Source organism: Eurytemora carolleeae, unplaced genomic scaffold (assembly GCF_000591075.1).
Source record: "Eurytemora carolleeae unplaced genomic scaffold, Eaff_2.0 scaffold283, whole genome shotgun sequence".
Classification (NCBI taxonomy): domain Eukaryota; kingdom Metazoa; phylum Arthropoda; class Copepoda; order Calanoida; family Temoridae; genus Eurytemora; species Eurytemora carolleeae.
In genome coordinates, this window is record NW_019396323.1 from 199,823 (window position 1) to 271,911 (window position 72,089).

At 31.8% G+C, this 72,089-nt stretch overlaps 4 protein-coding genes and 2 long non-coding RNA genes across 11 annotated transcripts in view; 1 reads left to right on the plus strand and 5 right to left on the minus strand.

Annotated features, from left to right (window-relative positions):
• Positions 1-1,358: 1,358 nt before the first annotated feature.
• LOC111700945 (uncharacterized) lies at positions 1,359-1,961 on the minus strand. The gene is made up of 2 exons (XR_002765106.1): positions 1,865-1,961; positions 1,359-1,542 (listed from the first exon to the last, which is right to left on the minus strand). It is a non-coding gene; the product is annotated as an uncharacterized LOC111700945 (long non-coding RNA).
• Positions 1,962-2,351: 390 nt separating this feature from the next.
• On the minus strand, positions 2,352-4,355 carry LOC111700946 (uncharacterized). Its single transcript, XR_002765107.1, has 4 exons — positions 4,270-4,355; positions 2,919-2,995; positions 2,702-2,754; positions 2,352-2,439 (listed from the first exon to the last, which is right to left on the minus strand). It is a non-coding gene; the product is annotated as an uncharacterized LOC111700946 (long non-coding RNA).
• Positions 4,356-12,305: 7,950 nt separating this feature from the next.
• On the plus strand, positions 12,306-24,201 carry LOC111700942 (carbohydrate sulfotransferase 1). 4 transcript variants are annotated; one of them, XM_023472027.1, is made up of 13 exons: positions 12,307-12,443; positions 14,742-14,800; positions 14,876-15,119; positions 16,089-16,206; positions 17,242-17,324; positions 18,964-19,027; positions 19,705-19,770; positions 20,408-20,518; positions 21,220-21,272; positions 21,983-22,061; positions 23,083-23,129; positions 23,593-23,673; positions 24,110-24,201. In XM_023472027.1, the coding sequence occupies exons 1-13, from the start codon at positions 12,385-12,387 to the stop codon at positions 24,189-24,191; spliced, it is 1,146 nt and encodes a 381-aa protein (XP_023327795.1). In that variant the 5' UTR covers positions 12,307-12,384; the 3' UTR covers positions 24,192-24,201. The 4 variants fall into 4 exon arrangements, with proteins under 4 accessions (XP_023327797.1, XP_023327798.1, XP_023327795.1 ...); XM_023472028.1 differs by having other exon boundaries at positions 17,242-17,320; positions 18,969-19,027; XM_023472029.1 differs by lacking the exon at positions 19,705-19,770 and having other exon boundaries at positions 12,306-12,443.
• A 95-nt stretch (positions 24,202-24,296) lies between these two features.
• LOC111700941 (galactoside 2-alpha-L-fucosyltransferase 2) lies at positions 24,297-34,224 on the minus strand. Of its 3 annotated transcripts, none has more exons than XM_023472023.1 (15): positions 34,162-34,224; positions 33,967-34,038; positions 33,237-33,339; positions 32,839-32,913; positions 32,584-32,606; positions 32,393-32,452; positions 31,996-32,076; positions 29,155-29,205; positions 28,453-28,526; positions 27,933-28,056; positions 27,226-27,304; positions 26,170-26,303; positions 25,472-25,627; positions 24,886-24,928; positions 24,297-24,467 (listed from the first exon to the last, which is right to left on the minus strand). In XM_023472023.1, the coding sequence occupies exons 1-15, from the start codon at positions 34,209-34,211 to the stop codon at positions 24,345-24,347; spliced, it is 1,248 nt and encodes a 415-aa protein (XP_023327791.1). In that variant the 5' UTR covers positions 34,212-34,224; the 3' UTR covers positions 24,297-24,344. The 3 variants fall into 3 exon arrangements, with proteins under 3 accessions (XP_023327791.1, XP_023327792.1, XP_023327793.1); XM_023472025.1 differs by lacking the exon at positions 24,297-24,467 and adding an exon at positions 24,483-24,673; XM_023472024.1 differs by lacking the exon at positions 31,996-32,076.
• Positions 34,225-48,643: 14,419 nt separating this feature from the next.
• On the minus strand, positions 48,644-49,863 carry LOC111700944 (uncharacterized). The gene is made up of 3 exons (XM_023472031.1): positions 49,635-49,863; positions 48,901-49,437; positions 48,644-48,779 (listed from the first exon to the last, which is right to left on the minus strand). Exons 1-3 carry the CDS (start codon positions 49,720-49,722, stop codon positions 48,736-48,738), a joined length of 669 nt encoding a protein of 222 aa, XP_023327799.1. The 5' UTR covers positions 49,723-49,863; the 3' UTR covers positions 48,644-48,735.
• Positions 49,864-59,633: 9,770 nt separating this feature from the next.
• Positions 59,634-72,089, minus strand: part of LOC111700933 (inner centromere protein A) — an 18,976-nt gene continuing 6,520 nt past the window's right edge. The window contains exons 6-19 of the mRNA XM_023472016.1: positions 71,703-71,793; positions 71,312-71,572; positions 69,630-70,113; positions 68,915-69,077; positions 68,083-68,167; positions 66,799-66,853; positions 66,401-66,499; positions 64,593-64,843; positions 63,979-64,275; positions 62,866-62,949; positions 62,357-62,440; positions 61,402-61,536; positions 60,871-61,010; positions 59,634-60,298 (exon numbers count right to left, since the gene is read on the minus strand). Of these exons, the coding sequence (XP_023327784.1) occupies positions 60,226-60,298; positions 60,871-61,010; positions 61,402-61,536; positions 62,357-62,440; positions 62,866-62,949; positions 63,979-64,275; positions 64,593-64,843; positions 66,401-66,499; positions 66,799-66,853; positions 68,083-68,167; positions 68,915-69,077; positions 69,630-70,113; positions 71,312-71,572; positions 71,703-71,793 (2,302 nt within the window). The 3' untranslated portion in view covers positions 59,634-60,225. The remainder of the gene's footprint in view (positions 60,299-60,870; positions 61,011-61,401; positions 61,537-62,356; positions 62,441-62,865; positions 62,950-63,978; positions 64,276-64,592; positions 64,844-66,400; positions 66,500-66,798; positions 66,854-68,082; positions 68,168-68,914; positions 69,078-69,629; positions 70,114-71,311; positions 71,573-71,702; positions 71,794-72,089) is intronic.

Here is a 72,089-nt window from a genome sequence, read left to right on the forward strand (position 1 = left end):
CCTAGCGAATCTGGGAGGCTCGATGTCTGTATACCAGAGGCTCATGGCGTCCGGGGGATCCCTCCCTACTTAGAAGGCTACATTTTGACAAAAAGTCTTTTTCAATATGTTAACTATGATAGGAGGTTTGCTGATTAAAAAATCGTTAAAATGTACTAAAAACACGTTAAACACTGCTTACGAAAAATTCTTTATCCGCTGAATTATAAAAATTAATTAATGAAAAAGAAACTTCCTTTAGGATTAATCTATTGTATGAAAATATTTACTTTTGAAATTGTGAATTAATAAGATATTTTTAATGATACTGCAGCTTGTATATGTCTAGTTTTGAACCATGTATAATTTTCTTTAAATGCGCAATTTTGAAAAATCCACGGCAATGCTGCTCAAGAATGTCAAACAATAAAAATATGTCTTAAACTATAAAATAATGTTGAGCTTTTTCAGAAGTTATGAAAACAGAGTTACCCACAACTGACGAGGGTCAACCCAGACCGAAATATATTTTCAATAAATGTGGAACTAACATCTACTTTTTACTTTACAGAGGTTTGGTCCATCACCATCACCGAATTTTAAATCTATAAAATAATGTCGACTGTCGAGTTATAAATACAGACTTACCCACAAAGTATGAGACTGCAAAGACGACAGGAAACTCAAGATACAGAGCGTCCCATATCAAATAAGATTATCTCCAATCTTTAACGCCAAAATAAACCCTTAATGCTCGAAAAACTTATCATTTTTTGCAAGAAAATTCTTATATAAGCCTTATGTTATTTTTCAAAATCATTCATTCTTATCAAATTTTCTGATTAGTCTCAAAAATTGCAATTTAGACCCGTTGACGGTCTATTATGATGTGGGACACCCTGTATGTGACGATCCTAAGGTTAAATTCTGTATCCGGAGATGGAATTTAAAGAAGTTGAGACGCGGTTTAAATCTGCCAAAACCCGGTTTAAATTAAGCGCCGGCTTAAATCTTGAAACTTTTGATAAATTTTAAGTGGAACCAACCATATTTAAGCCGCGGCTTAAATTTAAACCGCCGCTCAAATTCTTTGCATTCAGCCACTGCTTTTTTTTCGTTTTCAATGATTTGGCAAATAATGAAACAAGTTTACANAACATAGTTTTTACATGTAAACATTGTGAAATACTTTCAATCAAGTACCTATGCGATTTTCATAATATAGTTTAATTTTGAAGATCAGTTCATCAAAAAATCAATGATTTAAAATTTTTATTTAATTTAAAGAATATGATAAAAACATCATTTTTGTCAAGCTAAATGTACAAAAAAATTAATTAGAAAATACAATGTGAATGAAAGAAGACAGTTGTTACCGATAATAGATGGCGAACATTTTAACTTTATATTTAATTGTCATTTTTAGATGTTAAGAGTTCACATGAACCTCCAGTTAAATCTTTGCATCACTAAATCCTCTAAACCCATTCCAAGCACAGCAGCTATGATGAGCAGTGTCCCACCCACATCAGACAGGTAGGTGGGCGTGTCAAAAACTGTCACCTGAACAGATTAATTTTGTATACTTTTATCATAAAATTTTCTAACTATGGACGTGATCAATTCTGTTTAACAGTGTTGAAAAATTGTAAAAAAATTGAGTTTCAAAAAATCTCAATTTGTCTAATGCAGCAGTAACAGCTAGTTAACAAACCATTTGCATAAAAATTTGACAATTTTAAAAAGATCCTTGCAACAAAAAACAGATTGAAATATGCAGGTATGTATTTTTTAATGCAAACTCTCTTTTTAAAATCTTTAAAATTAATTGTTGTAAATTTTACTTCATTTGAAATGGCAGATAATTATATTAACTAAATTTTACCTGAAGAATGTACGCGGCAACGACTTCAAAACTGCGCACAACCATCACCTTGGAGGGAGTTACCCAACAGATTGCCTGAAATGACGCTTTATTTACATTTTGAATAATTCTAAAGGGCGATTTTCTGCTAATATCGAAGTTTATCTTTTGATGACCATTTTGAACGACTTATTTTCCGATACAGTGGTCATCATATATCAATGCAGTGTCGGTTACTTATACGATGAAAAGATGGATATTCCAAAAAAATATTGTTGAGAAATACAATACAAAATTCAATGTGAAACTTTTCTATACTTTGCTAATGCTTGTTATAATCTAAAAAGATTAGGTCAGTTAAAATATTTCATTTTAAAAGACGACATTCATTCCACAAATTTCTAGATCTATCTGTTCTAATGTAGATCGATGTTAACGAGATATATTTATATCTATAGTAAAGTCATTCTTTAATTAACAAGTAACTTAAAAAGAGCGAAGGAAAATTATAACTAAATAATAAAAATAAATTACCACAAATAAAGGTCTTGCATTGGGATCAATAGCATACATTCCAACCAGAGATACAAATAAACCTAAAAAGAAAAAAAATCACTTTACTATTATTTCACTTTTTATTGTTCATTGTAGTTTTTTACTAATTATTTACTATACATCAATTATAATTCATCTTTTTTAATTAATTTAACATTTTTAATGTTAACAACTTCTAGCGATATATAAAAACTTGAAAAACTATCATTAGGCCGTCCTCAGAACTAAAATAAAATTATATTCAGAATTTAATTTGAACAAAATACATATATTCTATTAATTTATAAAAATAAAAAAGTTTACCTCCGACCCCGAACCAGAAAACAAAGACAGAATAATGAACATGTTTTGCTTGTCTGAAAATAAATTAATTGATTTCATTAAAATTTAAAAATAGTATCATCAATTTTCGGGATTTTCCCCTAAAAGAGTATTCAAAGTCAAACAGTTTAATTAAAAAACAAATATTCTGGAGAAAATTTCTGCCTTTTTAATGGTTTGACTGAAAAAAAAACCTTACCTAGTTATGATAACAATGATTGCAGAGAGAACAGGAACCATTAATGCAGAGGTTATTCCAATCCATTCGTATTCACCCTTAATATTCATTCATTCATATTAACCCTTAATATTCATTCATATTCACCCTTAATATTCATTCATTCATATTCACCCTTAATATTTATTCATTCATATTCACCCTTAATATTAATTCAGTCAAGTTCACCCTTAATATTCATTCATTCATATTCACCCTTAATATTTTTTTTTTCATATTAGCCCTTAATATTCAGTTATTCATTCTTATTCATCCATAATATTCATTCATTCATATTCACCCTTAAAATTCATTCATTTTCACCCTTAATATTTAGTTATTCAATCATTTTCACCCATAATAATCATTCATTCATATTCACCCATAATATTTATTCATTCATCCTCACCCTTAATATTTAGTTATTCATTTATTCTCACCCTTTATATTCATTCATTCAAATATACCCTTAAAATTTCATTTTTTCTTTCATATTAGCCCTAAATATTCTGTTATTTATTCATATTCACTCATAATAATCATAAATTCATATTCCCCTCAAATATTTATTCATATTCACCCTTAATATTCATTTAATCTTTCATGTTCACCCTTCATGATTTAGTTATTTATTCATATTCACCCATAATCTTCATTCATTCATATTCACCCATAATCTTCATTCATTAATATTCACCCTTACAATTAATTCATTCATATTCAACCTGAATCTTCGGTTATTAATATTCACCCTTAATTTTCATTTATTCATCCTTATGCACCGATCATTTTCATTCATTTATATTCACCCTTAATATTCATTCATTAAAGATCACCCATACAATTCATTCATTCATATTCAACCTTAATCTTCGGTCATTAATATTCACCCTTAATTCTCATTTATTCATTCATATACACCCATAATTTATTCATTCATATTCACCCTTTATATTCATTAATATTCACCATTATTATTCATTACTTCCTAATCAACCTTAATCTTTGTTCAATCATATTCACCCTTAATATTCATTTATATTCACCCATAATATTCATTCATTCATATTCATCCTTAACAATAATTTATTTATTCATATTCACCCTTAACATTTGGTCAATCATTTTTACCTTTAATATTCATTCGTTCTATCACCCCTAATATTAATTTACTTCTTCATATTCATAATTATTATTCATTCATATTCACCCTTAATATACATTCATTTATTTTTGACGCAAAGTTAGGCTAAGAAAATTAAGAATTTGTAAGGAGTAATAAATTACTTTATTAAAAATTAGCTTATTTTGTGTAAAAATAATAAATATCAACCTGATAAGGATCACGAGGCTCACTCTTATTCCCGTGATGATGATGGGAGGTATTGCTGGGATTGTCTGAGGGTGGGGGGAATAGGGAGGGATTCTTACCAATTAAGGTCCTGAAAATCCCGCAATGATCCTTGAGAATGACTGTTGAGAGGACCATAGTAGCGGCAGGCGAGGAAAAAAAGATGGCCGTCGCATCTCCTAGGGGTAGGGTACTCACAGCCTAGGAACAATGATTGTGTTATCAAGAATATACATTTTCTTTTGGAAGACAATGTGTTTAATTATATTTCCTTGTAGATGTTTGTGTCACCTGAAAAATTGCAAGGAGAAGAAATCCTCCAAGAAATCCCTGCGCCATTATCCGCCATCTTGAAAATTAAAAATTTCAAAAATGTTTAATAACATTATTTACAGAAAATTGTTTTTTAAAAAGATGATTAACCATTTATAAAAAATTGTGCAATCACAGAAAAGCTATCTGTAAAACTATTTTCATTATGTCTTTTAAGAAAGAGGAAAAAGTTTCATAAAATTAGAAAAAACTGACTGTTATAAAGAATAAAGATTTACAATGATATTCTAATAGTTTGTCCCTGACCTGGTGGCAAAGTCCGCTGTGCCAAGAGGATGAGCTTTATATATTATCATGGTGGGGCACATCCAGACCAACTGCAGCAAACATCTTAGACAAATTTAAGCTCATTTTTCATCAATTTTTCATCAGTAAAAATAAATTAGTATATTCAAACATCAATATAAAAAATATACCTTACAAAAAGTAGCTGCCAAGTACTCACATTAGGAACAAATTTCACCATAACATTACTAAGAAGTAAAAATTATTAAAAAATTATTACAAATCCAATAACTTTATTAATAATTTTATTTATTTTTCCTCCAAAAGTAGAAAAAAAACATTTTATTTCTCCCAATCTCAATCTGCATCGAGACATTTCGTTCGAAATAACGAAGAGTTTATGAATTTATTTGCCACCTCAATCCTGATACATTTTATATATTTGCAACCTCAATCCTGATACATTTTATATTTTTGCAACCTCAATCCTCATACATTTATATATTTGCAACCTCAATCCTCATACATTTTATATATTTGCAACCTCAATCCTCATACATTTTATATATTTGCAACTTCAATCCTGATACATTTTATATATTTGCAACCTCAATCCTGATACATTTATATATTTGCAACCTCAATCCTCATACATTTATATATTTGCAACCTCAGTCCTCATACATTTTATATATTTGCCACCTCAATCCTGATACATTTTATATCTTTGCAACCTCAATTCTGATACATTTTATATATTTGCAACCTCAATCCTGATACATTTTATATATTTGCAACCTCAATCCTGATACATTTTATATATTTGCAACCTCAATCCTGATACATTTTATATACTTGCAACCTCAATCCTGATACATTTTATATCTTTCTAACAGAATTCTTGGTATGAATATTCATCAGTTGTTTCCAACATCGGATTACAAGAAAATAAAAATGCAATTCTAATTTGCGACGAATATTTAGTTGCTTTTACATTCATGTTATTTAGAATTGGAAATAACATGAACATTAAAGTGTGTACCAGGTACATAGCTGTTACAGCTAAAATATTCTAAAAATACAAAAGTTCTTAATAAGAAAAGGTTAAAAAAACTTATTCTTCTTTATCTTAGTCTCACCTAGCTGTAAAGCAGAGTCCTGCCAGGACAGCAAAAGCATAACCTTAAAATAGATTTCATTTATTAAAGGGACTGTAAGCGTAATTTTAAGCAACCTTCCATGCAAAGATGGCTATGCCCGATTTACCTAGAAGAACAAGGGGTTTAGGAGATAATTTACCTAGAACAAGGGGTTTAGGAGATAATTTACCTAAAAGAATAAGGGGTTCAGGGGATAATTTACCTAGGATAATAAGGGGTTCAGGGGATAATTTACCTAGGATAATAAGGGGTTCAGGGGATAATTTACCTAGGATAATAAGGGGTTCAGGGGATAATTTACATAGAAAAACATGGGGTTTAGGAGATAATTTACCTAAAAGAACAAGGGGTTCCGGGGATCCATTGCAGATTATCTTTGGTGGATGCGAGATCTCTGAGGTATAATTTACCTCGGATAATAAGGGGTTCAGGGGATAATTTACCTAGGGAACAAGGGGTTCAGGGGATAATTTACCTAGGGAACAAGGGGTATAGGGATAATTTGCCTAAGAGAACAAGGGGTTCAGGGGACAATTTACCCAGGAGAACAAGGGGTTCAGAAGATAATTTACCTATTAGAACAGGGGGTTCAGGGGATAATTTATCTATGAGAACAAGGGGCTCAGAAGATTATTTACCTATTAGAACAAGGGGTTCAGAGTATAATTTACCTTCGGTAGTAGGCGATTATATCAATATAATAAAGACGACTTTTTTATTGAAGTTTAAATTGTTAACAAGCTTTTTTCTAATTTCAAGCTTACAAGTAATTATAGAGAATCTATTATAATTGACAGCTTCTCTTTGTTTTCATGTTTTCGTTTATTCATCCTGTTTAAAAGCGTGATATAAATCAAAATTGAATTCAAAAGTAGTCTTGATTATAGTCGCGTACTGCCGTAATAGGAACAGGGGTTCAGGAGATAATTTACCTAAAAGAACAAAGGGTTCAGGGGATCCATTGCAGATTATCTTTGGTGGATGAGAGATCTCTGATAGATCGGAGAATCCACCATCAGATCCAGCCTCAAGATCCTCTCCGACATGACCAGGCCGGGGCTCCTGGTTATGGTTATGATTAAACCGCCCCTTGATACCTGTATATCTGTTTGAGAGTATCCATCATGATGATCAGGATGATGATGATGATGATGGTGGTGTTCACTCTCACCATACACACGGTGAGGTTCATTATAGTCCAATAATCTGAACATAAAATAATAATCATACGACCATGGTAAAAGTTAGTGGCTGCTTAAAGGGGGGGGGGATAAGGACGTCTCCCCAGAAAAAAAAAATGTAAAGAGCAAAACCATCCAGCTCTTTAATTTTGATTTCCTAGATAAGATTTAAAAACAAAATTTACAGTGGCATCATTTATTTTCTCAAACTTAAGACTTTTTATAAAATTATATTTAAACCTCTTACTTTGGTCCACTTATTGCTCCTCCATGGTTTAATTATAAAATAAAAATTGCCTAACTTATTAATATTAATGGATTTATCAATTTTTTTTTGCTAGGACTTTGATTAAATTTGTATAGACGCATTATAATTCAAGAAAACAATGTTGATTTGATACCTATGATGTTCTTCTTCTTCGGGTTTTACTAGCAGTAAGGGCTGACGTTCATCATTGGACTAAAAAAATTGTCATTGCTAAAATTTGTCTTTTAAATTAGATTTAAATTAGAAAAATAATTTGCGATTTCTTTGAAGGTTAATCTCATTAGTTTGTAACAGAAAATAAATAAATTTTGTCAAGAAAAATAAGAATGCTCTTACCATGATAAATTAAAACACTAGCTGTACAATTGTACTTCCTTATTGTACAGTCCTGTAAGTTGAGTACAGGGTACAGTGTACAAATCCACAAGAATGAAAGGTTGAGTGTATGCACTGTTCACTACCAACAGGAACACTGAAAAGTTTAAATGGATTGTATTCTGAACCTTGAAAACTGACCCTGCCAGGGCTGGGGACCTGGTCGGTCAATCCAGGAAGGGAGGGGGGGAGGTAAGGGACGTGATCAGTTCATGTAAATATACTATTTCACGTTGGACAGGTAGGGGGTGGGGGAGGGAGGGAGCGAAAGAGGCCCTATAAGAATAATTGGGATATATTTATTTCATATGGTAAAGCTACAAATAGACGATGGGGGGGGGCAGGCCCGTAACCAGGATTTTCCCAAGGGGGGTGCAAAGATGGGTGTGTATTACAGTATCGGCCTATGATCACCGAGTGAAACGTAATGAATGAGGCGCGGGGGGTTGCAGGAGGTCACAGCCCCCCTGCATACATTTTTTTCATATTTCTGGTTTAAAAACGAGTAATTTTAGCTTGAATTTTATGTTATGTAGGTTATTTTCTAATTTGTCAACAACACAACATTAATAGTTATCGGAAAATTATATTTTCCCTGAATTTGGTGGTTTTTTATGGTACAAGGAAAATGTTCTTTATTTAGTTTTTAGCGCAAATTTTACAATATTGAAAGACAGAAAATGTTACTAATTTTGATATTACTATTCACGTTCACTGATTTTAAAGACAATATGTCACTGGACTTCCTGGGACTTTAGACTTTAGTCCTGGGACTGGACTTTAGATTCCTGGGACTTTTTTTCCTAAAATAATGAAGCCAAGAAAAAAAGTCCGTAGTCTTTAAAAAATGAGTCAAGTCTGAGATTTTTTAATAAAAAGGATTTTTCTTCTATGCACCTGCACATATTGATTACAGCTAATGGTGTTCTTAATATCAAGACCCGTTTTCCACAGTCGTAAACATCCTTTATTCCAATACATTAACTACTGTAAGAGGACTTTTTTGTATAAAATCATACTGGAACCAAAAAGAAAGTCCTAGAAAATAAAGTTGCAAAATGGTAGGATTTTTTTCCAGAGACTTTTTATTTCAAGAACTGATTTCCACGGGACTTTTTTAGTGACACAATTTAGGACTTTGTTTCTGAAAACTTATTTAAGAGAACTTTTTTGGCGATTACTAGCCTGTATAGGGAAATCGGATCTGTATTGGAAAAATCATACAGTAAAAAAATAAAAATATATATATCCATTCATGTGAAAACTAAACTACAAATACATACATTAGCGATTTTGACCGTTCCTTGTTACAAGGGCCATTAGCAAAAATAGTCCATTACTTGACCTACATATTTGAAAAACCCTTGAAAAATTGATTTGAAAAATTTGTTAAAAACCTCCCTTTATTCTCCCTTACTGCTTCAGTTCAGGGTCTATTTTTAATGAGCTAGCCTTGAATGTTTTATCACACTCATCTGTAAGGGGAAAATCTGTATTAGACCAAAACTTAGATTTAGAACGTGTTCCTGATAGAACGATTCCACTCCGCTCTTACCAATAAGTTAACACTTGATCGTTCCAATATTTCTAAGAACATGTTCAATGCGTTCATTCTTTTTTTCGGAACATTGAAATTAATCTTGATAGTTTCGTTTTTTCTCGTAAAGAACTATCGTCGCGTTGTTGTAAATACCCTATAGGTAAACTGCTCTCAGGCCCGAATATTATCCAGGTATACAAGTTCACTATACTATACAAATAAAAAACGTTGAATTTTTTTTTTTGCAAATACTTTAATGACCACAATAATTTTACAGTATTCATTGAACCGTGGAATAGGAAGACGACATTTAACAAAATTTAACTGTTATTGATGTTTTTATAATGCAAATAGTTCTACTATAGTAGCTTAAAGTCACTTAATACGTTTGTGAACACTGACCAATAGATGTGTCTTAAGATTATTGAACTTAGTTTTGTTAATCCTTTGGATCGTTTTTAAATAATTTAATAAAGCTTTCAAGATTTCAAAATTTTTCATATGCTAAAACAATTACTATTGTTAAATTTAAATTTGCAATATCATTAATATCTTTATTTTTGGTCTTCATTTACGATCATCACAACGTTTTTTGCATGTATCTTTTGTCAGGTGCAAAATTTGGCCTAGTGTAAGAAAATGCAATGGTTCAATTGCCAAATATTTGCCAAATTTTGACCCTGATCGAACAAACACAAACCAACTGAAGGCTATACTAAATGTACACTTAAACACATATCTTGAATCTGTTGTTCTTCTATATTTCATGATTCTTACCGTATAACACTATAGTTCCAGTAGAAGTAAATGTTTCCATTACCGTTAGCGCCGATATCGAAGGATATATATCTCTAATTGGATAATGAGATAGATAGAAAGATAGATGTTACCGCCATGCTATTTCTATTGGTTCAGAATAGACTACAAACACATGGCTGAACCATGATTGGATCAGGCGCTAATGGACTCGGTAGGAGTGATAAGACACAAACGATGCTATCTCATTTGGACTACTGCCGTTTGAACTATTGTTCATTTGAACTATTGTTCATTTCAACTACTGCACGTGGTACCACGTGAGTAGTTTAAATGAACAATAGTTCAAACGAGTAAATATATTGCTCATTTGAACTATTTTTTAGTTCATTTGAACTTTTTTCATTTGAACTATTAAAATATTATTAATGAAATAAACAAAAAATAGTTCAAATGAACATAAAAATAGTTCAAATGGACAAAAAAATAGTTCAAATGAACATAAAAATAGTTCAAATGAAAAAAAAAATAGTTCAAATGAATAAAAAAATAGTTCAAATGAATAAAAAAATAGTTCAAATGAATACATTTGAACTATTTTTTAGTCCATTTAAACTATTTTTTTTCATTTGAACTATTTTTTTTCATTTGAACTATTTCATTTGAACTATTCTCATGTTCATTTGAACTATTTTTATGTTCATTTGAACTATTTCATTTGAACTATTTTTATGTTCATTTGAACTATTTTTATGTTCATTCTGTGTAATGTTTATCTAATTAATTGTCATGAATATAACTTTATGAAGATTATAAAAAAATTTTAAAACTGAATTGGGGTAGAAAAATAGTTCAAATGAGCAAGAAATGCGTTGATTTAAACTACAGGATATGACGTCATGTCAGTAGTTCAAATGAACAATAGTTCAAACGAACAATAGTTCAAACGTACAATAGTTCAAACGGCAGTAGTTCAAATGAGAATCCACCGACACAAACTAGATAAAAGGAAATCATGCAAAACCAACAATAACGAATATGCAGATTAGGGTTTGGACTCGGTATACAGGAGTGATAAAACTAGATAAAAGGAAATCATGCAAAACCAACAATCACGAATATGCAGATTAGGGGTTGGACTCAACCGTAGAAAGGTCGATATTGAATATTTGCAATTATAAAGAATCGAGAAAATTGTGTATATTGCAATTAGTCAGGGGCGGCTTACAATATTTTCCAGGGGGGGGCATAACAGAGTTATAAAGTAGAAAGGTAGAAAGTACCTGCTCTCCCTAATTACCTCATTTTTCCTTAAGGATAAATTAGTATAGTCATTAAAGAAAGCTAATTTTGTATCTTTTAGTACTTGCCTGATTAACCTTTTATGGAATTATAAAATAGTCTGGTTCGAGGCACGGATAGAATATTACTATCAAACAAACATAAATTATTATTAATATAATATAGATTTTTAAATAAGTCAAATCAAATAATTCTCTAATTTCCCAAACATATATATGCTATTAAATAATAAAAATATTAATGCAGGAATATATTCAATGCAATTAAACATGTTGATTCAGCAGAATATCAAATTTTAAAAAGAATTAATTATTGTTTAAACATAGGCAATAATTTAACTGAACGTAGCCTTGTCTAGCCATTACTGTATTTTATTGATAAAGTGGTTTTAAGGATGATAACTTGATAAGTTACACGGATGGGAAAAGTTACTGAAAAACTGAGGTTTTTAAAAATATACGAGTCCCTTCATGAACATCAAATTTTTTCTGCTTAAAAATTGCATGAAACTTGCAGAAAAAAAATATTTTTTAAGAGTTGGAATGATTTTTAACGCAGTCTTCTGTTTTGCCCCCTGCTTGTTTGTTAACTTATACAATTTTATGCATTTTGATGTTTTTTACGTGCTTTGATGTTTTTACTCATTTAATTTTCAAATCCCTCAGAAATTATTTTAAAGTTTCAAAAAAATTAGTTCCTGTTGGATTTAAAAGATAAGAGCAAAACAAAATAATAGAAAGACTTTGATAACAAACTGGAAATAGATTAATTGATATTTCGTTTTATTTGTATGCGTGAGCTTGTGCCCACACCCCTTATCTAAAAGATAAATTATTAAAGTTAAAAAAAAGATAAGAATGGAGATATCCCTGATTACCCTTAACTGAGCTTTCGGTGCGTACTGTAGAAATCTGCAGTACTCTGACCGTAAGATAGTGGGGATTGTACAAGATTGTTATGTTCTGCAGAGCAATCTTCAACTTCTTGTTTCTTCTACATCTATGGGTCAAAGAAAGGTAATAACTACAAATGTAGGGTAAAATATGCCGGTTGATTTTTGTCATTAATTGCATTAGCCGTTCAGAAATTGCGAATTGCCAACGATTTATCAAATTTCAAAAAAAACCTTTAAAAGTTCCTTCAAATAAATTAGGGATGGGAACTGAAAACGACATTTAAAAACATCAAAATAAGAACGAAAGTTGTAGTTTATTTTAAAAAACCCCATTCGTTTCATTTTCGTTTAAACCGTAATGTTTTTTAAAAAACTGCGAATCTGTTTTGTTAACAATTTTAAAACTAACGTTTTTTGCCGTTTTATAACGGACAGTCTTCCCTTCTGCGAATCTGTTTTGTTAACAATTTTAAAATTAACGTTTTTTTGCCGTTTTATAACGGACAGTCTTCCCTTCTTAATTTTCGCAAACCTCCGTTTCGTTATCATAGAGGAAGGGACCGGAAGGGAAGACTGACTTTTTTTCGGGTCTTGGGTGTTGTGTTGGGTCTCTACACTATATAATTTGTGTAGATTTTGGAATTTTAATGATTTGAATCAAAAACTTTGAAACATTTTCAGCTAAACCATTGAAATCATCAATTAAATTTTTTTTCAAATTTCATATCACTTAACATTGTTTTAACGATATTTGACAGGATTTTTTAGAATTTTTGTTTTTTAATGGTAAAACATCCAAAAAAGATGAAAAAACGTATTTTTACACCATTTAGTTCGCTCCATCAAACCTTACCGAATATTCTTTAAAATTATGATATTTTCCTTTTTTCGAATCCCTTAAATCAAAATCTACACAAATGTTAAGACCCCAGAAAGGAAACTGAGGGAGTTTCGTTCAACAATACTCTTTTGAATTTCGGGCTCTGTTCTGTGATTAGCTCGCTGTAACAAAGACGACATCTAAACATATTGCGGGATTACAGGATACATCAGGGAAATTCAAGGATAAATATATGAACAGGAAAAGTAATTATAAATTGAAATCATTCTAAAGATTCTAAATCAATGCAAGAGCTACAATTGATACATTGTATGTAAATGAAAAGATTAACAGAATATATTCATTTTGTCCATTCTCACCATGAAACACAAGACAAATGCATTTTAGGAGGAGTATTGTGAATGGATAGTTCAAACCTTGGATAGTTCAAACCTTTGATAGTTCAAACCTTAGATAGTTCAAACTTTGGATAGTTCAAACCTTGGATAGTTCAAACCTTGGATAGTTCAAACCTTGAATAGTTCAAACCTTGGATAGTTCAAACCTTAGATAGTTCAAACCTTGGATAGTTCAAACCTTGGATAGTTCAAACCTTGGATAGTTCAAACTTTGGATAGTTCAAACCTTGGATAGATCAAACATTGACTAAGTGATACAGAGCTGGGAACTTTAGAATTAAATACTCTTAATACCGATCGCTTAATCTGAATATCCAATGTGGACAGTTTTATTTTCCTGCTTAATCCAAGTGTTGGGCACGTTCCAACTTTTTCAAGCCGTTTCGTTAACGGTTAGTTCCAACAGTTTTTACAATAAATTCTCAGGAAGGTGTTGGTTTTATAGGGTACCAACGAGACTTCATTTCGTTAACGGTTTTTTCAGTTTTTAAGTTCCTGTTAGTTAACCATCTCAATTTTATTAACGGCGTTAACGGAAAATTTACAACAACAGTAAACAGCTCCTGCCGTTAATAGTACCGTTATTATAGAATTAATAGCATTAACGGCGCAAAGCGCCGTGAAAATTCGATAACAATTAATGAAATTGTTAACGCCACAGCCGTTAATGGTTTATTACAGTATTATCGGCATTAATTTGCGAAACTTCCGTTTTGTTAATGGAGTTAATGGAACTTTGCTCATAGCCCTGATTAATCCACTTGTCTTTCCATCTTTTTATCCCTACCAGATTCCAACCAATGAGAGGTTTTTCATTAAGTGGCGCGTGAAAAATTATATTTTCCCGGGTTCTCATTGGCTGTTTCGCATTTTTCATTTGTGGTTGAATTTTACACATTTTCAGGAAACAAACTAAAGATTAAATTAATCTTGAAATTCTAAAGTTTTCAGCTCTGCAAAATTAATAATTTAGAATAATGAATATAAAAGATTAGAGGTTGAGACAAGTTATCAGTATCTTTTTTTTCAAATTAATTAATTTACGAGTTTTATAAAATTTTCAAGATGTTTTGTCAATTATTAATGTAAATTTTATCAAAAAATGTCAAAAATAAATTCCAGCAAAAATTAAACAATGCCAAACTTTGTAGCGGCGTTTATATAGATTGTTTTATTTCAGAAATCTATACTCCCTGTTAGTTGTTAGTTCTTTGTTCATGCTAATTCACTTATTTAAAGGTACGTTTTCTATAAACCATAAATATAAAAATAAAAAATAAAATTTTAATTATTACAATTAGCACTTTTGTTCAGAAAACTACGTAATTACCAATGATAAACCCCAGTTTGGAAATTTGGTCGATAACATCTCGAAACCCTATAATGACGAAGTTGATAATGTGACTGAGGAAAATATTCCTGAAAACATTATGATCACTCCTCCAGATTTGAAGGACATTTTTTTAAAACAATTTGGAAACACAAGTTCTCAAAATTTCTCCAGTCTTCCAGAAACCTTGGGGACGAAGAAACATATACTTTTATTAGCTTATGCAAGGTAAACCCAACACTTGACATCATACGCTGAGAACCAGAAAACTCTGCTAAAAGAAGGCTTAAAGCAAGTGTTTGTATTGTAGTTAAACAGAGCTGAAAACTTCAGAATCTTGGATATTGAGATTGATGCTTGATTTCCTCTTTTTGTTAATCCTAAGATTATTAAAATCTTTATCCACAGAGGGGAGGAAGGCCAACCACAACAATTTCTCGTCCGAGCCACATTCTCCTCATTTTCTCGTCCGAGCCACCTCTAAATCCTCGTCCTTTCAACATAATTTTTTTAAAGTGTCTAATCCTTCCATATAAAACTATTTTTTAAGAATCAAGCCACGTTAGAGCATAAATGAAATATAAAATTTTTGTAAATCAAAGTAAAAATTTTCAATTGTATTAAAGATTTCAAGTTTAATGTCCTTAAAAATGTACACCTTTTTTACGCGCATTTTCAGATATTCCTGGTGTAGAATGCCACAAATAATTCCAAGTTTATAGAACTTTAATCTTTTTTGTTAACTATAGTGAAAACCATAGAGTTTTTCCTGGTGGTTCCATGGGAAAAATTATAGGCAGAGGTATGCCGAATATTTTTCTATTTATTTTATATCACGAAGGTTAGCCATTACGGAGGCAGAAGAGATTTAGGTTTTACCTAAATAAAAGTTTGACATCATTCTCATGGGTTTGAAGTTCCAACATGATATGATCATTGCAATACTTTAATCCATCCATATGTTCTGCCCTAACGTGGCCAGATTAAAAAAAAAATAGTTTTATCTTCAAGAATTGGAAACTTTTCAACACAAAATAATCGAAGGACGAGGATTCCGAGGTGGCTCGGACGAGAAAATGAGGAGAAAGTGGCTCGAACGAGAAATTGATGTGGCTGGCATTCCTCCCCTCTTAATTATTAATGTCGTCTTCCTATGTCATTGCTCTACAAATATAAAAATGTAAATATTAAAATCAGATCTGGGTCTTCGTTCACCGGCGACCTACTGAGTGCACATCCAAATGCTGCGTATTATTTTGAACCGTTCTATTTACTCAGACCAGGTGGACATAGTATAGAGCGCGCATTACAGGAGGTACATTTTTCTTATCTTATTTTTTATTATTGCTATGCTTTTTTTTTGCTGTTGTTGTTGTCATTGTTGCTACACTTTTTCTTATTGCAGTTACATATTTAGCTTTAGAAATAAAACATTTTTTATTATCTAAGTCACAGATATGGTTTCCATCGAAATTTTCTTTGAACGAAATTCGCGAAAATGACCTAACGAAATTTATTTTGGGTGAAATTTTCGACCTCATTTTCAAAAAAAATTTCATTTTCGCGAAATTTTCGTTCAATTTTCGTTCGATAAAAATAAAATTTTTCCATTTCCAATCAATAAGATTGTAATTGTATTTTTGCGAAGAAAAAATATTTTTAAACGAAAGGTTGAAAATCTTAACGAATTTCGCGAAAAAAATTTAACAAAAAGTGTTGCTCTTGTTCAAATTTTCGTTGGCTGTTTTCGCGAAAGAGATTGAACGAAAATTTAGAATCCCTAGTCACAGAGTCACCACTTTAACATCTGAATACTTTATTAAAGATATCTAAGGAGTAATAGATATAATTAAAGAGGAGGAGTGGCTTGGTTAAGTATTTCTAAGACGTAAATGATCTTCTTTGAGACTAGTTTTGTATTCAAAGAAAAAAAACAGTCTTAAAACAGTAAAGCCCTCGTGTCCATTCCAGGAATTATAAACCTTGTATATTTACTTTGTGATTGTTTATAATAAAACGGATATCCTAGCTGTCCAAAACTGGTATCCTAGCTGTTCAAAACTGGTAGCCTAGCTGTCCAAAACTGGTAGCCTAGCTGTTCAAAACTGGTTGCCTAGCTGTCCAAAACTGGTATTCTAGCTGTCCAAAATTGGTATACTAGCTGTTCAAAACTGGAATCCTAGCTGTCCAATAACATCACAATAAAAACAAATCTTATCTCTTTCTCCTTAATCTATTACTCATACTAGAAATAGATTTTTATTTTATTTTAACAAATCGAAGTGAATAATATTTTTGATACATGGTTTTGGTTTCTTTTTAAATTTGTCTAATATTAATGTAACTGCAGAATCCTTCCACAGTTTGGCAGGTTCGAGACTATATTTACGGAATCTTCTATTGCAATCCTTCTCTGCTGAAAAAACTTAGTAGGTTTCAAGTTGAATTTAGAATAACAATTGTCTTAAGCATCACATTCTGAAGCAGTTTATTAGTACAGGGTGTCCCAATAAACATGGGAATTCAGTGACGAATTCGATATCGTCTTTGTTATGAATTATCACTATGCAAAATCAAAGAATTATTTGAATAGACGATATCGAATTCGTCACTGAATTCCCATGTTTATTGGGACACCCTGTATCATCGAAAAACTAACATATGCACATCACATCTCTTAAGTAGAGATAAGCACGTTTTTCATTCATATCGTTCGTTTTTTCTTTCAATTAGTGAAAAAAATTATTTGTTTGTTCTTAAATATATTGTTTATTTTTCATCAATTTTGTTCGTTTTCTGCTCATTGCAACAATCGTTTGCGTGTTCAATATAATCGTGCATTTGGTAAAAAAAAAGCTTTTTTCAAAAGTTTGTTCGAAAAAATCGTTCGTTCACAGTAAAAAAATATCGCTTTTTAAAAAGTTTGTTCCAGAAATTCTTTGTTCGGTAAAAACAACAATCGTGTTTTCAAGTTTTTTAAACGATTTAAAAAAAAATTTTCATTTGTTTTAGAAAAAATCGATAATTTGGTTACATTTTTCTGAATATATCGTCCGTTTTCTTCTCAACAACACAACACCATCCTTCACAAAATATGTTGTTCGTCAGCAGAGGATAAAAATAATAATTATAATTGAGTTAGAACTTTTAGCAATTGAGAGTAAGAAAACTGAAAAAACAACATAATTACAGTTTTCATGAAATTTATTCAACAAAGTAACGGTTTTTATCTGATTTAAGTAACAGTTTTAACGTGATTTATTCAACTAAATAACGGTTTCCATGTGTTTACCAAACTAAGCAATGGTTTTCATGTGATTTATTCAACTAAGTAACGATTTTCCTGTGATTTATACAACTTGTAGCGGGTTTCCTGTGATTTATTCAACTTAGTAATGGTTTTCATGTGATTTATTTAACTTAGTAACGCTGTTCATGTATTTATTCAACTTAGTAACGGTTTTCTTGTGATTTATACAACTTGTAGCGGGTTTCCTGTGATTTATTCAACTTAGTAACGGTTTTCATGTGATTTATTAAAGTTATTAACGGTTTTCCTGTGATTTATAAAACTTAGTACCGGGTTTCCTGTGATTTATTCAACTTAGTAATGGTTTTCATGTGATTTATTAAAGTTATTAACGGTTTTCCTGTGATTTATAAAACTTAGTACCGGGTTTCCTGTGATTTATTCAACTTAGTAACGGTTTTCTTGTGATTTAAACAACTTGTAGCGGGTTTCCTGTGATTTATTTAACTTACTAACGGTTTTCATGTGATTTATTAAACCTAGTAACGCTGTTCATGTGATTTATTCAACTTAGTAACGGGTTTCATGTGATTTATTAAACTTATTAACGGTTTTCCTGTGATTTATAAAACTTAGTACCGGGTTTCCCGTGATTTATTCGACTTAGTAACGGTTTTCATGTGATTTATCAAACCTAGTAACGCTGTTCATGTGATTTATTTAACTTAGTAACGGTTTTCCTGTGATTTATAAAACTTAGTACCGGGTTTCCTGTGATTTATTCAACTTAGTAATGGTTTTCATGTGATTTATTCAACTTAGTAACGGTTTTCATGTGATTCGAACTCATGGACATGATACCGACTGCATCAACGCAAATCCAAAGGTCGGAAATTATTCAAATCAAACTTAAAATTGGAAATAATTTCAGAATTGTAGGAGCACTTACAAAACGTATCATCACTAAACATATCTCGACAAAACATATGTAATCAAAATACATCAAAACAGAATATATCCAACTACTGTACACATAAAAAATAACATATCAAACTACAAAACTTATAAAAACAGCATATATCAAACTACAAAACATATCAGCAACGAAACACATCAACAACAAAACATATCAAACTACAAAACATATCAGACTACAAAACATATCAGACTACAAAACATATCAACAAAACATATGAAACTACAAAACATATCAGAATACAAAACATATCAACAACAAACATTTCAAACTACAAAACATATCAAACTACAAAACATATCAGACTACAGAACCAATCAACAACAAACATTTCAAACTACAAAACGTATAAACAACCAAACATATCAATTCAAATTTTGCCTTGGAAATGCTTTGTTTTTGATATTTTTTTGTATCATGATATGTTTTGTAGTTTGATAGTTTTTGTTCTGATATGTTTTGATTTTATATGTTTCGTTGAGATATATTTAGTGACGATATGTTTAGTATGTGCTCCAAAATGTATGATTGGAATTGGTAAAGGAGTTCATTTCTTTTTTTTTTCTCCAAAAACGAATAATTTCCTGGTGATGAAAACAATCCGAATTCACAAGATAGGACTTGAACCCTGGATATACTCTACAAATATCCAGGTATACTTGAACCCTGGATATACTCTACAAATATCCAGGTATACACTTGAACCCTGGATAAACTCTACAAATATCCAGGTATACTTGAACCCTGAATATACTCTGGAAATATCCAGGTATACTTGAACCCTGGATATACGCTACAAATATCCAGGTATACTTGAACCCTGGATATACTCTACAAATATCCAGGTATAGGAGTTTAACCGTGGATATACTCTCCAAAATATGCAGGTAAAGGATTGGAACCATGGATATACTCTACAAAAATCAAAGTATAAGATCGGAGCAGGATATACTCTACAAATATCCAGGGATAGAACTTGAATCCTGGATATACTCTTTAAATATACAGGAATAGATATACTCTACGAATATTCAGGTATTTGACTTTAACACTATAAACTTATTTCCTGCTGGTGTTTGTCAATACAATTTCCCCAGCGAGTACTGTACAGCGTACGTCCCTATATCACTAGAATTTCTTTAGAAATGGCTGGTTCATTTGGAAAACCGTCCCGTTTCGTCTGATATGATCTGTTTGTGTACTGTACAGCTCAATCTTGCTGGTTAGATGTCGGCCGGGCTCTTGAAATGAACCGGACATGAACCGTCAGTGATAGACATGTTTGTTTAGGTGGTTCATCTAGTACGAGACCCTCGTGGTATGATTACATCAATGGCGTCTCATCAGAATACTTGGGGGGAGGCTGCAAAGAATTATTCACAGTTGTGTAACAAAATTCAGGTTCTTTTTATCCTTATCATTTTTAACGTTTATTTGCAAGCATAATCTAAGTGACCTTTCCTTTCATGGAAGGAGCATGTTCAAGTCACAAGCATACCCTTTATCAGAACAAGACTGAATAAGCATCCATGTTTATAAATTGGGATTTCTTTGCAATAGTGATTTACACATTTCTACTGCAGGAAAACCTATAGGTTTAATAAATAGTAAACCTTTGTACACCTAGAAAATGGCGATACTTCTACATTTTTGATTAGATAAAAGTTTAAGGGTACAGGGGTGGATACAGGGGGGGCGGCAGGACCTTCGCACCCCCCCTGAGATTTTCAGAATAGCTTCTCAATTTCACTTAAGGGAAAGAAAACTTAGAGCGAAACTGAAAAAATATCTATCTTAATAAACTATAATGTGACGTGTCATAAGTTATAAATCTAGTTTTTAGTCTTTAGTAATTACTTTTGACTCTTTTTAAGACTTTTAAGTAAAAAAAATTTTGACTGTGACAAAAATTTTGTTCCTTAATCTGGATTTTTTTGTTGCGAATAAATCTAGCACCCCCCTCACTTAAATAATGTATACGCCCCTGCAAGGGTACCATTGTGAATTAGACATTGTCATCTTGCAACGGGGGGGGGGGGGTCACTAGAAATTAAATTTTCAGTTAATTTATTAACATGTCAGTTTATCTATTTCTTATTCAGGACGACCTTAGTCTTGAGGAGGGGTTAGGACCTAACAGATATATGAGACTTAGGTAAACTTTTACTTTTGGGTTTTTGCTATCAAAAAGTAAATATTAGTTGTACAGAGTTAGCTAAATAAAAACATTCCTATAGCTGGATCTACAATCCCGATTGCTTTATCTCGATATCCACAGTGCGCACTTATGAACATTGAAGCTATTGGCCAATAGCTAGATTCGTTTTACAGGCATTTTTGATATTTTTAGACTTTTAGGAGATTCTACGACAATCTGAGAACAAGAAGGGTCCAGTGATTTAAAATTGTATATTGAAGTTGACTTTTTTCAAACATGCAAATTTGTCCTATGTACAAATATAAGGCAAAAACAATCGTTTTTGCCTTATATTTTCTTCTAGGGTAGGAAATGTACATGTTTGAGAAAAGCAAACTTCTACAGAATAAAGTTTTAAAGTATTGGAATCTTCTCATCTTTCGTAAAACCTTTCAAATGTCTAAAACGTTAGAAGTTTCCATAAAATAAATCTGGCTATATTGCCCATCCCGAAATATATACAAGGTGTCTCAATAAGCATTGAAATTTAGAGTTAACAATAGCATTAACATTGTTTTTAAACTTAAACTCAATGTCAAAAACTGCCTAAAATATGATAAAAATATGATATTCAGACATATTTATCATAGATAAAAGACCATTTACAAGTCGCCCCTAAATTCCCAAGCTTTGTGAAAGAAACTAAGTTAAAAAAACATATTTTCCAGATATGAAGATCTAGTTGAAGATACAGAGAATGAACTGAAACGTATTTATAAACTCCTTGATATACCTTTCACAGAACAGGTAGTACTTTTAGACAGATCAGGTAGTCCTTTTACAGAATAGGTAGTCCTTTTACAGACTAGGTAGTACTTTTACAGACCAAGGGGTCCTTTTACAGACCAGATAATTCTTTTTCAGACCAGGTAGTATTTTTACAGACTATGTAGTCCTTTTACAGAACATTCAGTCCTTTTGCAGAACAGATAGTCCTTTTCATAACATGTAGTCCTTTTACAGAACATTCAGTTCTTTTGCAGAACCGATAGTCCTTTTTACAGAACATGTAGTCCTTTTACAGAACATTTAGTTCTTTTGCAGAACCGATAGTCCTTTTTACAGATCATGTAGTCCTTTTACAGAACATTCAGTTCTTTTGCAGAACCGATAGTCCTTTTTACAGAACATGTAGTCCTTTTACAGAACATTTAGTTCTTTTGCAGAACCGATAGTCCTTTTTACAGAACATGTAGTCCTTTTACAGAACATTCAGTTCTTTTGCAGAACCGATAGTCCTTTTACAGAACATGTAGTCCTTTTACAGAACATTTAGTCCTTTTGGCAGAACCGATAGTCCTTTTAAGGAACATATAGTCCTTTTACTTAACAGACAGTCCTTTTACAGACCAGGTAGCCATTTCACAAACTAGAATTCCTTTCACCAACCAAGTAGTCCTTTCACAGACTAGGTAGTCCTTTCACAGACCAGGTAGTTATTTCACAGACCAGGTTGTGTTTTTTCAGAACAGGAAGTCCTTTTACAGATTCAGTAGTCCTTTCATGCAGACCTGGTAGTCCTTTCATAGACCAGATAGTCCTTTTTAAATCAGGTAGTCCTTTTACGGACCAGGTAGTCCTTTTAAGACTAGATAGTCCTTTTTCAGACCAGGTAGTCCTTTCACAGACCAGGTAGTGCTTTAATAGGACAGGTAGTCCTTAAATATATACCAGAAAGTAAAAATAGTTACACGAATGCTGCATTACAACTCAAGAAATAATCTTGTTCACTTGAACAGTATACAAATTGTCTCTTTTTCTTCTGTAGGTGAGAGATGCTGTTTTTAGACACACAAATCCAAGCAACAAAACAAGGTTATAAAACCCAATAATCTTGATACTGTCCTGTTTAAAGGGATTGTAAACATAATTTTATCTGACCCTCTGTCGGGGGCATGTCGGATTCACAGCGATAACTTTGAAAGCGTTGTCTGAATAAGAACGACACTAAGATATTTTTGTTGTTCTCTTTGAAAATTGATTATTCTTAATTAATGCGTTTTTACAAACATGACTTGCGGATTAATGTTGCGGAAACATTGGGGAAAATTAACAGAATTATACCACTTTACAAACAGAAAAAACTTTCTTCCACATTCAATGGGTACCAATGTGAATCGGACTTTCCCAATTCTTTGGTTAGAGGGTCTACTAGGGGGGGGATACTACAGTACAATTCGTGAAACCTTCTTGGTGAAACCGGTTTTAGAACATATTCTGGGAAGAGAAAGCTACGGCTAGGGCAGATCAGGAAATAAAACTATCTATTATTTACTAGGGGGGGATACTACAGTACGTTTCGTGGAACCGGTTTTAGAACAGATTCTTGGAAGAGAAAGCTGCGGATAGAACAAATCAGGAAACAAAACTATTTTTTTTAACATATTTTTACAGATTCAACCTTACAGTTCTTTTTATTACCGATTTAAGTTTTTAATGGAGTCATTTCAAATGAATTAACCATTATCTCTTCTTTTGATTTGACAGAGTGAAAGGTTAAGAATAAGTTTCCCGTACTGTAAACTGCTTTAAATTTTGTTTTTGATTTAAAAATTGACGACTTCATTTATATGGGGATGTTAACGGAATTCTTATTGAGAAAGAATATGGGTTAAAATTCCATTAAACAAATTTAAACACAGGGTTACACACAAAAGTTGACCTTTTAATGATGACCTTAAACTTTTCTAATATGAATGTTTGAACATTAAAACCCACATATTTGAAATATTTTATTAGATAAATCTGAAAACAAATCTGAGAAAAGATCATGTAAATAGTTATGTGAAATGTAGGATGATTGAGGAAGAATGTAGTTCAGTTCTGGAAAAACTTAATTATAATATATTCGATCCAGAGTCAGAAATAAATATTTAAACAAAATCAATATTTTTGCATGTCTATTTACTTTATTTAAATACTTGTAGTTGATATTGTTGAATACTGTACTCTGAACTGGGTGGTATAGGGTATATCATTGTAGTTGATATTGTTGAATACTGTACTCTGAACTGGGTGGTCTAGGATATATCAGTGTAGTTGATATTGTTGAATACTGTACTCTGAACTGGGTGGTATAGGTTTCCATTCTAATCCAAGGCTTTTTACATTTCCATACATACTTCCTTCCGTTCCAGGGAATACAGCATAGTTCTAAAAGGAACTGTGTAGTCGTATTTTCGATTGACTCTGCATTTAAGGATTGGTATGTCTGGTTCACAATGCTACCTTTACAAGCTTTGTCAAATCAAGAATGAATGAGCTATTCACGTCTCTTTGAAAATTGATTTTTAAATGTGGTTTCTTAATGTGAGCGAATTCAGGATTTTTCGAGCAATACGTCAGATTTAAATTTCAACCTAGAAAAATATTCATTCATTCTTGATAAATTAAAACTATTAAGGGTACTATCGTGAAAATAAAACGCCTCTCTAAGAATGGATAGTCCCTTGAGGACTACACCCCACAGATAGTCCAGTTAAGATCTTCTCAATATTTGTTTCGCTAGTTTGTAATGGTTAAAAAGAAAACAACAAATTTTAATGTTTTATTTATTTATTTATTTATTTACCTTATTTTGGTTTAAGTACCCAATCCACCAAGAAAAGTGTGTTCTTGCAAATAAAACAAAAATGATTTATATTTAGCCTATCATTCTTATATTTCTTATACTACAATTAATCATTATATCGCCTGACAACGTATAATTCATAATGTTTCGAGTTTTGACTTGAAATTAGAAATATTAGTTTACGATTTTTTAAATTATTTAATTTTAAAAGATTGTTACAAGTATCAAAGGAACCATGTTGATGAGTTGATTATAGAAAATTTTCAACCAAATATATTTTGAATTTCTGTCGCAAAGATTTTTTCTTGGGGGGGGGGAGGAGGTAAATATTTATTATTCAGATATGTATCTGAAATTTCAAGACGTTTATTTTCATAAAGAAAAATCATTAAAAAATAAAATCACTTTTCAATTTAAACTTTAAATAAAATGGAAACGGAAAATGCGACAAAAACTTCTTTCTTCAAAACTAAATATGCATAAAATATGCACAGTATTTTAGATTTATACTTTCTTTAATAGATTTTTGATAACTTCTAGTTTCGTTGTTCAGAATAATAATATAATAATAATATACATGTCCAACCTCATCAAGATATTATGATCACAAAGGACCATCAAGGCAAAATCATCCAGAAAATTCCAAAGATTTCCTCTTCCAACAAATTGAATGTTTGCTCCATTGAGAGTCTGAGTTAACTCTTTTTTTAGAGTTGTTTGGCACCAAACCGCATTCGAGCACCTAGAGATATCAAACTGCATTCGAACACCTAGAGATATCAAACCGCATTCGAGCACCTAGAGATATCANGTACTGTTGTAATTCTGAATCGAAAATGCTTTTTAAATGGAGGGTTTATTCAGTCCCTTTAAGAATATTTTTTATTTTATTAGAGAGCCAGCAGCACGGAAATTTTAATCTTTACATTTTTCTTGCATATTAGAAAAGTAAAATGTTTTTGTATGTCTCCTATGTTTGTGTAGATTTGAGAATTCTAATGGTTTTAATCAAATTCAAAAATTTATCTATTGCAATAAAAAATGTATTTCTAAAATTTTTACTTTGTCAAGTCAAAAAGAAAGTGTTTTATGTATTATTGAAAACAATGAATATGCAATTGTAAATTAAATGTAAAATTTTTTTCCCAAAATATAAAAATTCAAAGAACTTGAAAAAAATAATCTTGTTTGCAGTTAAAAAAGACTATTGTTCTTTAAAAATAAAAAAAAAATAAAATTCATATCTTTCTCGGTTTAATAATTATTTGATTATTAATATTTCACCTAATGAGAAAAAGAGGATCAGAAAACACAGATTGGAAGTGGGAGAAACAATTACTCAGATATTTCAAGTTTAAAGTTTTCTGTTGTTTCTTCAAAAGTTCATAGTCTTCCATATCAATATAAACACCAATAACCTATATAAACAGTATTAAAGGGACAGTTAACGGTATTCTATATGACCCGCCGATTAATAAGGTCAAACTATAAGGTAAATTCACGCAAGATTGAAATCTCATATGATTTCAATCTCCTATTCCCATTATCGAAAAGATGGAAAAGTTATTTTGGAAATAAATGTTTTGAACTTCAAGTACAGTGATAACCAGAAAACTCTGAAATAGGTAGACGACTTTTAAACTCATGTTAGGACTTAAACTGGTTTAATCAACATTATTGACATTGCAATTGTACAGTGTAAATAGATCATTTTCACTTAAATTGTACTTTGCTAATTACTAGTAAAAAAAAGTATTGCTATAATGTCGTCTTTCTATTCCATTGTTTTCTGCTTATCACTGTATAAAACCAGACAAATTTGCTTTTCCCTACTTGTGCATGAAATCTACCCTAGAGGAGTTAAGAGCCAATAATGTTTAGTTGGCAGCGATTCATAAAGAGTCTCTTTTTGTAAAGGAACTGACCGAACAGGAGGGGTTTATTCAAGTTATCAAATAATATGTGTCTCTATAGGATGTATAATTGCTGAGCAAAAGTAAAATTTTGAAAATTTCGCGGCAATGCACAATTCGTGACATTTCTCAAGAAACAAACGTTTTGATTATTCAGTAATAATAAACAAAAACAATAAATCAGAAACTTCTTGATTTTACTTTTATCTCTTTCCTGGTTTTGATTATTCAGTAATAATAAACAATAACAATAAATCAGAAACTTCTTGATTTTACCTTTAATCTCCTTCCTGGTTTTGATTATTCAGTAATAATAAACAAAAACAATAAATCAGAAACTTCTTGATTTTACCTTTATCTCCTTCCTGGTTTTGATTATTCAGTAATAATAAACAAAACAAATAAATCAGAAACTTCTTAATTTTACCTTTATCTCTTTCCTGGTTTTGATTTCGTCAAGAAGTTGTCTCTTGTTTTCAAGAACTCCAGTTTGAGGAGAAAATTGCCTAAACAGTTATTTGCTGCCATAGGAATCAGAAAACAGTGGTTTTTTTGTCGTCTTCCTTTTCATCGTTATACAATTTGTAATTTACAATTACACTATTTCTAAAGAAATATTAGTTGTATCAATTTTAAATTAAAAATTTGAACTAGCGACATTTTGGAGGCAATATTGAAATCTTCAATGTTTTATTTAGAAGCTACAAATTGAGAAGAATTTTTTTGTATTACTAATAGATAACCAATTATCTTATATTTGAGTGTAAAATCAAAGCTGGTGGAGGTGCGAGGTCTATTTCTTTCTAGTTCACAGAGATTAACAGAGACGACAAGCATTCATTGGACAGGTTATTTTAAACCATAATTTGCAATTTTTTATTTGCTTAAAAACTTGCATAAATAATCACAATCAAAGAATCATTTCATAAATAACCACATGTCCACAATACAGAAATAAATATTCCAAAATTGTTGATTAATGGTTATCCTAAAGACCAGAATTTATGAATAGCTCGGAGTAGTTGAACCACGTAAACGTAGTTCAACCACTTCCCACCTTTTAAAAGTTGGAATAAAAGTTATAATTTTGAAATATAGAATTTTAGAAATGTTATTAATATTTGTTTGAATCACCTCTGTAGATCTGTTCTATACGCATGATAAAGTTTAGCTCTGTTTGGACCATTTTTTATACAAAAGTTGAGAGAACGGAAGCTTGGATCATTCTTCTCCTTCATTTTCTCATACGCATCCAGACCTTTATAAATACATGTGTAGTTTGTGACTGTAAAATCCGGTTTATTTAAAGAACTGGGCCGACTTTAAGCTTCCAGGGCAAGCAGTACAGTACACATACATACAGACTATATAAGGCAAACAAGGACGGTACACCAAATGAATCAGAGCTTGTTTTAGGGAGATTAAATATTTATTTCATTTTTACAAATAATAACAAGGATTTTAAGAATGTGAAGAAAAAAATAAGCAGCAAATAATTTAATCAATTGCGTTAAAAATTTAGATTTCTTGAAAATTCAATGAAAAAATCGAAAATTTCATAATTAAAGAAAAGAAGATACAGCAAATTAAAATTGACAATGACGCAAAACTCTCATTAAGTCTAATTTGTAATATTTGGACGATCTTTTATTACCTATGGAGAGGAATGTGGTATTACAAGGTTCTATGTCAAATATAGAAGGTGTCGATATATTAGGAAATAAGGATCTAAAAATAAAATAATTTAAGGTCATAATAAAAAACTAAAAAATATTATTTTAAATTGCTTTGTTGAACAAACGAATTTATCGACAGTTCGGTTTGTGAAACAGTAACAAGATTGGGCGAATATATAGGGTCAAAAATCGAATATAGCCTTTAAAACCTTTCAATTAGTACTTAGAATTTATTCAATTTTTTAAAAATATACGTTTTATTCAATTTTGATGGAATTTATCACACCTAATATTTCCCGTTGTAGAGTGATTAAGTGACTTTATCGCCCTACATCAGGGCGAAAAAGTAACTTTTTTCACTCTGCTATTAAACTTTCAAATGTCATACATAATTTGTCTCATTGTAGGGCGATGAAGTTACTTAATCACCCTACAACAGGGTGATAAAGTAACTTTATCGATCTGCATTTAAATAATTTGAGTAAAACTGAATAAAACTTTATGTTATTTGCTGTGATTTTTAATTTTTCTAGTTTGTTTTATCAAAATAAAAGTATTTTCACATTCTTTCATTTTGATCTTAAACTGCAAACTAGAAAAAATACAAATCCCGGGAAAAACTTTTTCGCACTTATTAATACCCATCACAATAACATAAATAGATATAAACAGTTTTTTACCTGAAAACTTGATGTAAAGTTTGAGGTATAAAAGCATATTTCTGATCTCGCCTAAAGATCGAGTAAATAAGATTATTATCTATCATAATTAATAAAAAAGTAATAACTAATAATCTGCAGAAATTATTTACTCTTTTGTATGTTAAGAAATATGATTTGAAATTGTCACTCTGTAGCCAGGTATTATTACGATTTATTAAAAACCGAATTTTAGTAAATAATATTTGCTTTTCTAAAATTCCTTTTTATAACCTCATATAACAAAACTAAAACCATTTTGATATACATAAGACAGTGTACATTGTGCTTTATACATCACATGTTACAAACATTTTTCAATACGAATCGTTTAAGCTACAAGTTCTAACCCGTCTTGGAATAAATCTACAATGTAGCAACGATTTTTTCTACAGTTATACCCTAAATGAGCCATACATCGAAAGAAATTATCAAATGTCGTCTTGACAATTTTTCAATGGGTTTTATACTATTTTACGTAAATCTCAGTATTTGCAAAAAAATACCCTTGAATATGTGGGAACAGTTGTAAAGAGCTTCATTTGATCATTTAATTAAAAAAATAAATATCTGCAACATTCCGTTATCAGAAAGTGAAGAATACGACATGGCTTATTGAGGTTTAACTGTATCAAAACTCAAAAGAAGGAACAAAGCATCAATTTTCACTGTCAAAAATAGCAAACAAATAGAATATATTTCCTTGCTATATAATACATAATATAAATTAGCTCTAAGGAGAATAAATTACCTTGCTATAGAATACATAACATAAATTAGCTCTAATGAGAATTAATTTCCTTGCTATATAATACATAACATAAATTAGCTCTAAAGAGAATAAATTACCTTGCTATAGAATACATAAAATAAATTAGTTCTGAAGAGAATAAATTCCCTTGCTATAGAATACACAACATAAATTAGTTCTAGGGAGAATAAATTTCCTTGTTATAGAATACATAACATAAATTAGTTCTAGGGAGAATAAATTTCCTTGCTATAGAATACATAACATAAATTAGCTCTAGGGAGAATAAATTCCCTTGCTATAGAATACATAACATAAATTAGCTCTAAAGAGAATAAATAAGCTTGCTATAGAATACATAACAAAATTAGCTCAAGGGAGAATAAATTACCTTGCTATAGAATACATAACATAAATTAGATCTAGAGCCTTGCTATAGAATACATAACATAAATTAGTTCTAGGGAGAAGAAATTACCTTGCTATAGAATACATAACATAAATTAGTTCTAGGGAGAATAAATTACCTTGCTATAGAATACATAACATAAATTAGTTCTAAAGAGAATAAATTTCTTTGCTATAGAATACATAACATAAATTAGCTCTAAAAATTACCTTGCTATAGAATACATAACATAAATTAGTTCTAGGGAGAATAAATTACCTTGCTATAGAATACATAACATAAATTAGTTCTAAAGAGAATAAGTTACATTGCTATAGAATACATAACATAAATTAGATCTAAAGAGAATAAATTTCCTTGCTATAGAATACATAACGTAAATTAGCTCTAGGGAGAATAAATTACCTTGCTTTAGAATACATAACATAAATTAGTTCTGGGGAGAATAAATTACCTTGCTATAGAATACATAACATGAATTAGTTCTAGAGAGAATAAATAACCTTGCTATATAATACATAACATAAATTAGCTCTAAAGAGAATAAATAACCTTGCTATAGCATACATAACATAAATTAGTTCTAGAGAGAATAAATAACCTTGCTATAGAATACATAACATAAATTAGCTCTAGGGAGAATAAATTACCTTGCTATAGAATACATAACATAAATTAGTTCTAGGGAGAATAAATTACCTTGCTATAGAATACATAACATAAATTAGTTCTAGGGAGAATAAATTTCCTTGCTATAGAATACATAACATAAATTAGCTCTAGGGAGAATAAATTTCCTTGCTATAGAATACATAACTTAAATTAGCTCTAAAGAGAATAAATTACCTTGCTATATAATACATAACATAAATTAGTTCTAGGGAAAATAAATTACCTTGCTATAGAATACATAACATAAATTAGCTCTAAAGAGAATAAATTTCATTGCTATAGAATACATAACATAAATTAGCTCTAAAGAGAATAAATTACCTTGCTATATAATACATAACATAAATTAGCTCTAAAGAGAATAAATTACATTGCTATAGAATACATAACATAAATTAGCTCTAAAGAGAATAAATTTCATTGCTATAGAATACATAACATAAATAAGCTCTAAAGAGAATAAATTACCTTGCTATAGAATACATAACATAAATTAGTTCTGGGGAGAATAAATTACCTTGCTATAGAATACATAACATAAATTAGTTCTAGGGAGAATAAATTACCTTGCTATAGAATACATGACATAAATTAGATATAAGGAGAAGAAATTCCCTTGCTATAGAATACATAACATAAATTAGATCTAAAGAGAATAAATTTCATTGCTATAGAATACATAACATAAATTAGATATAAGGAGAAGAAATTTCCTTGCTATAGAATACATAACGTAAATTAGCTACAGGGTTACCCACAAAAGATCAGACTGTAAAGACGACCTGAAAGTCAAAAAAGTCAAAAATATGACAATTTGCAAGTTATTTTTTGGGTTTTTGAGTATTTTTGATGGTTTATATATATGATTCAATATAGAAATAAGCCAGTTTTGGCCTACAAGGGATCCTGAATGCATGAAACCAGACTAAACAAATTCCAAACAATCGTTTCATCCTTTTGGGTAATCGTGTAGATTGGGAGAATAAATTACCTTGCAATAGAATACATAACTGCATATTGTGACATTAAAGAACCAATATGTCCACTGCTTTCCATTGTTAGAACACTTTCGCTGAATTAGATGCAGAATAAAAATCTAGAGGTTCCCTAGCTTGAAATCGCATATAAAGTTTCATCATTTCCACCAACCAACATGTTTTGACTGCTTTCTAACGTCCATTTGTTGCATATAATACCCATTCAGGGTTTAATTTTTAACATAAAACATAATATTTATGAATACAGACGTTTGCTTATTGGTCGTGTACTCCAGATGTACACAATGTACCCTGCTGTGGGAGATAAAGCATATTCTAGATCTCTGTACTCTCTTATCTCTGGGACAACCTATTTTACTCTCCCTATATTATTTCTAAAAGAAATATCACCTCGGACACCCTTGAAGAGGGCCTAGGGGGGCGGGTGTGCTCTCAGCTTCTTCTTCTTTTCTAAACATTAACTTTAAAGGGACTGTTCAAAAATTTGAAGATGTACTCTATTAGAATTTAAAAATATTTACAAATTAGTGAAACACGCTGATTGGTGCTAAATAAACAAATAAACCCTTTTTTGCCCTTACCTTTCTCGCAGTGATCTCATTTTCTAAAAAAAAAGGTTGTTTGGTTTTTTATTTTGAAGAATTTAATCTTATTATATTTGTATTTCTCGGGTACAGTCATGGTGGCCCAATAAACAGGGATTAACATTTTTAAGTCCTAAATATCTTTTAAGTCTTTTTATAAGATATATAAAACTTTAAAAACGCTAATCCCTTTTTTGGGGGGCCACCCTGTAGTTACAAAAAAAGAGTTCATAAATATTTTTCAAAAGATACCTTAAATTTGACTTGAATTGTACTACTGGTAGGTTGGTCCTCAACATTTAATGCATTTACAATATACCTGAACCCCTGGGTAGAAAATTAAAAAAATAATAATTAGACATGCTGAAGAACTATTATACTCTATTATGGTTTTAGGTATGGTTTAAAGAACGTTCTTGCGACAAGCAAAAATGTTTTAATCCCTATATCTCTGGATTCTGATGGTGTAAAATTCAAACTTAGAGTATTTTACATAACTAAATTTATAGTTTGAAATATCTGACACTGGGCTGCAAAAATATACAAATTAGAAAATCAGAGCTTTTTGCAAAGACTCAATTCCTTATTTTAATTCATACAGGTCCTTGAAAGTACGCTTTTAAATCAACAATTCAGGTAGTTATATTTACCTTGTTTTCCAGTGCATTGTAAGGGAATAATTCTTCTACTGATTTATTCCAAACCATGATATTTTTATTCTCTGATAAACTTCTTTTCTGCTTGATTTTTAACCTTAATATTTCAATGTACAGTAATTTACATAAATTTAGATTACTGTACAGTACAGTACTGTACAGAAATCTAAATAGTAATTTACAGTTCAGTAATGTACAGTACAGTAATGTACAGTACAGTATTGTACAGTAATGTACAGTAATGTACAGTACAGTAATGTACAGTACAGTAATGTACAGTACAGTAATGTACAGTACAGTAATGTACAGTACAGTAATGTACAGTACAGTATTGTACAGTACAGTAATGTACAGTACAGTAATGTACAATACTGTAATGTACAGTACTGTAATGTACAGTGCAGTATTGTACAGTACAGTAATTTACAGTAAAGTAATGCACAGTAAAGTTGTGTACAGTACAGTAGTGTGAAATACAGTACACTGTACAGTCCACAAAATAATTAGGAGAAAAATGGTTCGTAGATAAGAAAACTCAATTTTAAATCAATATTTCAGATTTTTCAGATTTAAAAAAAGTAAATTTAGATGCATATTTAACGTCCTACTCCTAACTTCTAAAAGCCGGGATTATTAGAGCATATTAAATGTTAAATATATGTTAAAACTAAATATAGTATAAGCACAATAATAAATAAATGTTTTTAAGAAAATTAAAAAATACCTGAGATTGTTAATTGCATAAAGTACAAGGAGAATCCAAATAACATTTTTCAAAAATCTTACATTTCGCCTGCTTTAAAATTTTTATAGTTTAGTGAAAAAAAGAAAAGAGGTCTCAACAATTTTTTTCAAATGTGTAAATTGATTCTAAGTACTCAATTCCATCCATTTACCTAAGTAATACTTTTTTAAGTACCTCATTTTATAATTTAGTTTATTTCTGTTAAATATTTTCTTGAATTTCATTGTAATACTGAACAATTAAACATGGTCTATGTACCTTTGAAAAAGATTGAATGCGTAACAGGTGTATGTATTAACTTAAACACTATTTCTTTAAAAAAACTATTTTAAAAAAATTATTTAAAATAGGAGTAAAAGTAAGTATATGTGCAATACTGAATTTTCACGCAAATATTTTGTTGTAAACTTTTGAGGATATTGCTGGTAGTTTAGCGCAATTTATTTTGGTGTAATTTGCGCAAAACTATAAATATTGATTTAAACGTATATTTCTTTCTTTAAATCACACAATAAGTAAAATAAAAACTACCAAAAATCCAAACACCCATTTAGATATTTTAAATTAAGTTTCGCAAATAGATATTAAAAAGTTTTTCATATGTTTATAAATAGTGTGGGATAAAAGTAGTGGTTGTACCAAACATTTAATTTCTGAGACATTTTTTATCTCTCTTGCCGCCAGCTGACGTGTTTAATCGTAACGCCTCTTATTAAAGACATTTTAAAGGGAGTGTTCGCGAAAAATGAAAGGGGGTATAGGTTTACGGCGAAAAGTATTTACATTTTCTCCTCATAGACGCAACAGATAGAAGTAAGATTATTAGCGATCAAAAGCGAGTATTTTTCGCCGTAAGCCTATACCCCCTTTCATTTTTCGCGAACACTCCCTTTAAGTGAGAAGAACAAGAATGTTTTTAGTTTCTGATTAGCAACCAAATAAATCAGCTTTAGTTGTGCGTTAAATCAAAATTAAAGGACCCACGAGGTCACAAGGTCAGATAAATTTGATTTTCCTCCTCTCTCTAGTTAAGTGTGAAATTCGATGAAATTTTTGGTGCAGTAATAATCAGCTGGCAATCTCTTTTAAAACCACAAATATTGTAAGTATGCAAACAAACAATTTTAATTAGTTACTGATTTACCAGGGACATAAAGTAAACAGGCTGAGAATTAAGTTACTGATTTACCAGGGGTATAAAGTAAACAGGCTGAGAATTAAGTTACTGATTTAACAGGGATATAAAGTAAACAGGCTGAGAATAAAATTATTGATTTACCATGGGGACTTAAAGTAAACAAACTAATAAAATAGTTGCTGAGAATTAAGTTGTTAATTTACCAGGGATATAAAGTAAACAGACTATTAAGTATTAAGTTACTGATTTACCAGGGGTATAAAGTAAACAGGCTGAGAATCAAGTTACCTATATATATTTACTTATATACATACTATAAATTATGTGGTTTACAAATTCTGTTGTCTAAAAATTATGTGGTCTATAAATTAAGTTGTCTAGAAATTATGTTACCTAAGAATTCTGTTGTCTAGAAATTCTGTTACCTTAGAATTCTGTTGTCTAGAAATTATTTTAGCTAAGAATTCAGTTGTCTAGCAATTATGTTAGCTAAGAATTCTGTTGTCTAGAAATTATATTGGCTAAGAATTCTGTTGTTTTTAAACTATGTTGACTAAGAATTCTGTTGTCTAGAAATTATGTTGGCTAAGAATTATGTTGTCTTTAAACTGTGTTGTCTGCAAATTCTGTTACATTCCAACTTTGTTGTTTTTAAATTATGTTTAAATATTATAATTTGTCATATACAATGTACTTGGGAGGACGCTCGGTGTCTCTCCCAAGTGAAATCCTTCAAATTTTGAGAGCTAGAGACAAAGTACGTTGTATATAAAAAATTATAATATTTAAACATAATTTAAAAACAAAAAACTTGGAATGTAACAGATTTCTTAGCTAACATAATTTCTAGACAACATAATTTGTAGAGAAGGAGCAATTGAAAAAATGGTCAAAATAGTAAATTTCCCAAATGCCTGGGAATTTTGATAATTCTTAAAATGCCTAGAAATCTGGGAAATTTCCCAAATTCCCAGTGGTTTTGGGAAGTCTCCAAATAACAAGTCATTTGAGATATTTCCGAATTCTTAAAAATATACCACCCTCAAATCGTCATCCAAAGTACATTCCGTATAAAAGACGGGATTATGATATGTAAACCTTATACGAATACCCCGAATTAATTCGACATTTGTAATTTATAAGTTCTGAATGATTTTAAATTTAATTGAGTTCTAATCCCTTGGGTATAAGGCTTTTTTAACCATTTTCTATATATGCAGCAGATAGAAGTAAAAATAGTAGCGATCAAAACCGAATACTTTTTTTAAGATCAGCCTATACTCCTTTTCATTTTTCGCAAACACTCCTTTCAATATGTTGGATTGGCAAATCCCGCCATTAGGCATGATTTTAAATTTTAAGAGTTTTAAAATGTTCTTTTGTTATAAATATACAAATATACATCTATATTAAAGAAATAATGGGGACAAAATAATAAACAGCTGTGATGCGATGAACAGATCGAGGATGTCAAAAAAAACTTTAAAAAGGCAAAGTTTGGAGAATAAAAAAAAAATATATTTGCATGTAGAGTGAACTAAGCAACCTCCCCCCCCCCCTCCTTCGAACCCAGCTGTCATAGCTTTCTCATAACATATAAACATAGATGCAGTCAGAACTATTTTAGTCTGCATATACACATACCTTGAAATAGTTAGCACCATAACAGACAAAACAGACATGTACTAATAAAACAGATATGTTTAAACAAAAAAGACATCTGTATAAAAAAACAGACATGTACAAATAAAACAGGCATGTACGGACAAAGACAGGCACATATGGACAAAAACAGACAAGTTCACTGTACAATGTACATACAAGACAAATATGAGCTGATGAAAACAAACATGTAAAGAAAAAATTAACATGATGAGACAAAAACAGAAATGTTTTTTTTTAAAGTAGAAACAAAGACATCTGAAGAAAAAGAAAAAAGTGGCACAACAAAAAAATATACAAATCAAACAAACATGTACAACCAAATACAGAAACAGATATGTCATGCACAAACAAAACAAACATATAAAAACGAAACAGACATGTGCAAACAAAACAGACATATACAAACAAAACAGACACGTACAAACAAAACAGACATATACAAACAAAACAGACACGTACAAACAAAACAGACGTGTACGGACATAAACAGGAATTACAGACATTTACTGACAAAATAGCAAACATAGACAAGGCAAACATGACCTCCTCATAAAACAAAAATAAAAAAAACCGCGGAAAGACGAAAACAGAAATGTTTTTAAAAGTGAAATGTACAGACAAGCAAAGACATCTGCAGAAAGAAAAACGTGTTACCTAACAACAGAAATGTACAAATAAAAAAATATATGTACAACCTAAAACGGACATCTCCAGACTAAAACTGAAATGTACATAAATAAAACAGATATCCACTGGCAAAAACAAATAAATACAAACGAAGACAGACATGTACAGCAAAAACAGACATGTACAGTAAAAACAGACATGTACAGAAAAAACAGAAATGTGCAGAGACAAACAAACATGTACATTGTGCATTCATACACACCTAGACAGAGAAAAACAAACATCTACAAAGCAAAACAAACTTTTATGGACAAAAAAAACATCTACAGAAAAAACAGACATGCACACTGCACAGTGTACACACAAGAACAGACAGGACTACAGACAAAAAACATAAAAACAGACATCTACGGATAAAACAGATGTGTACATAAGCAAAACAGGCTTTTACTGGCAAAAACAAATAAGTATAGCCAAAACTGTAGTAGGCCCTTATGGTTCAAACGTTTCAACCGAATCATATTGAAATTTGATTGGGGAACTCGGTAGTACCACAGAAATGTTCTTAGCTCGGTTTTTCAAAGCTGGGTTCCCGAACTAGTTTGTAAATATATTTCCAGATTCCAGTATGCCTAGAATAGAAAGCGTGAACCTTGTACGAGAAAGGCCTGGGCCTTGGGGATTCCGTCTTCAGGTATTCCTCTACTGTAGCCTATGTTAATTCTGCAATTACACTAGGAATTCCTGGTCTGCTGTATTTTGTTTTCCACGTAGATTTCAGGGTATTTCGTTATCTGTATTCCAGTTTAAGGTATTCTGTGTTCTGTATTCCACTTGGAGTTCATGGTATTCTGTGTTCGGTATTCCACTCGGAGTGTGCACGGTATTCCACACGCTGCATTCCACTTGGAGTTCAAGGTATTTTGTATTCTGTATTCCACTTGGAGTTTAGTGTATTCTGTGTTCTGTATTCCACTTGGAGTTCAATAAATTCCACGTTCTGATTCCACTTGGTGTTCAAGGTATTCTGTATTCTGTATTCCGCTTCGAGTTTAATGTATTCTGTGTTCTGTATTCCACTTGGAGTTCAATGAAATCCACGTTCTGTATTTCACTTGGAGTTCAGGGTATTCCGTGTTCTGTATTCCACTTGGAGTTTAATGTATTCTGTGTTCTGCATTCAACTTGGAGTTCAATATATTCCACGTTCTGTATTCCACTTGGAGTTCAAGATATGCCGTGTTCTGTATTCCAATTGGAGTTCAGGGTATTCGATGTGAAAAAACGATTTTCAACCCGGTACATTTTTTTTGAGATATTGTTTTGCAGAGAATATTTTAAAAAATAGTTGGAACTTTTCAAATTTTTTACTAAAAAGACATTAAATCTATCAAAACTGTTTAGGGTGGACTGGATAAAAACTGAAAATTTTGAGAAAGCTCTGTCTGTTGTGTTTGTAACTGAAGGATCATTCAGTCATTCATCTGGACTAAAGGTATTTGATTCATCTTTTCATATTTTAATTCATCCTGACTGAAGGTATTTGATTCATCCATTCATCTTTTCAGCCTTTCTTCATATTCATTGATTCATCCAATGGTATTCATTGATTCATCCTTCATATGCATTAATGCATCCAATGGTAGTCATTTATTCATCCTGTAGCTTATTGATTTATTTTTCCTGTGTTTATTTATATCGCCATTTATTGTTTAGTTTGTTTAAATTTTATTCATCATTATTAACAAATATTTTAGTTACATCAATCAAAGGTAAAATCTATTGTTTACATTTATTGTTTAGACTGGTGACGTCATCCTTAATATCGGTCAACTTGAAGCTGCTCTTCTTACACATAAACAGGTATAGTTTGTGAATCCTGGGCCCTTAATATATGTTATAAACATGTATTGTTTGTGAACCCAGGGCCCTAAATATGTTTCATAAACAGGTATAGTTCATGCATTCAGGGCCCTAAATATATTTTATAAACATGCATAGTTCGTGAATCCAGGGCCCTAAATATATTTCATAAACATGCATAGTTTGTGAATCCAGGGCCCTGAATATATTTCATAGACAGGTTTAGTTAGTGAATCCAGGGCCCTGAATATATTTCATAAACAAGTATAGTTTGTGAATCCAGGGCCCTAAATATATTTCATAAACAAGTATTGTTCGTGAATCCAGGGCCCTAAATATATTTCATAAACAGGTATAGTTCGTGAATCCAGGGCCCTGAATATATTTCATAAACAGGTATAGTTTGTAAATCCAGGGCCCTGAATATATTTCATGAACAGGAAGACCAGATTTCCAAATATTTATAAATAGCTGGTACCCGGGCCCTTAACATATTTTAAATAATCAAGTAGGTCCAGGGTCCTGAAAATATTTGATTAACAGAAGGGTCTAGACTCCAGAGCCCTTAATAAACATTTATAAAAAGATATTGCGCAGGCTCTAAATATATCTTTAAATATATAAATAGAAGGTGCCCGGGCCCTTAACATATTTATAATAAACAGGTAGGTCAGGGCCCTGAATATATTTAATGAACAGGCAGATTCAGAGCACAAAAAATATTAGATAAAGAAGAAGGTTTAGAGCACTAAACAAGAAATGTCATGCAAAAACAATTGATATGTCCCTGAAAAACAGTAGTATAATAAGACCTAATTATATATCGTGTATCGAGAGGCCTTTGAAAAATCCATTCCTTAAATTATAAAATAAATCAAGTTAAAATGTGCAAAATAAGTTCTGAAAAAAATGTTACCCGAAAATATGAGAAGTCTAGTGTTTTCACTGTTGTGGAATGTTGAAAAGAAAAACAAGATAATAAACATTTCCAACTGACCAGCCTGACAAGACCTTAGAAACAATTCTCAATAACAATATTCAACAAAAAGGAATTTAGTTTTTGTAGAAAAATCATCTTATTAATTTCGTATATAAATTGGAGCAGGTTGGTATGTTTTAGACCCAGTTTTCGTTCTCTCTTATCAAATGTTAATTTGGATGTTATTGTAATAATTATTGTAAATTCTTCTTTCCGTCCTCATGTTTCTCAATTGTTTAGCATTGTTATTCTTTTTATTCAAATGGGACCTGTGATAATTTTGTTGATTTAGAAGGAAAAACAACTTTATAGACGTTTATTACATTAAGGCCTAAATGCATAACTGCTTGAAAATTATGCTTTTATAATTGTAGAATGTAGATTGTCGCTAATCACTGTGAACCAAGATGTGCATTGTGCCCGCTCTCATGCAATAATCAAGCACTATTTTACCAATTACTAAAAGCGCGATGCATTTAAGAATGTTTAGAGTTACAAAATAAAGTATTATTGACAATTGGTGAAATAAAAGTAAAACCAACATCCAAGCCGTTGCTTTAAAATCGAAGCTGTCTAAATATTTTCAAAATAACTGAGATATATCCACATTTGTTTGCTTGTTGCCTGAATGCATTACAGAAAAAAATATTTACTTTGGTTTACTTATTTTGGACGATTTTTATGACGTTACCCCACCCTGAAAGTGAAGATTATTAAAGAAATGTAAATTATTGTCTAGATCTTTCCCAATTTCACAAACTCGCGGATCTAATTTGGATAATTTACGAATCGATAAAAAAACAAATTCTTTCAATTAGACCATAATCTTATTTACAAAATCTCAATTTTTTAACACAGTTTTAAGGGGGGTGAACAACAATGAATAGTTATGTTGGCTTTTTTATGTCAAAACCATAGCAAGCTGGGTCTGGGGGGGGGGGGAAATTGGTCACTAAATTTTAGGTTTTTATATCTAAATCTATTGAATCAAGTTTAAATGGATAGAAGATTAGATAATATATAAACAGGTTCATGCCCACAAAGAATGAGACTTCAGAGACACGACGGAACGGAATTCCTTGAATTAATTTTCAAAGAATTTCAGGTTGTCATTAGAGTCTCATTCGTTGTGGATAACACTGTATCATCTAATTGATAATTATGTTCACGATCATTTTTCACTCTTTGCTAAAAATTTTCTTGAGACAGCCAGTGTTCAAATTGCCGTGTCTCAAATCCACCAAAAACCGGTTTCAATTGAGCGCCGGCTTATATCTTGAAACATTGAATAAAAGTTTAAGTGGAACCAACCATATTTGAGCTGCGACTTAATAAATTCTCATGCATAAAATGGTAAAATATTTGTCTCATATTTTTGAAAACCTTTATTTTGATATTCTAGGCCCAAGACGCAATTATCAAACATGGAAACTCAGTCCCACTTACTGTTCAGGTAATATGAAAACAGAACCCATTAAGGTTTTAACTGAGAAAGGATGACATACAAAGGCTTTTTAATGCACACTTTTTTTTAACAAAATAAACACGATTTCTCTGCCTTTGATGATCAGACACATGACTAAAGGGTACCGTTATGAATCCGGCATGCCACTCTTACATTAATCTCTCTAGAAGGGGGTGGTTAACTGGTGCACCATCCCGTTTTGCCTTCTATAGTCTGTCTGTATTGGATGCTGAACAATTTTCTCTTTCAGACTGGAAGCAGCTTGGTAGCTTCTAGCGAACTGGAGTTTTCAGTGCGCTTCAAATATAGAAATTACGCCCCCAGTTCCTAAAGTCCTTTATAGTTTGTTTTCTTGATTAGAGAAATTGTGAAACTGCTGAGACTGCTGCTCCTGGAACATGGCGCCCAGATGTCCAGGTATATATTCAGCTAGTAATGATTACTCACAGAAATCCAATTTGAACAAGATCACAATCACTACAAGCATTTACTAGTATCAACCGGTATGTTACCTAGTGTTTAGTGGATTCAGATCAGCACCATATATGCTGAACGCTTTACATATTGTCCTCTGGGATTGTTATTTTATTTCAAAACAATTTAATTTTACCTCTTGAAGATGTTTCTGGCCAAGAATAATTAAATTTGTTGACACAAATTTTAACTGTGATTTTGCTTAGTGAAGCTAAAAGATTATTATACATCCTTTGAATATTTTCATAAATATGTAGGTTTAAGAGCAGATGCTCAAAAAAAGACGTTACCTAAGCAAAAAAAAAACTTAATTGAGCTTATAAAAATCTGCCATACTCATAAAGTGTACCGTAAAAATGATTTGTTATCTGTATTTTATTTGTACAAGTAAACCAAAAACTTTAAAATATGGCAGATTATTCAAAAAGATTAAGATATTTTAAATATTTCTAGATAGTTGGAGGTCCAGCTACAGGTCCCTGTGCTCCTGGTCAGGTTTACACAAAAACCTCTCTCACCCTGGGACCTAAACCTCAGGTTTAATTTACTCAACTGTATCCTATCAATAATTATGTAAAAATATTGGGGAACTTCCGAGTGACCCCATTTCAATTTCTTGCAATTATGCGCTAATTTTCTTGCCTTTTGGCACAAATCTGATAAATTTAAACTAAAGTATGCATTACCAAACAATTTTGAGCAAAATTGCCAAACATTAGCTTTCTACGGAAACATTCTGCAAAGAATTGGATTACAAATGATTTTCTTATCTAGGAAGAACACTGGGATGTGAAGCATAATATTACTGCTCAGGGATTCCATCCAGGAGGAAATTCATCACAAGAAATTAGACCCGTTCAACCACCTTCTGCAGCTCCAGGTATTCATAGATATTAGATCTATCCATGCACCTTCTGCAGCTCCAGGTATTCATGGATACAAGATCCATCAAAGCACCTTCTGCAGCTCCAGGCATTCATAGATATTAGATCCATACAACTCACTTCTGCAGCTCCAGGCATTCAAAGATATTAGATCTGTCCAACCACCTTCTGCAGCTCCAGGTATTTCTTAATATTAGATTTATCAACCTACCTACTGCAGCTCAAGGTTTTCCTATGATATTTGATCACTTACTGCCCATTCGCCTCACTTCGTCATTTGTCTAACTTCAGTTTCTGCAGTTACAAATATTCATAGGTATTAGATCTACAAGTTTACAAACTTTAACTCAAGGTACTTCAAAATGGATAATATCTATTCTTATTTGCCATGTAGTGAAAAAGATAAGGAAAAATGGAAAATGTTAAATCTGTCAACATTAAAGAATGGTATATATGAATATAATTATAGTGTAACCTTTTTAAGTATCCGTCATCATTTGCAAGCAATTGGCCATAAAATACATGCAAGTACACATTTCTACTGTACTATATTTTCCATGTATCATAACAAACCTATATGAAGTTATGAAATTCTCATTAAATTGTTCTAGGTACTCAGAACTTTCCCTCTCCAATTGGAGGAGGAGAAAATAGTTAATGGTTATTTCCAATTTTAGGCATTCCAGCAACTTCAGTCCAGGGCTTTAGGTCGGTCAGTGCACCTATCTCTAAACCTGGTGGGCTGGTAGCTTTACCAACTGGTCCTCCCCAACCCCAACAATGTTGGATCTGCAGAAATCCTATCTCTGGAGTTTTTCTTCAGGTTAAAGGTATATTTTTGATTATCTCAATACTCAATCTCAATACTCAAATGCTTATATATTAAGCAGTAAGGATGCATTTTACTTTTACAGGACGTCCCCTGCATGGTGAATGTTTCAACTGCGAGACTTGCAAATGTACACTTAAGAATGTTGGGCATTTTGCTATTGGAGAGAAGCTATACTGTCAACTTCATGCAAAGGAGGAACAGAACACCATACACGGTAATTTCAATTCAAACCTTTTTTCTATTTTGTAATGTCCATCATATAAATTCAGTTAGTAGTATAAAAGAAAATAATCTTTAGATATGAGGATTAAATCTGTCAGATGACTAACTTGAGAATAAAACTTATGTTCTATTTTCCAGGGCTCTCTGAAAGTTCAGTAGCTCTTACAGCTTCTCCCACTCCTTCAGCTCTTACAGCTCCTTCCGGCAATGTTCCTCCTGGATTAGCACAAAATCTGGCCAGGCTATCAATCAGACCTCAAGGAATGAATCTAAACAATGTAAATCAGGTAACTAATAAACTTTCAATATCAGGTAACATTTCCCCAAATGCCCCTTATTTCTCCCAATCCTCTCTCTTCAAAATCTTAGAATTTAGATGTGTGAAACACATTATTTTTATTAAACCATCATCAAAATTACTTTTCCCCCTAACTTTTTATTTTCGGAAAACTTCTGATGTAGTATTACAATCTTTATAAGTAGTTTGGGGGGTTTATTCTTAAAATATATACCACTTTAAATATTCAACTATTTTATCTTAATTTCCTTTTGACTGTTTATTAACACCTCCTGCTAAATTTAGGCTTTTAATTTATAGTTTTATACCCTTTATTCTGGTGATTATCAGTTTATATCCATATAATACGTTTTTAACAATATACAATTTCGTTTTTAATGATAGTTAAGATTTTTGATCTACTTTGGATTTAACTGAGCCTTTTTTATCTGCAATTTATAATATCTTACTGAGTTAATCTTTGAAACAAACGAAATGATAACCTTTAATCAACATTTCTTTTATCAGAGAAACCATGCATTATGCAATTTGCAATTTGCAAAATACAATTCTTTGCTAAGTTAATTAGGATTTAAATCAAGAATGTCTCAATTTAAATTGAATTATTAAAAATATTCTCAAAGAATATAGCGGAAGCAATTTGTACTTTTTACATATATTTGAATGATAAAATGGCAAAGGCATAAAGGAATTGAGCCACAAAGACTTTTTTCTCATTTCTATATCGCATTTATGGATGCTATATTGTTTGCACTAATGGCCGATTGAACTAACGTACTTTTGCACTAAAGTCAGCTGATCAGTAACCGGTTTTTAGTACGATCTAACATTAGTGCAAGTAAACAAAAATCTGTTTTTCTGTGTTCAATTGGACTAAAATTATTTTATTTTCGCGCCAGGAATATTTTAGTACAAATGATCATTAGTGCAATTGATCTGGAATACTAAAAATATTTGTTCAAGCGCACTAATTTTTTTCTGTAAATATTAGTGCAATTGAACGTTAGTGCAAATGAACATGTCCAAAAAAATTTGTTCAAACGGACTAATTTAAAAAAAATATTATTAGTGCAATTGAACATTAGTGCAAATGAACATGTCCAAAAAAAATTTGTTCAAATGGACTATATAAAAAAAATATTATTAGTGCAATTGAACGTTAGTGCAAATGAACATGTCCAAAAAAAATTTTTTTAAATGGACTAATTTTTTTTCTGGAAATATTAGTGCAATTATATTGCTAATTTATAGGTAATTGGTGAAATTTTAGATTTTTTTGATTGAACATATTTTTGTTCATTTGCATTATAATATATTCATTTGTACTGAAAAAATTTTATGGGCAAATGGTAAAATTTTAAATTTTAGTTCGATTGAACATTTATTTGTTCATTTGCACTAAAATATGTTCATTTGTACTAATAATATTTTATGCATGGCAAGTGGTAAAATTTTAGATTTTAGTTCGATTGAACATATTTTTGTTAATTTGCACGAAAATATGTTCATTTGTACTAATTAATATTTTATGGGCAATGGTAAAATTTCAGATTTTAGTTCGATTGAACATTTTTTTTGTTCATTTGCACTAAATATGTTCATTAGTACTAACATTGATTTTACCGGAACTTTTAGCTTTAGTTCAATTGAACATGTTTTGTTCATTCCCACTACAATATGTTCAATGGAAATAATTAATGAAATGAACCGAATTCTGCTAGAATTTTAAAAAATAGTTCTCCACGTGCTCGAAAAACCTTCCACGTGGTTTTTAGTTTGATTGAACAATTAGTTGTTCAGTCGCACTAAACATTAGTCCGAATGAACGTTAGTGCGAATTTTCGTTAGTCCGATCAATCATTAGTACAAATGATACAACACCCATTTATGTAAGTAAATTTTGAAATATTAAAAAACTTTTTTTTCAATTTCACAAAAAATCTTTCATATTAAGTATAGAAAGGTGTAACAAGTCGCTCTTCCCTGGGCTTTCGGAAAAAGGAAAGAAAAAGGGAACATTTTTATGATAAAACAAGTGGCAAAAAATTAACCCCCTACATGCTTGCTCGCCTAGCTTATTGTATAGCATAAAAATAACCCACTTCCTCCCCATTGGAGGACCTTAGTAGTACCTGCATAATAAAAGAATATTCTCTTGCAAGACAGACAATGCATATGTCAATTCAACTGATTACAGTGGAAACTAGGCTATAATCTCATCTGTCATCAGGAATCTAAAATCTAATTTTTTTTATAGTTTTGGGTTTCTTAGTCTTCTTAGATAAATAAATGCCATGTCATTTTGATCTGACTTATGATATGGTAAATGTTCCGTGACATTCTTATATATTCTCAATGTTTAGATGCCTCCACCGCCTCCACCAAGTGCTGTATCAGCTGACTGGTCTGGAAGGTAAAACAAGTTTCATTAAAATCCATGAAAACTGTTTTTATTTGGTTTGGATTTCAGATTGAATTCAAACAGTGCTGCTATGGCGGGTAATGCAGAGGATTTTACCAAGGTAAACTTATTATTTTTGGGTGTTAGGATTTTTATATTTGATAATGTTTAGGAGTTCATGAAGCAGCTAACAGGATCTGGAGTTTAAATAAACAGCAAATACTAAATATATGGTTTTAGTTACCGTGACAGAACCAAAAAGTTCCAGAATATTTTCCAAGTAATCAAATGGTTTGGCATAAATAGAATTGTGGTTTTCCAGAATATTAAAACAATGTGAAAATTCCTCATTGATATGGTCATATCCTCCAGGGATAACTTTAATTAAGGGACCAAGAGTTGATTCTTAAGTTTGACCATTAATTATACAAAGAATATTTTTTGTTCTAATTTTTCTATCAGTATTTTTCAAATCTAAAGTTATAGTTTTAATTACAGGGTGTCCCACATCGTATCGGAGTGTTTACTGTTTATAGCTTTAAAATAGAATTTTTAGAACAAGAGAAAGATGAAACATTAAGAATCTATTAACAAGGTTGATACTAAAATCTGCATCCAGATCTTGCAGGGTAAATATCTTGGAGTTAAAGCTTAGATATAATCCAATGTGATAAAGGGATGCTCTGTAGTATTTCAAGCAAAAAATTAACACTGTGCGTACTTGAGAGTTTTGTTTACAATTATTGTATTGATTTGTTACTTTATTTTTAAAAAATATAACTTATTCTGATGAGTAATGAATAATAAAAATGATGATCACCATTGAATTTCTAAACTAATTGAACCCTGCATTAAAGAAGAAATGAACAATGTGAACAGCTAGTGAGAGTTTTTGTGAAAATAGCCAATATCAAACTCAAGCTATTATTTCTATTTTTTTCTTGCATCTTTGGAGATTTTTTCTCTAAATCCTAAATATTAAACCACTGAAAAAAAACACTTGAATTTACTAAACCAATATAAACCAATTATGCTAAAATAAAAAAATGTTTGTTTCAAAAAGTTTTAATAAACATTGATCCTAATATACAGCACATTTTCAGAAATATCCTTTTAGAGGGTTTATATAAGTCACTTAATAGATGAGACTTCAGAATTAATTGCTGGCGAGAAATAAGTCATATTATTCCGTTTTTTAGATTCATTGTTCCCTGCAACTGAACAGTTGGTTTCAGGGGGAGACATCAAGGTCTCCTACTTTCTGGATAACCGTTTTTTTTTAGAAATGGAAACTATGACAAATACAGGAATGATTTGGCAAAGATTACAGTTTAGGGAATCAGCTGAGGAATCATAAGGAAACAGACAGTATAAATTCTGCACAGTCGTCTCTGAAGTCTTGTACATTTTGGGTATCCCTGTTTAGGAAGAACGCATTTTTTCTTTTTTGAAAAGAAGGGTCATTCCTATACAGTTTCTAGCTAATTCAAATTTATCTAAAAAGGGGTTTATGTTGGTCTCCAAAGAAGTTGGAATTTAAATAAAAATTGTATGGATACCATTCATTGTTGAATTTTTAATGCAGTAATAATCTAATATTTAAATATTTATTTCTTAAAAACAGTTTAAGTTGAAGAGCTAACTTTCTATAGGTTAAAGATAATTATTAAATATCCATACCTTGCAAGGTAATTCAGATAATAATATCATAACAAAGTTCATAAAGCAACAAAAATAACATATATTTTAGAAACAATCATTCTATTAAAATTTACAAAACATATATATTTTCATTAGGAGCTGCATAATTCAATACTTGTAAATCCTTTAATTGATAGATATCTTTGCAAAAGTCAAATATTGAGTAAAATATATAAATCTAAAATGTTGAACTTAGGATTTAAACAACAGAGACCACTGGTAGACTGGTTGAACTTGATGGACCTGAAATTAAGAATATTTTTCAAGGCTCAATAAAAGATTTAAAAAAATTATTTCAAGAATTTTAAATTGTTGCTGTGTACTTTAGGGTTAAGTAATAAATCATCTTATTGATGCTGCTTACCAACATAAATGCCTCCGTCATCAATGATTCTATTTGATCCAATTTGTGGCCCAAAATTGCGGGGGTTGAGTTCAATGATAGAGACATCTGCCGGCTGATTTAAAGGAGCAACAGTCGAGCTTCTGCAGCATATCATTTTCTTTAGCCTGATCAGCTTGCTGGTCAGGAAAGGACCGGTGACCTCTTTCTCTTTGATCACGTTTATAAGGAGAATTGCTAATGGTACTATGAGCAGAAGTGGTGACACATGTGGTAGAGTTTCTTCCGAATCCTCATCCATAAGACCAAGAAACCAAATTGTCATGAACCCTAAAATGGCAAGTATTCCAATGGTAACAGTCTTGAACGATGGACATTCAAAGAAGCCAAAAAACCCTTGTTCATTTTCCGTGTTCATGTACCACCAAACATATGCACTGGTCAGAAGAAGGATTGCCAAGTGAACCATCAAACACCATCCATTGAAAGCTTGGGCATAGTCAAAATCTTCCGTTTGGACACAAAATGAAAAGTATGCGTCCACAGTCTGAGTAACTTCTAAAGCAAGGTTCAAATGTAATGTTAAACTTAAACTGAAAATCTTATTTTAACAAGGGTTCCCAAGACCAATTTTGCCAAAAAAACAAGAGAGCATTTTGAAGGCAAAATTGGTGAGGGAACTCTTGGTTAAGTGTAAAAATTCTTTTCATAAGTCTCTAATGTAGGTCAAAAAGTGGTAAAACTATATAGGATACCTTCTGATTTAGCAGCCAGCACCAAAAATGTTGTAAACAAAGTGGTGTAGAAGGGAATTATTGTTCCCATTAACAATTTTGCCATCATCTCCTCATCATGGGATGTGAACCAAGCATTCTAAAATATATTTCTAGCAAATAAAATTCTGAAAAGGGGACTATTAAGAATCTAATTTTACACTCAAACTCCTTACATTTGATTATCGTTCTTTCATGAGAACGCACAGAACTGTCAAGAACAATCCCATCCTTCCGAAAAAAAGAATGAACGAATAGAATGTGTTCTTAAAAATATTGGAACGATTATTAAAAGAACAGAACGGAAATTGCTGGAAAAGAACGATAAAAATCAGGGACAAATTCTTAGACTATGAACACCAAAAATTGAAATGGAACTGAACAAGAACAGAACTATTGGGAAAAAAGGAACGAGAATTTGGAACAATCATGCTGAAGGCCCTTGTTCTAGAACAGAACGAAAGGAATTTAAAAAAGTCTGAACGAACCTAGCCCTAACTGATACAGATACAGGAGTCAATATACTTGGCCTAGCTCTGTATGCAGGACTAGCTGGTGCAAATATGTTGAGTGGTCTGTCTTTAGACTGTACCTGGTTAAATTTACAATGGACTGTACTTTCCCACAAGGATTTTCTGAAAAGGGAACTTTCCAATCAGGGGCGGAAAGAGGATTTAAGTGAGGGGGGTGCTAGATGTATTTCGGAACCAATTTTTTTAAAAATAGGTTTTTTTCAGTTTTGCACTAGGGTTTCTTTCCCTGAAGTGCTATTGAGAACTTGAAGCTATTCTGAAATCTCACCTTTGCACCCCCCCTGAATCCGTCAGGGGGGGTGCAAAGGTCCTGCCACCCCTATAACTGCCCCAGTAATCCCAAAGGTATTTTCCTAAGAAGCAACTTCCCAAATCAATGGCATATATAAGGGGGGGAGGGGTGAAAAGGTCCTGCCCCCCCCCCTGTAACCGCCCCAGTAATCCCAATGGTATTTTCCTATTGAAGCAACTTCCCAAATCAATGGTGTATAAAAGGGGTTTATTGGAGTTACTTACCCCCCGTCTCCCTAGAATCTTGGAGGTAATTACCCCCCCCCCCTAAAATCTAATCTTGTGGACATAAACATCCTTGATTAAAAACTTGATCTTCATTCTCAATATCCATGATTACCATTTAGAGGAAAATGTAAAAAATATGTCAAATTAGGTAAAAAGCTCTTCGGGGGAGGGGGGGGGGGGCAAAATAAAATGTTTAAATTTCAAAATTATTAAGAATTAAATTTTAAAAAGTAAGAAATTTCTCTTTTAATATATTGAAACTAACATATATACATACATATATAATATATGCACAATGATTGAAATAAATCCAGTTTTTTTAACAGAATAAACGTAGTCAATGTAACTAGTGAATATATCACGTATAAAAATATTTTTTCCAGTGTAAGGCCCTTAACATTCAGGGGAAAATATGAATTATTACGGGCACGGTAGTTTTTGATGTAGAACCTACCAAAAAAGCATTTTCATCCACTCCTCTTTCATGTCTTAATCTTAATCTTCTCTATGATGACTATATACTTTGCTTGTCTGTTTGTTTGTTTCTATCCAATAAGTATCCAATAAACGTTAAAAAGGCTGAACCGATCGGGCCCAAAGTTTTGTATGACCTAACGGGACCCTGCAGGGTAGATTTATTTATGATCGAATTTTCAAGAACTTGCTTTTAACAAATTCGATGTTTGATAATTTTGAAATCCGCAAATTTTTGTTCTTTGTTTTACGGTGTATTCAAAGAGAAAATATTAACAAATGAAATAGAAAAAATAAAAGCTAGTGATGAATATTCTTTAAAACAATGCAACTAAGTTCCCAGGGCTGATCTCCGCGGTCGATTTTTCCTATTGGTGGATTTGCTATTTTATAAGCTGTTTAAGAAGTCTCAATTTATAATATACAACCTTTAGGATATAAATTAAGTCCACTCATCCTCATCCTCATCTAATTATCATCATCTACTTGTTTGCCTGCAAGTTTACCGGTTTATAATGAGTTTTTGACCAATCTGACAGGGTTATCATGAGGCACCGGATTATCATGAGGCACTATCATGAGGTCCAAGAAAANGTCCCATGAATATACAATTTCCCCTGCGGCAACATCTCAAGCCTGTCCTAATGTCAGTGCTCAGCCCCTAGCTTGTTAATGAAGCAAATTTTGCGAGATTTAATTTGATCTAACCTGGTGAATAAGAAGCAACCTGCATGTTGATATCACTAGGTATCCTGTGCTAGCAACCCAAATACAGATCAGATATCCGTGTCTCAAACCCAAGGCAACATAAAGAGGCAGTGTGCTGATCATGCTACGCCACATCATGGGTACCCCCTACATTCAAACAAATTTTTTTTCGGTGTTTATGAAATTCTTAAAAAGTTAAATTAGATCATTGAAATTTTTGAAATTTTGACCACATTTTGAATAAACGTTTACAGTAATTTCAACAAACCATATGGTTGCATACTGGTAAAATGAAACTTTCATTGTGATAATTCACATCTACTGCTATTCTAGTAGAAATATTTAGTAAAATAAGTGCTACTCTTTTAATTTTCATAATAATGGAAAACAATTGCTTTTCATACCAGTGCGATTTTTGTTGGGCATACAACAAAAGATACATTTTTGGTTACTTTTCAGTTTTTATTGCGCAATTATTTATTACAAATATTGCAAATGAAAGCTTTAATGAAAGAACTAATTTGAAACCTGATTTGCATAATTTTTTTAGTTTTTTTCAAAAAAAAAGGCTAGACAAAGTTTATTACATCTTGGTCAACTTCAAAGGCATCAACGAAATGTTAAAATTAAGAACTTACTGCAATAATAATTGCTCCATTTAAGAACTCGATGATATATGCGTTGAGAAATGTCATGATGTTCTTGTTTACATCTGGAAGATTGGTGTTGAAGCTCCTCCAGGTCCATCTAAGAATGAACCCACCAAGAACAGCAACAATGTTAAAAATAAAGAACATTGGATGAGTCCAAGAGATCCATTTGATTGTGTTGTAATCAGCAACTGTGCAATTCATCTAAAAATATGCAAAATGTCAAATTTATGAAAATAGGAAGACATGTCAAGCACTTATGTCAATCAAAAAAGTGTATTGCAGTGTATTACACTACACTTCTACCAGACATTGTATAATGTAATCTTGTAGGTTGTGATTTTTTGATTCCATTAGACTTCCTGTGGAGCAATATTTATAGGATAAACACAAATGACAAAACCAAAACATGGTTAAAAAAACTGCAAAATAAAATAGTAAAAATAAAAAATTGGTATAAAATTTTAATGCTTAATTGAGTAACTTACTAGTTGAGTGTGTCTGTGGTAATTAAGGACTGATTTGAGATCAAAGGCTGTGATTGGATCAGTCTAAACATTTGGTTTTTACTTCTGAATATAAAACCCCTAGTTGTTTAAGAAGAATTCCTATGGATTGCAGAATTATTCACTGATTTTAGGATTTTAAGTATTCACTAGTTAAAATGTTTTACTATACAATGTTTTCTTTTGTCGGAGAAAGAGGTAATGCCGGAATATTTCTCTGGTTTTAGACTGATCCGAAATAAAGGGAGGAAGGTAGGAAAGGACAACCTAACGCTAGATAGAGTATGAGGCAGATTTATATGTAACAAATATGCCTTTGATTAGATATGTGAATCTCAAAATTTGATAATAAGGTCTGCAGTGAGTAGGAGCCAACATTTTTGACTCCTTAAAGAACTGTAAAGAAAAATGAAAGGGGGTATTGGGGGAGTTAATAAAAAACTTAGTCAAATTTATTTGAAAATCTATATACATATATAAAATTTTGTATAAAAATAGTAGGATTTGAACAAACAGATCATATTAAGCCAATACTTAACCAATCTGAAAACAACAATATCCCAAAGAAGCTTAAAAAACTTAGGTTTGCTCCTATATATTATTTGAATTTAATAATTTTTCATTTTTAGTAGATATAATTGATAATATAACAAATATGTCTGTATCATGTGACCAGAACTTCCACTAATGGCAGTGGAGTATCATTAGTACGTGACTCTGTCTGTATCACATGACCAGTATACTGCACTGCCATTGGTGGGAGTTCTGGTCATGTGATACTAGCTGAAGTGCTGAAGTATATATATATATGTTAGCTATAGCTCGCACAACGGTTCGAACAAATTGACATTTGAATTAAAAAAGTTTTATTTCAAAATCGTTTTTCCAGGGGCATTTTAGGTATTAATAACAAGTCTAGATATTTGTAGCATTTTTTACGTGTTTCATGTTAGTGAAAACTTCTATGTTTTGTGTAGCTCTACCACTAAATTTTGTATTTACAAAGGAAAGTTTTAAAAGTTAAAGTTCAACATGTTATACAGTGATAACCAGAAAACTGTGGAATTTGAAGACAACTTTAGGAATCAAATTATAACTTTAAAAAGTCCAATGAGCTCAAAACACAACAATTATGCAGTGTAAAAAGGCCCATTTCAATGAAGTAGAAATTTAGCAGGTGTCAAGATATATACAGGGTGATTAAAAAAAGTGTGATTTGCGGCGCCTGTTTCAAATTGTACCTTTTTTGTGCAACTCTCCTGTATGGTGTTTTTTCAATATTTTTTGAAAATTTTTTATTTTTTTTGGGTATTTCAATGACCCCAAAAAAAATCCCCGAACCTTTTCTTCTCTCAAAATCAAAAGATTAGAAAAAGAAAAATGTTAAAATAAATTATTCCTATCGAAATCTAAAATTTTTAAAAGATTGAATGAGAGAATCTCAGAAAATTTGCAAAATTTTAATTAGAAAATTCGCAATTTTCAGTTCTGGATAATTTTTACGGAAAAATAGTTTTTCAATGGTTCTTAAGGTTTCAAATGAACAGCGTATATTTAATACTTGAAAAAACTAAGAAGAAAGGAACTAGACAATTTAAATTACTTTTCCTTAAAAATTAGACCAGAACTAAAAATTGCAAATTTTCTTATTACAATTTTGCGAATTTTCTGTGATTCTGTGATTCAATCTTTATAAAATTTTAGATTTTGATAGAAATAATTTATGTACACATCTTTGCTTTTCTGAACTTTTGATTTTGAGAGAGAGAAAGGTTTGTGGATTTTTTTTGGGCCATTGGAGTACCCAAAAAAATGATAAATTTTCAAAAAATATTGAAAATACACCATACAGGAGAGTTGCACACAAAAGGTACAATTTTGCACCAGGCGCCGCAAATCACACTTTTTTTTGACTCACCCTGTTTATATATATATATATATATATATAAACTTATGTATACAATATTGATGTATATCTGGGTGAAGATCTTTATTATATGGATAATCTACCTGTTTTCGTTTCTTATCTCCCTCTGTGAAATATTAAGAGAGCAGAGCTTTTAAATACTTAAATATTTCTCTTAAATTATCTCCTCTCTCGCTCTATCGTTGAGAACTACAAGGTTGCGGAGTGATTTGGACTTTCGTCCGATTGAACTAACTTTAATTTCAAGTGGACCTTCCTTCACTTAAAGAGGTGAATGCTCAATCTACAATCTACCCTTGAATTCTTCATCGTCGTTTTCTAGCTAAAAATCATTAGAGGTCTCTAGAGAAAGTGTTGGATCAACAAGGATAAGAGCTGCATCCCTGGAAAGGATGCAGACAGGGAGTATTATAAGTAGTAGTAGTGCAAGAAGTAGCATTAGAAATAAGTATCTGGTGGTAGAAATCAGTAAGAATGAACAGGAAGCGGAAAAAAGTAGTTGGAGTGACACCAGAGGATGAAGCAGAGAAAAATAGTCAAAAAGATAAGGAAGGAATTAATAAAATTTCAGGTCAAAACTAAAAAATTGCAAAAGTGAAAAATTCAGTGACACTTCGTCCCGGGCAAGGGGCATGGGTCCATTTGATTGAGGGGTCTTGGCAAAATTTTGAGAATGATTTTGTTTTTCCAGTCCTATTTAACACTATTGTTGAGAAAAAAGTTATTTGCTTTAAAATTTTCCCCATGGGCAGGAGTGTCATGTTACCCTGCAATTTACATGATTAACCATAATAACGATATCTTTGTTCAGTTGAAGAGAGAGGAGAGCCTGGGAAAGCTGATCAGCCTGGTAGCACGAGGGGAGCCCAGACTGGACAGTACCAAGGCAGGAGGGGCACGGGAGTAAACACTGCCCAGCTATTGTTTGTGGGCCTGATTGCGGTCTTGGGGGAGCAGGTCAATGCGGAGGACAACCTCCTAGAATTGGCTCTGGACTGTACACAAAGCTCCAGTATAAAGAGGTTGGAGAAGGAGACGATGGAGTGGAATCAGCTGGGTAGCATATGGTTATTTCTTAGTGAGAACTGCAGCTCCAATCTGGCATACTCTCAGCTTTGCTATGATTTGTGAAGGCTCCATCACAGCTGTGTCATTGGTTAGCTGGGTAGCTAGGATTGGGATCAGATCGTGCAAGACAGGTTATAATAAACCAAAGGCCGAGGACTGCTAGTCCTCTTCTCCATCCTCTACCATGTGCATGGATGGATAAGGACGCTTTAAGAAGTGTGAACATATTATCTTTGTGCAAGAAAGTGATTATCAAAATCACTCAACACTTAAAGTTGAGAAACAGCGTAGCTGATATATTCGGAGCTTGGTTAGGCACCTGCCTCCAGGATGAGGATAAGGTGGTTAGAGCCTCCCCTGACGAGGCCATAGTGACGTTAAAAGATCATGGGGCTTATGTAGCGGTGGCGAGAATTTGATGATCTTTTAAAGGAAAATTCAGGATTAAAAATAGACGAACCCTGATTAAGCGTAGCTGATATATTCGGAGCTTGGTTAGGCACCTGCCTCCAGGATGAGGATAAGGTGGTTATAGAGCCTACCCTGATGAGGCCATAGTGACGTCAAAAGATCATGGGGCTTATGTAGTGGTGGCGAGAATTTGATGATTTTTTAACGGAAAATTCAGGATTAAAAATAGACGCACCCGGATTGTACATGTTTATAAATAGAATAATGCCAGCGTGAAACCCGAGTTTATTTACCTGACACTAGTAAGGGGGCTAGTAGGGAAGGTATGACGGACATTGACCCAGGGAGTTTGATAAAGCTAGGGATTTCCAAGCTCAACCTGCCGGGTTAACTTATACCCGGAGAACAGGCAGTTCAGCTAGAGGTTCCAAGGCAGAGATCAAGATCCGTATAGCTCAATCCTCTTGGCTTCAATATTATTTATCATTAGTATCATTTGTATTTGTACACTTATTAAAGTATTCGTACCGTATATCGTTTAATATCGGGTGAATGAGTTCTTCATTGTTTTGTTTGTTTCCGGAGTAAAATATATCTCCCTATTTCGATTTATTCATATACAACAGTAAAATAAAGTTTTTAGGGAAAGCTAAATTTTGAAGTAATACATGTTTTTATATTGTATATAATAATAATGTTTATTGTGTAATATGTCTCTTAATCATCATCATAACGCAAAACCAAAAGCACTGATAGTTTGGTACAGGGTGTCCCACATCACGTTAGATTATGTATAGCTTTAAATCGCGATTTTTGGGACTAATCAGAAAATTTAAAAAGAATAAATCATTTTAAAAATTTGTATAAGGATAATTTAAAAATGTGCATACATAAAATACTATATAGGTTGTTAGAGTTAATATGTGCGTATTCTGGTGTTAAGGTTAGGAGATAATCTCTAAAACTCTTTATACTCAATGAAAAAAGTAAGAAATATTTTGTCTACTATTAAGGCTTTAAAATTTCTTTACTATGCTTTAATATATCCTTATTTTCTCTATTTTCTTCCAGTATATAGCTCGACAAGTTAAAAGAATTTAAACTTATTATTACAACTTCAATATATTATATATTTAGCTGGAGCCAAATTTAACGCGCATACTGATCCATTATTTTAATAATATCGCATAACTTAATGTATTGAACTTACTCTTCAATTGATTTATGGGGATTTTGTTTCAAAATATCCACCATTAAAGAAAAAAATATCACAGAAAGTTTCGTTAAAAATGCGAATTAATGGATCGACGACCTTTTACTTAGAAGTCTTTTAAAGTTGATTACAAAAGGTTTGAGGCATGAATGATTGGAGGATTTTAAAAAGGCGAATTAAAGAAATACATTGGTGAAAATAAAACTGGGGAATATAAAGACGACTTTTGAAATCAATTTTTGATTAAATAGTTCAATGAACATAAAATACCGCAATTGAGCAGTGAACATGCAGATTGTCTAAATTATGCCTTCAAATTCCGGAGTTTTATGTATTCAAATTCAATGAACAATTCTGATAAATTCAGGTTCGTCGGTGCCACTGCAAAGCAAAGTAACATGTATGATACTCAACTGCCACGCCAACCAAGAATAGGAGAGTCTGCGTTTACAATACGAAGGCTCTTTAATTTGATCACATGAATTCCTCACGCTGAAGATCCCGATTTTGTAAAAACTTTTATTACATTGTTAAATAAATATAATGACGTTATATTTTTCAATAATTCATTTAAATCAGGTAGAGAGAGAATTCAATCTTGAATGAAAAAGTAATGAGATAATTGATCACTGTTGAAAAGTGTAAGGTTACTTGCATAAAAGATACAAGACATTAATTTTCTTCTTATAAACACTTCATATACTTCAAACCAAAAGTAAATGTTCCAAGGGAGCTGTTAGATGTAATTTCAAGTTACCAACCCATAAAAGGTCCTATCAACAACGTTACCATTTAAACAATTGTCTGGGTAACGATGAGGAAAATATCGTCGTTATTTCAACTAAAAAGTTTTGTTTAACATCGTCTTGGTGGTTTGCACTATAAAAAAGTAAATATACATTAAACCGATACATATTTGCACGCCTATGCAGAAGATAATGATCTCATATCGTGCCTGATATCCTGAAAAGATTTAAATTTTGATCAATCTTGTACTGAAAATGTGCAAGCTGGTGTTTTTGAGAAACTGCAATGGAAAATGATCAGTTTTAGAAGTATGGCTATTCATCATAATTCAGACAATGCATATGCTTTGACAGGTACTGTTGTGATTCAGACTTGCCACTCAATAAATGATGGATCCTTTGAAAATATAAATAAAGACTCTAAAAACAAAAAGACAATCCGGCTGACAATGTATCATATGCGTTCATTGAACTTATAAATATTGATTCAGCAGAAGTATTAGCAATGCATTCTTGTTGACGTTGACAGACTTTGACATCTAGCTTTAGCAAAGGGTTTGCTGACCGTAGATAACAGAAATCATTGCAAAATTTTTAGTCAAACAATAATTATTAGAATTTAATAGAACCCTATTCAGACGACCTATGTCGGAATATAATGAATTTTATCCTCGTCTTAAATCCGCTAAAAACCGATTCAATTGAGCGCCGGCTTAAATCTTGAAGCTATGAATACGATTTTAAGTGGAATCAACCGTATTTGAGCCCGAATTAAATTCTTTAAGTTCGGCCTCTTGCCAATGATAGCAGATCTGACAAACTATAAGCTTTCATTATTAGGGTGACTCAAGTACAGTAGGTGGCAACTGAGAAATGGACCATTTATACGCGACATCACAAGTGTCAAATATAACAAGAAATTTTTTTTCTTCCTCCAATTTGGTTTACATTTGTTCCAAGATTAAATGAAATAATGTAAAAACAGAAAATAAAGAACACATACAAATTTTCTACTGTAAGATAAGCACTTTATTCCAAAATTATCACTATTATTAATAATTTTGTCGTACACAAAAACTAAGTTGACACTTATGACGTAAGAATACAAATGTACAAATTCTACGTTGCTATCTATTGTACTAGAATCTAATTGGGGTGACTGAAAAACAAACTTTTTAAATTTATGCCAAGCTAAGTAACATACTTAACTAACACAGAAAACATAATAAAGATTTAATCATACATGTATTTGTTCCAAATAAACTTTAAACTGACAATTTTTCTACATTTATTGTTCGAAGCTGAATATCTGCAAACAGGACAATGGTGTTAATTTTCAGACGCGACTTGTCATTTAACGTTCTAATCGCAAACGCAGGCGAATGGAGAAATTCAGATCGGTTATTTTCACAGTTAATTAGTTCGATAATTGGTTCATAATCATATTTAAAACAGATTGAATATAGTGATAGTAATAAACTAACCTAAATATACAAAGTTTAGGCATGTAGTTAAAAAATTAAAACTAAGGGGTTCTTATTGAAAATGTCTAAGATTTCTCCAAAACGTTTAGGAATTAATTATCAAAGTTCTTCTTTAAGTATTTTTGCCAAAAGTTGGGTTTGTTGAGAAACATTAGAACAGATTAAAATACCACAAAAAATATTGAAATAAGCCCATTAGTGGTGAGTAACATGCTTTTAATGAATAAGGAAAATTCCAAATAAAAAACTCCTCTTCAATAAAAAAATAGTAAATTAAGGCTTGGTAAAAGTATGAAAATGTTTCCTGAATAAAAACAGTAAGGATATCACAAGTTTAATTGTGAAGTCGGGATTTAGAAAATTCACCAGGAGATGTCCAATTTGCGCTACTCGTCCGCTTGAAAAATCTAAAAAAACCATTTAATAGTTTAATATACAGAAATGACAAAAATTCTCATTTTAAAAAATTTCATCGACTGCAAAAGGTTTAACAGAGTTTCTTAACATTTAATATTGCTAATGTCCCCCCCCCCCACTAAGATTTCATTAGTATAAGAGTTCAATATTTTATATATAAAAAACATTTTTAAACAGGAAATGGAATCTAGTCTATTTTCAGAGATTTCTGCATTGGCTGATCTAGATGTTATATTTTGTATATTTATCAGTAAAAAGCTTCTTAATCGTAGGACCAAAACGTAGTGTCAAAAAACTACGCGAACATAATATAGTTTTCTAATCAATTGCAAATAGGAACATATCAAAAATGTAAAATTTCTATGTTTCAGGTGTATCTATGAGCGTTACTGTGATTTAATCAATATTCGAAAATAAGAATATATCTTATTTTTAAATAGATTAAGAAGAATTAAGATTAAGATTAAGAGGAAAGTATTAAAACAAAATATTGAATTTTTCTTGAACCTAGCTCCCACGATAATTAAATGTATGTAATTTCCCTTCCCTTAAAAATTTATACCTTTTCTTCTGCTGATCGAAGATTTTGCATAAATCTGGCATCTCCATGGTGTCTCCAAACAGGAGTTCTAAGTTAGGTGGCACATAGTTCTGCTTGAGTAAAGCAGAACGAAGAACAGACCCCTGGGCCCACTGTGGTACCTAGACGTAAAAAAAATTATTCATCCATTATGACTCGTATCTATTTAAGAAAGAAATAACATATTCTAAAACTTCGTTGCCCATATTCCACATGATGTTAGGTACTTTCCCCAAGACTTTTTCCTAACGATATTTCCCCAAGTGGCAACTTACCAAGTCTATCCTTACCACAGCGCTCTTCGGTCACTAACCTATTCTAACCGCAGGGCCCCCCATCGCAACCTAGCCTTCAGCGCCTAAGAACGCCTAACCTAATGGAAAGTTTCTGCTTTGAAGAAAACCTAACATCTTGAATACTTTCAATCCTAGATGCCTATAATCTGTATTCAAACGAAGAATAACCCGTACAAAAATACGAAGAATTTCCGTTCAGTTAAAATGTGAGACTAACCTCTTTTCTAGGATTATCATCCTCGTCCGTCTCATCTCCTGAGTTGAGGTCGTCTAGACCATAATCGTCCTCGGTCCTCGAGGGTTGAGGAGGAAGATCAATCCTAGCTGGGGTCATGTCGTAGGACTGAGTACTCTAAACATAATGTTTTAAATCATCTATATATCTATATATTGGGTAAAAGGTAGAAGTCAGTAGCAAAAATAAGCGGATACACGGATCCGGGGCAAAATATCAACCAAAACTGCAAAAAAATCTATTTTTACTCTCAATCTTCAAATCTGAATTGTTAAAAAAAGAGAAATTAAAAAAATTTCTTGATCTCTCATTCAGAGATCAGGAAATTCATCAAGTTTAAAATAAAAATAAGCGAAAAAGAAGGAAAAAATTGACTATACAGTTTGCTTAGTTGATTTAAGGATTTTATTTAGATATTCTAAAAATTGTTTCCGATTAATTTCCCTTTATAAAAAAAACTTCAACAAAAAATATTTATTCATTCATAATTTCTTATATTTTGATCCATCATAACCCAGCTTTAAGCTACCTAAGCTCTCCTGCTGCAGTAGTTTCACCTAATAAAACTTTTCCCTCATAAATATTTTTTTAAGCTTTAGCTGACTTAACGGCTGATCCAAATAGACTTATATTTTTTGAGAAAAAAACCATGGGTACCCCCCGGGCAACGGGCTCTTTAGTTAGTATCAAATATAATTATTACTGCAGTAAAATCAAATGATTTGAACTTAAAAGTAAAAAAAGATCATCCTGTGATAATCGTTGTAAATTGTTTTCGATCGTTCTTAGAAAAAAATGAATAAAACTTTGAAAATTTGAAAACTATTTTATGATTAACTTTGATTTTATTAAAATTAGCAATATCTTTAAAATAAAAACTACAAAGTCCAAAAACGGTCCGAAAAAACGATCCGGAAAACGATCGTCACATCACTACCTGCGACGAGTTGATGGTCTGAGTAGTGTTCAAGGTCAGATTCTTGTTTACAGGTTTATCGTAGGTAGAATTCAAGTCGGTCACCTAAATAGAGGAAGATTTGTTGCATATAAAAAACCAATATTTTTCTCTAAATGTCTAAATCTTCAACTGTCGGTTTTTAAATAAAATTTCCAGAAATTCTTTGTGATTAAAGAGAGATTAAAGAAACTAATTACTTGAATAAGATTACTTATGTTTGATGATTTAGATTCAATTTTTATTTTCTCAACCTGTTCCTAAACAACTAATTAGTTCACAGTAGAATTTTGTTCACATTTTTTGTCGTCGTTATTTAATAGTTAAAAAAAATTATCCAACACCATAAGTACGATTTTGAACGTCACCTTTGCGCTCAAACTCAGGATTTACAGATTTTTAAAAAGTTTTATATGTGTCTCAAATAAATCCTAAAGAATTTGTCCACAACACTGCATACTCAGTTTAACTACCCGAAGGCAAATCACTACCTGTGATGAGTTGATGGTCTGAGTAGTGTTAAAGGTCTGATTCTTGTTTACAGATTTATCGTATGTAGAATTCAAGTCGGTCACCTAAATAGAGGAAGATTTGTTACATATAATAAATAAGATAATATTTTTTTTGGATTTAGAAAATCTAGGAAAATTAGTTTAAATACTAACTACGCTGAATTTAAGACTAAGACAAAGTTCGATTCCTGAGATATGTTAGGATTCATTTTTAAGACTAATTTAAAAACCGGTTGCTGACTGACAAAATCCACCAAAACTGATCTAATTTTAAACAATAATAGTTGAGATTACGGAAGTCAACTCTAAAATAGGAAAATTTTCAATAGCAGGCTCAATTTGTTCAAGTAGATATGGGCACTGGGCAGGCGTTTTAACATTTAAATCCATTTACAGTACACTGTACAGTACAGAACATCAACAAAACTAAAAATTCTACATGATGTTTTAAAAAAAACGCTCATTTAGACATTGTAGCACTCGTCCGGGTTGAATTTTTAAATTTTAAATTAGACATGTAGCAGAAAAACTAAAGTAGTAATAACAGTTTGAAATATGACATTTTGACTTAAGTTTTAGAATTTGAATTTCATTAGGGCCTGAAAAATTGCAAATCTTTCAAACAAATCCTAAAAATGCGCAGTTATTCTTGAAGTCGATTATCATTTTAAATATATTTTTATCAATTTTCTTATTCATTTTGTATAATTGTGACCCTTATGATAAACAAATCTTAAAATGCGCAGTTACTTTTGAAGTCGATTAACATTTTAAATATATTTTTATCAATTTTCTTATTCATTTTGTGTAATTGTGAACCCTTATGATAAACAAATGAAATAAAATGTAAATGCAATAATACTTATCACAATGACAATATCAAATTTTGAACCAAGCCAAAATGTCAAATTTCATGCTGTTTTTACTTCTTCAATTTAAACTTTAAAAATTGAACCTTGTTGAGAGCTACAATGTGTGAAAGTTTTTTTAAATTACCTTATTTTATTTATTAATTAAAAATAAAATAAAAACGGGAATAAATCTCTGCAAAAATTTCCATCCATTAAGAATACAAAATAACAAATTCATTACCTTTTGTTTTTCAGCTTCTCGTTCTTGAAGTTTTCTCATTTCCTCTCTTTCCCTCATTATCCTTTGTTGTTCTGTTCTCTTCACTTCCTCCAACTTCCTCTTCTCCTCCATCTTCCTCATCTTCCTCTCCTCCTCATCCCTCATCCTTCTCTTCTTTTCTTCCTCCTCCTCCCTCTTTCTTCTTTCCTCCGCCATCTTGTTCCTTTGCTCATTTTCCTTCTTTTTCTTCTCCGCTTCTTCTTTTAACTTCTCTTCTCTCTTCTTGATAGCAGCAAGCTTTTCTTCAGTTTCTTTCGCCTAAAATATAAGGTCTAAATAGAAATCAATTGTTCCTGGGTAAAATCCAGAAAATCCATAGAAATTTAGAGTTTCACAAACAGAAAAATGGTGACTTGAAATAACATTAAAAAAATAAAGGTATTACTAAAAGGTGCGCGAAGCGCCCTAAAAGCATTGTAAGCAAATTTTTTATCAATGCTTTTTAGTGGCCTTACTCTAAGCACTTTAACTTAAAAGCGAACACAATAGATATTGAATTTAGTTCATGAAGTTAAGCGATATAACAAACAAACAATTAACATCGGGACAGCCTGTAAAAAGAAGGGATGATTTACCTGGGTTTTCTTGAGGTTGGATTCCTTCTGATTCTCCTTCTGCATCCTGGCCTCCTGAACCCGCCTAACCCTCTCCTCCCTCTTCTCTCTCTGTTCCTCAGCTCTCTTCCTTAAGTGCTCTTCTCTCCTCTTCAAAGCGTCCTCCTCCTTCTCATGCTTCCTCCTTAACTCCTCCTCCTTCTGCTCCTGTATCTCCTCTATAGTTGGAGGTTTAGGTTTAACACCAGTGATTAATCCTGCCAAACTCAATCCTAAAATATAGTTGGAGGTTTAGGTTTAGAACTAAGGATTAATCCTGCCAAACTCAATCCTAAAATATAGTTGGAAGTTTAGGTTTAGAACTAAGGATTAATCCGGCCAAACTCAATCTTAAAACCAAGGATTAATCCGCGTTGGAAAGATGTGAATTTTTGCTGGTAAAGGGGATTAATAATTTAAACTTTCATGCCTCAGGAATCAACTTTACAGTATTACTCATTATTAAATCTGTTATTAATGTACTTTATTTTGATGAAAACCAAATTGGTCCCTTTTAAAGAAAAATCTCCTTTCAAGTCTGATACAGGATCAAATTATTAAAAATCCCCTCTATTTGGAATAAATAATTGCCAATAAAGCTTATTTAATGACGTGAAGAGTCCTCGTTAATAGTGATATGTATCAATCAAGGGTACATACTACATATATCTAACAGATTTGTCAACAGCTTTCAAATTTATCCGCACTAACAAGTTAGGTTTCTCCGCCTGGTTTTTTTTTCAATTGCTATTACTAAAGGTGGGACCAATTGGCACTTGTATAGATATATTTTGCTTGTCTGTTAGTCTTTTTGTATCCAATAAACGCCAAAACGGCTAAGCTGATCGGGCCCAAACTTTTAGTGGGTACCTCACTTAACCCCAGGGAAGGTTTATGGATGATCGACTTTTCAATTTTTAAAACTTTTGAATCCAAGAAATTTTTTTGTTTTACTATGTATACAAAGATAAAATGTTCACAATTGAAATAGAAGATAAAAGATAAATATAAAAAAATCCAAAGATAAAGGATCAATGTAAGAATATCCTAATATAAAAGATCAATATAAAAATTGTTAAGATAAAGGACCAGTATAATAAAAATCCTAAGATAAAGGGTCAATATAGAAATTAAGCTCTTAACATCTCAGACGTCAAGAAAATAATTCATATCAATTACTTGTTTTTACTTGATTAGCAAAAATATCCACGTCTTCTCCAAACTTCAACCCCCTCTCATTGAGCGTAAAGAAATTAAATACACCCCTGGTAAAAAAGAACTCCCTCCCCCTGGCCCCCGGTAGCATTATATAAAAAAATTGAATAACCATTTATTTGTTTATTTATTATGGCAACCATAAAACCACGAATGGAATTAGACATCACGCCCGTCAGTACCTTCATGGATAAATGATACAAGGTCATGTTTAGGTAAGGTTTGATAAACGATCATGGCTCATTGATGTTTGACCATAAAAACCATAAAAACTTGTTTCTTTACGTCAATCCAATTAAATAAAATAAAATAAAATTATATCTTAGAAAAACAAAATTGCCAATTGTTGACGGATGTTGATTGTATTTAAATAACAGATGTTCTCTGTATTTACTGATGAAGTATTTCTTGCTTATATTTATTAAGCTCTGACATCCTTGGTACTTTTATCATATGAGATGGTCCATCCTTGTTAATATTTACCTAATACTTTTATCATATTAGATGGTCCACCCTTGTTAATATTTACCTGGTACTTTTATCATATTAGATGGTCCAACCTTGTTAATATTTACCTGATGCTTTTATCATATTAGATGGTCCACCCTTGTTAATTGTGTCAAGTCTACTCCTAATCTTGTTCAAGGAAGCTGAGGTAGACCCAGAACCAAAACCTTAAAAGTTAAAATTCATATTATTTTAGGAGCTTTAAATACTAATTCAAGAAATCCAGTTCAAGAGGAGAATGCCCGATTCACAGCGGTACTCTCATTTATCTGACCAATAAAAGGAAAGATATCATCGCTTTTTTTTCTTGAAAAATAAAGAAATTCTGATATTTTTCTCTATAATTTTGCATAAAATCAAATCCCAATCAAATCCCAATCCCAATCCCCATCCCATCCAAATCATCCCTATCACTAACATGGTGGTAAATATTTTCAAATTTCAATGATTGGAATTGAATATTGACCTGATTTACCGCTCCCGACAGCAGGACTTACACCCCGCCCTCCACTTGCTAACACCTAAACAATACAATATTTTGAGTTGATCTTCTCTATTTAGTATATAATAAAGATCTTCGCTTATATATATATATATTTATATGTCAGCTATTTCTTCTTCAAAATTATTTTTTTTATTTCAAGGGCAACGCAAGTCACTTGAGCTTGTATACAATATTTTTGCTGATATTTGAGTTGAAATACGCAAAAAAATTTTAGTTCAAAATACATTTTTTCATTTCACGGGCAACGCGGGCACTTGAGCTAGTATACAACAATTTTGTTGATATAAAATATTTGAGTTAAAATACTATATTTGAGTAAAATACAATATTTTAGTTAATATGCAATATCTAAATAAATCCTTAAAAGACATAGTCGTTGATATTTCAAGTGACCTTTAATTTAAAGAGGAATATTCCCGATTCACAACGATACCCTTTAACCTTAAAGGGAGTGACCGGACATGAATGTTAGTTGAACTGAGATTGCAGTATTATTAAGAATTTTTTAATGATTCATTTGAGACCTATCAGGCGTTTTTATTGTGCAGTTTTGTTCAGCAGGAGCGCAAATTCAATCTTTAAAATCCTAATAAATTGACCAATTTAGAGAGATGATTTTGAGAATCGTATTTATTAGATTATTTAATGACGACCATGAAAAATTTAACAAAAAATTCGACAGTAAACAAATAAATTGTTTAGGAACAGATTGAGAAAATAAAAATAACTCTTATAACCGAAAGAAGTAACCTTATTCAGTTATTGGTTTCTGAAATGTCTCAATGTACAAAATCATCTCTTTAGATTTCCTAGAATTTTTAATGAAAGGACGACATTTGAAGAATTTGAAGAAATCTGCGAACAAATTCATAAATAATAAGAAAATCAACATAATGATGAAAAAGAAACATTTGATTCTAAATTGATTTATTGACATTTTTTTTTCTGAAAAATATGTTCCTAAACATTTTACTGTAGAAATTTTGTTACATTTTGCTTCGTCATTTATAAATAATTTTTATAAAATCGATTCTCAAAATCATCCCTCCAAAATGGACCATCAATGAGGATTTTAAATATTGAATATGCGCTCTTGCTGAACAAACATGCACAATTAAAACATATGATGGGTCTCAAATGAATCCTAAAAAATTCTCAATAATAGTGAAATCCCAGTTCAAATGCCATACATTGCCGGTCACTCCCTTTAATCTGTTAAATAATGTTAAGTAATATTATAATAACCTTTTTTGGTCTGATCATCTTCTCTGTCGGAGCTTTCTCAAACCCATGTAACTTCTTCTTTTGGTTCTCACAACTTTCACCTTTCCTGTACATACACAGTTTAAACAATTATGTAAGCATGCATGGATTGTATGTTTGTATTTGTGCATGGGTGTATGTATGTATGTATGTATGTATGTATGTATGTATGTATGTGTGTATGTGTGTGAGTGTGTATGTGTGTGTATGTATGTATGATGTTCGGCCCCTTTCCAAAAGATTTAATTTTTTTCGTCTTTCAGTTTTAAAATCCTCAATTCCATCATTGAAATTGTGAAATTTATTCTATTCTGTCGTATAAAACGTTAAAATAAAATTATAATTTGAATATTTTTTAAATCTTTATAAAGAAGACCGAACACATTTTCCAATATTAGGTCCGCTTTTGAAGGTTAAAACGGCATTTGAGAAAAATCATTTATTGAAGACTCCTCCCATTTGGGAATTTTCTACCACCTAGAAGCACTTTCAAGCACAGTTAACGATATCTATTAGGCTAAAAAGCCTAAAGACTTTTTTCAGTGACACCCTGTATCTTTGACGCACTCGAGATAAAATAGTTTTCTGTTTTACACCAATATTTCACAAATAAATGATGTATAACAGCTTCTAATTCGCCTTAGGATTGCATTTTTTCAACGTTCCTTTTGTTTGTAAAAAAACAAGGTTAGGATCTATTCCATTTTTAATAAATATTTCAACCAAGTTTTCATTTTATCTTTAGTTATTATAAAATATTAGATTTTCCTCTTTTCGAACTTACGTTTTTTAAATAAATATTTTTTTTCGTCACCTTTTGCTCGCTGACACTCGACGAAGACTGTTTGTGACCGATGACCGTTTCTGTTTCGTCATCCGACCACTCTGTGACCGGCGGAGCGGATCTTTCCGCCCTAAACCAGCCGAGTCCCGCATAGCTGCCTCGAACAGATGAACTCGTTCTTTGATGGGAGATCCTGCATTGAAAACATATCTATAGCTTTTCTTTGCTTGTCTGTCCGTCTGTAAATGTGTTTATCCAATAAACTTCAAAATGGCAGAACCGATCGGGCCCAAATTTTGTGCGGGACCTTACATGACCCTAGAGAAGGTTTATGGATGATCCAAATTAGCCGAGCCAACAAATTTCGACCTCATTAAATTTTGATAAACCACGTTTTTTTTTAATAAATTCCGCGATTTTGTTTGTTATTATGTTTTCACAGAGAAAATTTTCACAATAAAAATAGAGGATGGGCACAGCCTAGTTTAATATATAAACGTGAACAAATTTTAAAATTTATTTTAAAGCTGGATATTATTTTAAAAAATGGATATGCAAACTTATAGATCTGTAAAAATTTCAAAACAAACGCTGGGTTAGCTACTGACCCCCAGTCTGACACGTCATTAACACGTTACGATACGTATTATTTGTATATCCCAAAAATAATTGAACAAATTTATAAGAGTTTAATTTTTTGTCTCATGAAAAAAATTCCAAAATCCGTGAAAAACTGTTTTCTAACCTGCAAACGCATGTTGTCTGGGGGAGGGCATGTTCTTCCCACCAGGAGAAAGTGCTCTAAGAGCAAGTTCTTTAACTCTGGGAGAAGCGAGGGCTCTAGTTAGTCCTTCTTTATCACTTCCTTCACTCCCACTCTCCAGAAGGCGCTGTTTCGTCCTCGTGTTCCGCCTCAACGGTTCATCATTAGTCACCGAGGAACTAGACTCGGCTTCTAGAACCCGTTGTTTTGTTCGAGTGGAACGTTGCTCTGCAGGTTCTGCAGTCTTCTCTAGGTTCCTCTGTTTAGTACGGGTAGAACGGACGGGGTTAGCTAATTCTATATCCAAAGACTCGGTTTCAACCGTCTCAGGTTCCAGGTTCCTTTGTTTAGTTCGGGTAGACCTAGTAGGTTTATCTGGGTTCTGATCTACGGGTTCAGGTTCAACAGTCTCAGGTTCTGGGTTACGTAGTTTGGTTCGAGTAGAACGAGAAGGTTTAGAGGTCTCCTGAAATCATTTAAACATTTTTAAACATCATTCGGTGGATAAGAGCTTATGGCACACTAAAGAAGAAGTTTAACAAGTTCTAGTAGTTCAACTATCTCTTACTTTGTATTGAATCTGAACTAATTTAAACTAAAAATATGATAAAGAGGAGGGAAGGGGGGGAAAGTAAGTGTTGAAGTACATGAATGACTGTTCACAGATCACGACAAAAATGGGAAACTTCATTTAATTAACATACCCGTAAAATGTCATTAAAATTACGAATTTGTGCAGGGATAAGTATGAATATTGCCGGAATTAATTTTCAGAATGAAAAATGATGATCTTACTCATATTGTTACTCAGATGATAGATTTGAAGAGTACTGCTGTGGATTGGACACATGACTGTTAGAAACAAGGGTCACTAGAAATTTTGTTGCCAGTTACGTTTAATAGATTTCTACTAGCTTAAGGCCAGCGTTGACCGTGGAAAAAATTTTTGAATTTTTTTTAACCGTTTAAACCACAGGACACCCCAAAAAATTCGGCCCAATCAGTCTAGCCGTTTTGCCGCTATACGCAACATATATATGAATATCTTGTGTCCACAAAAAATGTCACCCCAACCGGTCCAGCAGTTTGGCCAGCTATACGCAACATATTAATGAATGTCTTGTTTTATTATATAGAAGATATAATTATACACTATACAGTCATAACCAGAAAGACCTCTGGAATTAATTGACAGTTAATGACGACTTTGCAAATACATCTCAAATAATTTTAAACGCACAATAAAGGCAACCCACATTTTGGAATTGGCAGGACTAGGTTTTTTATGTTATTATTGTTTCATTAATCATATTTGTAAAATTAGATTGTAAAGTCGTCTGATTAGTTATAAATTAATTCCGGGTCTTTCTGATGATGACTATAATGTATATAATGCATATTTGCAGAAAATGGGAGTTTGAATTATTTTCCTTCTAATACTGCGAGTTTTACGGACAGATTTTCTTATTGATGCCACTTCTGGAGTTCCTTAAAAATAATTAATTCATAGAGAAAGTTTATAAAACATTTGCTTTTCACCTTAAGTATGTATTTTTTTTTTCGAAAAGAGTGGCTATTTTGAGATGGAAAAACACTGGTTAGGAACACTGCCGACTTTAAATTTTATCAAAAATAAATATTTTTGTCCCAACTCCTCCCTGTACAATTCTACCTTCATCTTCATTATCAGCTACATTTTCGTCGGCCGTCAAAACTTCACTTCCGGCAGGGTCATGGTTATCTTCAACCTCCATGGCTGTTTCGGGAACAACTTCTGCGAGAACAACAGGTTCCAGGTTCCTTTGTTTAGTTTGGGTAGACCTAGTAGGTTTATCTGGGTTCTGATCTACGGGTTCAGGTTCAACAGTCTCAGGTTCTGGGTTACGTAGTTTGGTTCGAGTAGAACGAGAAGGTTTAGAGGTCTCCTGAAATCATTTAAACATTTTTAAACATCATTCGGTGGATAAGAGCTTGTGGCACACTAAAGAAGAAGTTTAACAAGTTCTAGTAGTTCAACTATCTCTTACTTTGTATTGAATCTGAACTCTATCCTACCTGTGATGTATTCATGTCCTCTTGTCCTCTCTGTTTAGTCCTGGTTGATCTGCTAGGACGAGCTTCTTCACATGATGGAACAGTTTCAGGTCTGAAATCACATTATAAGTTAAAGAAGTTAACAAATAGGGAAAATTACTATAAAGGAAGATAAGATGCACACTCTCTCAACTCAGAACAGGATACAGCAACTACCTAAACTCTAACATGTCTAGGATAGACAGCATCATTAAAAATATCCACACAAACTGCCAGGGTACTCAACATGATACAAACCATATATTTAATTGCCCCTCCAAACCCACCCACCTAACCCATAGAAGTCTCTGGGACAAACCTCAGGAGGCTGCAGGCTTCCATAGACTTTGTGAAGAAGAGATTTAATGA

Coding starts and splice junctions, on each gene's coding strand:
- LOC111700942 (XM_023472027.1), top strand. CDS start 12,385: ATGTTCTGCAGAGCAATCTTCAACTTCTTGTTTCTTCTACATCTATGG. Junction 20,519..21,219: donor AGTTGTGTAACAAAATTCAG/GTTCTTTTTATC, acceptor TTTCTTATTCAG/GACGACCTTAGTCTTGAGGA. Junction 22,062..23,082: donor ATATACCTTTCACAGAACAG/GTAGTACTTTTA, acceptor TTTCTTCTGTAG/GTGAGAGATGCTGTTTTTAG.
- LOC111700941 (XM_023472023.1), bottom strand. CDS start 34,211: ATGAAATTCAAGAAAATATTTAACAGAAATAAACTAAATTATAAAATG. Junction 27,305..27,932: donor TATAGAACAGATCTACAGAG/GTGATTCAAACA, acceptor ATAACTGTTTAG/GCAATTTTCTCCTCAAACTG. Junction 24,468..24,885: donor GGTACTTAAACCAAAATAAG/GTAAATAAATAA, acceptor AGTTCCTTTTAG/AACTATGCTGTATTCCCTGG.
- LOC111700944 (XM_023472031.1), bottom strand. CDS start 49,722: ATGATGGCAAAATTGTTAATGGGAACAATAATTCCCTTCTACACCACT. Junction 49,438..49,634: donor GCTGGCTGCTAAATCAGAAG/GTATCCTATATA, acceptor ACCTTGCTTTAG/AAGTTACTCAGACTGTGGAC. Junction 48,780..48,900: donor TGACGGAGGCATTTATGTTG/GTAAGCAGCATC, acceptor TCTTAATTTCAG/GTCCATCAAGTTCAACCAGT.